A 72,089-nucleotide genomic window follows, 5' to 3' on the forward strand; every position below is an offset into this window, starting at 1 on the left:
CAGCCTGCGGCAGGGCACCATCCCCAGCAAGCGATTGCGTCATCTTAGGTGACTGCAATTCGCTATCAGAGCCCTTCACTACAGTACTCCTAGAAGTCTGTAGTATGAGGTCTCTATGAGGTAAAACAAGGCGGCGCCTTGATACCTTCTTAACTTTCACCTTCTGTGTGTGTTCAACTCTGCACCCCTGGTGGGTTGATTCACGCTCAGTGTGGTGAGTACTGGCTCGTTCTGTCAGGGGAGCTGATACTTTGGTTATACCCATAACGCTAGTAATCCTGCCCTCCGTGAACGTAGCATGGGTCTGAATCGCATTAACCGAGACCTTGGTCTGTGATAATGCGCCGTCCCCAGATAGCTGCTGTGTTACAATGCCTGGGGGCGCCGATACTCTGGGCACCTTGGTGACCGCGGTAATCGGGCCCTCCGTGAACGCAGCATGGGTCTGGCTCGTACTAGTGGAGACCTTAGTCTGTACTAGTGCGCCACTCCCAAATAGCGGCTGCGTCCTCATGTCAGAATCTGACCGGGACTGCTGCCTTCTATGTAAAGCACTTCTTATACGTGAAGTGTGATGTGACGACCTGATTGAGGTCTTCTGGATACCTACTCTTAGTGCCTGTTCAGCAACGCACCCTCGGTGGGCTGAACGGCTCTTAGAGTGGTAAGGAAGAGAGGGTGAGATTTGAACGCTCTCGGACGTATTATGGAAAAGAGGCTCTTTTTTGACAAAGTCAGGTGGAGCCAACTCTTTATTAAACACATCAACAAAAGCATTTACATCAGCACCCGTCCCTTCAACCGAAGGGTGGGGGGGAACAGTGGGCACGTTCGACACCATCGATGCGTCCTCCATCCTCTCCCCCGCGTCCCGTCACGTACGCCTCCTCTTGCCTCCCTTGGAGGGCCAGGTCGGCGTCCTCGTCACCTCCCTCGCCGGCTGTAGTGGGGCTACTGTAGCTGCTGGGAGGGCCGAGCCCGCTCCCTTGCTGCTCGTGGCCGCCGGATGACGCCGATGACGCCGCCTCGTCGTAGACCCCGGTCTACTTAGAGGGGCGGAGGTAGATGGCCTTTGGGGAGGAGGGGGGCCGAGTCGTCCTGCCAACGGCAGGTGCTTGGCCAACTGCTTCTTCTCCTCTTCCAACTTCGAAAAACGCTCCGTCGCCTCTTTGACTGCGACCCCAAAGAGGCCGTCGTCAGAGAGGGGGGCGTTCAAGAGAGACGTCCTGTCTGCCTCTTTCATGGAGGTCAAAGACAACCAGAGGTGTCGTTCCCCGACCACCGAAGTGGCCATGGATCTCCCCGCGCAGACTGCGGACGCCTGTGTAAGGTGGAGTATGGCGCCAGAAATTCTGGACGCCTCCTCCACCTCCTCCCGGTGCCATCTCTGTCTTACCCGTGTTTAAACGGGACAGAGAGGCCGCCAAGAGGGCAATGTTGTTAGCTGCTGCTACAGCTTGGGCTCCCAACCCAAAAGACTTCTCTAACAGCGACGCTGTGAGTCGGTCCTTCTGGGATGGCAACGTGGCCTTCTTGGAAGAGGGCCAAGGGCTCGAACCCGGTACGAGATACGCCGCCATGGCGCTCTCTAACCTGGGGATTCCCTGACCCTGAAGCCTTCCTTCCACTCTCGTGAATGGGAGATACGCTTTTACAGGCGAACGCGCCGCTAAAGGTGCCTCCCACGAGCCTCCAACGTACCTAGCCAAAGAAGGCATGGCAGGAGCCACTGGCTCTGCCGCCTTCCTTGGCCTGGAATAAGGACCGCCCTCCATCATATCAACCTCCGGTGCGGAGGGAAGAGGGGGCAGCTTTATTGCCAGCCGTTGAGCAGCTCTCTCAATGAGACCCGGAAAATCCGCTCTCAGAGAGGCTGCAGCGAAAGAGAGAGCTTCTGATCTCTCAGAGCACGTATCCCCTTCGCTATAGGGACTACAAGCCCTCTCGCTCTCCAAAGGAAAGGGGGGCTTGAAAGTATGAGGGACGGGGTCCGACTGTTCCATTGGAATGCCAGACCCTTCCTCAAAATCCCTATCTTCCCCCGAGTCTGCGCCGTCGGACGACGCCTCTGAAGCAGAGGCTAGTATCGACAACACATCCTCAAGGGGGATGTCCTCCCTGAAAAACGCCCAACGCTGCTTCCTCTCCTTTAAAGAAAGGAGGGCGCAGGAGGCGCAATTCGGGGAACTGCAGACGCCTTCCTTGGCATGCTGGGATCCCAAACACACGAAACATAAGTCGTGGTGGTCACTGGCCGCCATGGAGGTGCATCTGCACTGAGCTCTGAAAAGAGCTTTTGGGGGTGGAAAATCTCCCGGTGTGCTCATTTAGACGACGTTGATGACTGGAATATCAACGGCGTTTTCTTCCTGAGTCTTCGTGCTTCGTCTCTTCTTGGCTCTTCAGTCTAGTCATCCAGTCGCTGAAGAAAAAGGGAGGCTGATTGAGGGGAGGCACCCCCTCTTATAGGGACACCTGTACTCCTATTGGCTGTAGGTGTGTGCATAATTTTGTCTCAGGCTGCTGCTGCCTTAGGGCAGAGGGTAAACCATTAGGAGCAGAGCTCCCCTATGGGGCGGAGCTCCACGATATAGAACTCACGGTCTTCGATTCACTCTCCGCGCGAAAACCTGCTTTCACAGACAATTTGATGATTCCTTCCAGTGACGCACTTGCATCAGTCATTACTATGGCAATTAAACATGGTGCTGACCATAGCTCAAATAAACCTTGTCGACTATCAAAATAAAAAATATAGAGATGTTTTTTTGTTAAATGCACGTGTTTAGTGGATTGAATACATCTCTTTGCTTAGATTTACTTCCTAAAGTGTTTCCATTTCCCTTTAAATAGTATATTGAGTAGAACGTCATTAGATATAGTCTCAAATATTTGTTATATTTTTTAAGATTAACGGGGGCTGGCATGTTGGATTTAGTTTCTCCCTGTCTCTGGTCCACTCTCCAGTACAGTAGGTGGCGGTAGTTCACCATAACGTTGGCTGCCAACCGCCGATAAATCCCAATGAAGAAGAATACATTTTCCTCTAAGAAATACAGTAATTCCATACATGTCTGCCTGTCCCTAAAGTATAATGGATTTAAAATATAAGGGAGTTGTACACCAGTCTAGTAGGTAGCGGTAATGCAACAAATTGGATGCCAACCGCCGTTAAACCTCATCGAAGAAGAATCATGGATTTAAACTATAGTCCAGTTGGAGGCGGTAATGAGAGATATTGGATGCCAACCACCATTAAAGTCCACTGAAGAAGAAGAAGAATTTCGTCATTGAAAATCTTTTCCGGTATGTGAGATAATTTACTTGTTCTCTGTAATATCGTATAGCGTTGTAATCGTGACATTATCTAGTGTGGAGGAAAATATGCAGGTTTCTGGACTCATCCTGACACTGAGCAGGATTGCGTGACGATTAGCTTAGCAACCGCGTGACCCAGCATGACAACGTGAACGCGATTGTTCGACAGTCTGCTGGGTGAGGCGTTATACGTTCCTCCATTCATTGCCGAATGAGATTTCTAGATCCTCCTTTCTCTAATATCTCTGCCACGAACTAGTAGCCAGTTGTTGTTGCCCAAAGTGGAATCATATCCAACCCACAGACGTGTACCTATGATGAAAATTACAGGCCTCTCATCTTTTTAAGTGGGAGAACTTGCACAATTGGTGGCTGACTAAATATTTCCCCCCCCCACTGTATGTATGTGGACAACTACAAATACCTTGGTGTCTGGTTAGACTGTAAACTCTCCTTCCAGACTCACATTAAGCATCTCCAATCCAAAGTTAAATCTAGAATCGGCTTCCTATTTCGCAACAAAGCCTCCTTCACTCATGCTGCCAAACATGCCCTCGTAAAACGGACTATCCTACCGATCCTTGACTTCGGCGATGTCATTTACAAAATATCCTTCAACATTCTACTCAGCAAATTGGATGTAGTCTATCACAGTGCCATCCGTTTTGTCACCAAAGCCCCATATACTACCCACCATTGTGACCTGTACGCTCTTGTTGGCTGGTCCTCACTACATATTCGTCGCCAAATCACTGGCTCCAGGTCATCTATAAATCACTGCTAGGCAAATCCCCGCCTTATCTTAGCTCATTGGTCACCATAGCAACACCCATCCGTAGTATGCGCTCCAGCAGGTATATCTCACTGGTCATCCCCAAAGCCAACACCTCCTTTGGCCGCCATTCCTTCCAGTTCTCTGCTGCCAATGACTGGAACGAACTGCAAAAATCTCTGAAGCTGGAGACTCCCTCACTAACTTTAAGCATCAGTTGTCAGAGCAGCTTACCGATCACTGCACCTGTACACAGCCCATCTGAAATTAGCCCACCCAACTACCTCATCCCCATATAGTTATTTATTTTGCTCTTTGCACCCCAGTATCTCTCTTTGCACATCATCTCTTGCACATCTATCATTCCAGTGTTAATACTAAATTGTAATTATTTTGCACTATGGCCTATTTATTGCCTTACCTCCATAACTTGCTACATTTGCACACACTGTATATATATTTTCTGTTGTATTTTTGACTTTGTTTTGTTTACCCCATATGTAACTCTGTGTTGTTGTTTTTATCACACTGCTTTGCTTTATCTTGGCCAGGTCGCAGTTGTAAATGAGAACTTGTTCTCAACTGGCTTACCTGGTGAAATAAAGGTTAAATAAAATAAAAATAAAAATATGTTTCCCATCTCAAGACATTTAATAAAAATATTACTATACTAAGTGCCAAATAAAGTAACAGTGTTGACCGTAACAGGGGACTACTGAAAACACAACCACCAGATTACATGGGTAAAATAGTCCTTTAAATCAGCCATAAAACCCCTTGTGACAGGAGTAATGGAAGGTTGTTTTGTGAAACAGGGAGTGGCAATTGAATGCAATCTTCACCCAAAAATGTAATTGTTAAAAAAATTCTAGCATGTGTATGTATGGGTAAAAGGGTTGACATGCTCAGTTTTCCACCACAAAACAGCAGTAAATTAACAAAAATAGTGGAACCAGCTCACCTGCTTTTACTTTTGAAAACATATTTTTTTAAGGAATAGTTACACCATATTAAAACGAGAGTTCAGTTCTTGTAACAGGGTTGACCTGAAAATGAGGGACAGACGTAGATGAATTACTAATCACATTCATAATACTCTTCAGAAATGACTTTGTCAAAGCAACAAAATAACTAGTGCTTTACAATGAGTATGTTTACATGTCTTAGGTTCTGAACAATAATATGCCTATTTGTAAGTCGCTCTGGATAAGAGTGTCTGCTAAATGACGTAAATGTAAATGTATAATAATATAATATGCCATTTAGCAGACGCTTTTATCCAAAGCGACTTACAGTCATGCGTGCATACATTTTTGTGTATGGGTGGTCCCAAACAGAGTAAAAACTCAGACATACTAGAAAAAGCTCAAACCAAGGTTATTCACCCACTGGGTCATACAGCTACAAAGACATAATTACACAAGCACATATATTTATACCCTCCTACTAGGCGGAGTCAACTCCTTGCACATCTAGACAGCCAATACATCTCTGTTGCTAGGCAGGAACTGAATTGGTTCCTCTCACTGTTGTAGTCATGCCCCTGCCTGATGCTAGAACCTTTGTGGGCGTGGAAGTATATGTGTGTGAAATAGGACTGTTTCTTCTCACTTCATCTGACCTGACCTTGGGATGAATTCCTCAGTCCTCCCTAATCCACGGCTGTCTTACCTTATCAGTGACTGAAACCAGACTGTTGCCCTTTGCCTCCCTCCTTAGGAGCCATGATATGAACAATAACATGTTTTGACAGAGTGTAAACATTCTGCAACCCCCCTTGTCTCACTCAGTAACTTTCCATACACTTAGTTCCTATCCACCCTCCATTGACCCCAACATTCCTTATACATGGAAAGTAATCAATAAGTTCTAGTATGGTAACATGAATGGGTATATTTCAAGCTAGAATCCAACACATTCACGCTCATAATTTGAAATTAAAGTAGTTATGGCAGTAGGCCGAGTATGGCATTAGTCATGTAAACACCTTACTCTGCTTATCTTAATTGGCTTTAGGTGACAATCGAAGTAACGCTGTTAAAAACACCTGGTTTTCTGAGCAATCTTTCAAATTATTAGGACACGTAAACGCCTTACTCAGATTCATAGAGGCATATGTAATCTACACATGTGCTAGCACGAGCAACGCAAGCTTCCTTTTGCAGTGAGTTCGGGAAAAACTGAAAGTATGAATGTGAAAACTATTTCAAAGATGCAAACTTATTCGGAATCAAATATGCTACTCAAAAATAACATGGTCGCTGTGGTAGTACGTTTATTTTGATTAGCAATTTTCAGCATTTATCAAAGTCCCATCAGGTAGCCTGATTTCAGATGTCCATGCTATTCAATATCTTTGTTTCACAGGGGACAGCCCTAACCTTTGCTCTCTCAGTGGGAGGGGCTTATCATCTGGGGAGCCTCAACAACATCATGATGCTGACAAGACAGAGAAGAGTCTCAATAAACACCAGCAGAGATGTATAGGGAAGAAACCTCATCACTGCTGCTTTGACTGTGGGAAGAGTTTTGCTAAACAGAGGGAATTGATCATTTACCAGCGGATTCACACTGGAGAGAAACTGTACCGCTGCTCTCAGTGTGGGAAGCGTTTCGCTGCATCTAAAACCTTAAAATCTCAGAGAATTCATACAGGGGAGAGGTCTTACCCCTGCTTTGATTGTGGGAAGATCTTCAGTCAACCAGGAGCTCTGACTACACACCAACACATACACAAAGGAGAGAAGCCTTACAGCTGTGATCAGTGTGGGAAAAGCTTCCGGAAGTCAGGATACCTGACTATACACCAACGCATACACACAGGAGAGAAGCCTTATAGCTGTGATCAGTGTGGGAAGAGCTTCAATCATTCAGGATCAATGACTACACACCAGCACATACACACAGGAGAGAAGCCTTATAGCTGTAATGAGTGTGGGAAGAGCTTTGCTCTATCCGAAAACCTGACTACACACCAACGCATACACACAGGAGAGAAGCCTTATAGCTGTGATCAGTGTGGGAAGAGCTTCAGGAAGTCAAGACACCTGACTACACACCAACGCATACATACAGGAGAGAAGCCTTATAGCTGTGATCAGTGTGGGAAGAGCTTCAGTCAATCAGGAGACCTGACTATACACCAACGAATACACACAGGAGAGAAGCCTTATAGCTGTGATCAGTGTGGGAAGAGCTTCAGGAAGTCAGGACACCTGACTACACACCAACGCATACACACAGGAAAGAAGCCTTATAGCTGTGATCAGTGTGGGAAGAGCTTCAATCATTCAGGACACCTGACTACACACCAACGAATACACACAGGAGAGAAGCCTTATAGCTGTGATCAATGTGGGAAGAGCTTCAATCAATCAGGAGACCTGACTACACACCAACGAATACATACAGGAGAGAAGCCTTATAGCTGTGATCAGTGTGGGAAGAGTTTTGCTCGAGATTTTACCCTGACTACACACCAGCTCACACACACTGGAGAGAAACCTTACTCCTGTCTATGTGGAAAGAGCTTTGCTCATTCAGGGTCACTGAAAAAACACCAGAAAGAACAAACATGTCATATTTTATCTCCCTCTGCTCCGGCACCGGTTCCAGATCCCTAAATAATGTTTCAATACATTACTCTTTACAAGATGTTTTCTATCCCCCATTCTCTAACAGTATACTAAGTCTGATTACTATGGTAACCTGTGTAGCATAATATGCAGCTCTGGATCCATATGTATCAGGCATCTCGTAGTAGGAGTGCTGTGTGTGTGGTGTGGTGTGGTGGGGTGGGGGTGTTCAGAGCTGTATCTTATTTCATTAACTCCTATTATCCATTAAATCATTTTATAATGTAGAATGTTTCAACAATATTAGGTGTGTATTCTTGTATTCAGTAGATCAGGGTTCTTCAATTCCGGTCCTGGAGGGCCGAAACACCTCTGTTTTTCATCCTCTCCTTCTAATCAGGGGCTAATTCAGACCTGGGACACCAGGTGAGTGCAATTAACTACCAGGTAGAAATAAAAAACAGAAGTGTTTCGGCCCTCCAGGACCGGAATTGAAGAACCCTGCAGTAGATCAATAAATCCAATCCATTATCTGCTCAACAACGGCTTCTTATCACATTAATTATGTTTTTAAAATCTATAATTATTATTATTTTTTATAAGGAGCATAGGCCTCTTGTATAATTAGTTTGGTCCTAAAAGATGTTCACATATTTATTGTAAATCCCTTCACCAGGTTTTAGTGTAGCTGATGGGACATACAGAAATACAGAAGCCATAGGCCTATTAGTGTGGTCAAATTATGTTGTTGCATTTATTTGTAAATATATTAATTGGGATATCTTTCAACTTTCCTTATTGTATATTAAGTGTGCTCCAAAAAGATGTACACACATTTTTATTGTGAAGCGAATGATGTGTTGGTTGTTAGGAAGAGGCATCATGGGGGCAGGAAGCCAGCTCTGCCCATCAGTACTTATAGGTCATGTCAACCACAGACATCACACTCTTCTGTTTTCTCATGGCCAGTAAGGTCTCCTACCAAACTGCTCTCTCTTCACTCTGGAAATACACTTGATAATATCTTATACCTTACCATTCTACTTTTTATTGGGGATTTGTTATGCGGCACAATGCTTGAATGTCATTGTAAAACATACATCTGGAATGTGGTTTCATGTTTTCTTGTTTTGTTTTACATTGCTGATTGCATATTCATTTTTTAAAATATGTATTTTTTTTAATGTTTAGTTGAAGTGGTGTAAAGTAATTAAGTAAAAATACTTGAAAGTACTACTTAAGTAGTTTTTTGGGGTGTCTGTACTATTCATATTTTTGACAACTTTTACTTTACTAGATTCCTAAACAAAATTATGTACTTTTTACTCCATACATTTTCCCTGACACCCAAAAGTACTCATTACATTTTGAATGTTTAGCAGGACATGGAAATGGTCTAATTCACACACTATCAAGACAACATCTCTGGTCATCCCTACTGCCATTGATCTGGTGGACTCACTAAACACATGCTTCGTTTCTAAATTATGTCTGAGTGTTGAAGCTTGCCCCTGCCTATCCGTAAATAAATTAAAAACAAGAAAATGGTGCCGTCTGTTTTGCTTAATATAAGGAATTTGAAAATATTAATACTTTTGATACTTAAGTATATTGAAAACCAAATACTTTTAGACTGTTACTCAAGTATGATTTTTTTACTGGGTGACTTTTACTTGAGTAATTTTCTATTAAGGAATCTTTACTTTTACTCAAGTATGACAATTGGGTACTTTTCCCACCACTGTATAGTTGTATTATGCAGAAGAGACCAGGATATGTTGTTGCCCTGTGTCCCAACACTCAATGTTATAGTCATGGTCCTGAGAATAAAATCGGTTTAAAACAATCAACAGAGAAACACGTGTCTTACAGTGCTACACATCCGTTATAATAAGTGCTTTTTCCTGCTTCATTTCAGTATCAGGTGTAGTTTTTCACCAGTTATAAAGTGTGTTTGTTGTCTATCTTTATGTTTCTATGTCTGCAAGTAGTGAGATGCAACAGTAGCCTTGAGAACATCTGGACTAATATAGACTCTGTTCCAAATTGCTGTCAGGTAAAAGTAGACGATAGCAGACAACATGATCCTTAGTGAAAGGGGTGTTGTTGAACGTTTTTTGACTTTACTCAACTTTTATAGATTAGGTCAAATCTGATCCAATAACTTTCTGAAGTAAGATTAGCCTACATGTCATGTGCGACGTTATGTTGTCATAACGTAATTGAGCTTTGATATTTAAATAGATGTTTGATTAATCTGGTCTAGGGGTGCATCAGTTGCATCCTTGAGACTTGAATTCTCTCCCGCTAACCCCCTAATCCTTATCTGAACACTGTGACAACATAGTAACTACAGTAGCCTACACATTTCTTGTTTTAGGAATAAACACTGAAGAAACAATAGCTTCTACGATGAATCCGTTAAGTCTGGTTTCCTTTTAACAGTATAGGTCTACTGTGCTGTATAAAATGTCTAGGCCTAATTTTCATCATCTTTGATCCTCCACATTCCTGTGTTCGGTTTAAATGGTTGGACAAAAAACATACAACTATATCATGTTTAGAAATCTGTGATATTACCTAATTATCTCTTCTTCCTCCCAAAGTGTGCAATTGTTCACCACTAATTTGAAAGTCAGATTATCCATGTATGACCAGATACTCAAGTGGCCACTCTAATGATGAAAATACATATTCTGTGGGGTTTATCGGCGGTTGGCATCCAACGTTATGGTGCATTACCACACCTACTGTAATGGAGTGTGGGCCAGAGACAAGGATCGAGGAACTTAGTCCCACCTGCCAGCACCGTTTCTCTTTAAAAATATAACATATTTGCGACTGTATCTAAGTGTTTACAGACATATTCAATCTCTCCTTATCCCAGTCTGCTGTCCCCACATGCTTCAAGATGTCCACCATTGTTCCCGTACCCAAGAAAGCAAAGGTAACTGAACTAAATGACTATCGCCCCGTAGCACTCACTTCTGTCATCATGAAGTGCTTTGAGAGACTACCTTACCTGACACCCTAGACCCACTTCAATTTGCTTACCGCCCCAATAGATCCACAGACGATGCAATCACCATCACACTGCCCTATCCCATCTGGACAAGAGGAATACCTATGTAAGAATGCTGTTCATTGACTATAGATCCGCATTCAACATCATAGTACCCTCCAAGCTCATCATTAAGCTCGAGGCCCTGGGTCTGAATCCGCCCTGTGCAACTGGGTCCTGCACTTCCTGACGGGCCGCCCCCAGGTGGTGAAGGTAGTAAACAACACCTCCACTTCGCTGATCCTCAACACTGGGGGCCCACAAGGGTGAGCAAGAGATAGCGAGAGAGAGAGAGAGAGAGAGACTGCTGTGACGGACCCAAATTTAAGGAAAGCTCTGACTATGTACAGACTCAGTGAGCATAGCCTTGCTATTGAGAAAGGCCACCGTAGGCAGACCTGGTTCTCAAGAGAAGACAGGCTATGTGCACAGTGCCCACAAAATGAGGTGAAAACTGAGCTGCACTTCCTAACCTCTTGCCAAATGTATGACCAGATTACACAGACCCACAACAATTTGAAAACAAACCCAATTTTGATAAACTCCCATATCGATTGGTTCAAATACCTCAGTGTGCCAACACAGCAGAAAGATGTGTGACCTGTTGCCACAAGAAAAGGGCAACCAGTGAAGAACAAACACCATCGTAAATGCAACCCATATTTATGTTGATTTATTTTCCCTTTTGTACTTGAACTATTTGCACATAATATGACATTTGAAATGTCTTTATTCTTTTGGAACATTTGTGAGTGGAATGTTTACTGTAAAAAAAAGAAGTTTATTTCACTTTTGTTTGTCTATTTCACTTGCTTTGGCAATGTTAACATATGTTTCCCATGCAAATAAAGCCCTTAAATTGAAATTGAATTGAGAGAGGGGGAGCAGGGTTGTACACCGAAGTTAGATGGTAATTAAAATACGTAAATCCCAAAATGGTGACAAATACTGACATTTAATCAATTACAAATTACATGACCCTTCCCTGTACCAAAAAAATAATAAACCCTCCCCAGACTGAAATTGAAAAAACATAACCTTCCCCCATTTTCGTCCAGAAATACAGTAATTAGGTACATTTCTGCATGTCCCTAAAGTGTAATGGGTTTATACTATAGTCCAGTTGGAGGCGGTAATGCAAGAGATTGGATGCCAATCACCATTAAAGCCCACTGAAGAAGAAGAATTTCGTCATTGCAAATATTTTCCAATATGTGAGATCATTTACTTATTCTCAGTAATATCGTATTGCTTTGGAATCGTGACGTTATCTACTGTGGAGGAAATACCCTTACTCTGAGAAGGGATTGCGTGACCCAGCATAACAACTTGAACGCGTTATACGTTTTTCCCATTAATTGCCGAATGAGATTCCTAGATCCTTTCTCTAATATCTCTGCCATGAGCTCATAAATCGAGATAGCTGTGTATTTTACTACTGCATGGCCAGTGTGAGCCAGAATGCTAACTAGCCAGCTACATGTCAGTCAGTAGTTGTCCTTCCAAATGCGGTGGTCACTGGATAAACTAGCTATGAGTTGAACATTTGTCAGAAAACGAACTAGTAGCCAGTTGTTGTTGTCCATGGTGGAATCATATATAACCCACAGGCTCTTGGAGGTTATGTACATACACGAGCTCCGGAATTTAGCTAACGTAGCGTCGCGAATTAGCATTAATCTAATTAGCTCAGCTGTATTATAACAAAACGGATGATATGAATCAAACACTAGCTAGCTAGCAAGCCATCCTCGGCGACAATGCTATTGTGGCGCAGGAATGTCAGATACATGTTTTAATTTTATGTTAACTGTAATTGAAGTTGATGGTTACCACTGATTTCAGATATGAAGAAAGATCAACTGTCCGCCATTTTTTATGTTTCGTTCAGAGTGAAAGTAAGATTCCCGGCAAACCCGTTGTGAACACTTAAAACAAAGTAACTGTACTGCTGTAGCCAACACATTTCTGGTCTAAGACAAGTTGTCTGATGAAGAAACGCTAAAGAAACAATAGATTCTGCAATGGATCCGGTAAGTCTGGTTTCCTTTTAACAGTATAGGCCTGCTATGCTGTTAAAAATGTATACGCCTAGTTATCATCTTTGATCCACCACATTCCTGTGTTCTGTCTTAGTGGCTGGACCAAAAAAAAAACATGACGGTAAAACTTGTTGGGATTTTTTTTTTCTAAAGCTAAGTAACTTACTACTATATCATACATAGGAATCTGTGTCTATTACTTAATTATCTCTCCTTCCTCCCAAAGTGTGCACTCGTTCACCTCCACTAATTTGAAAGTCAGATTATCCATGTAGTCCTCTGTAGCTCAGCTGGTAGAGCACGGCGCTTGTAACGCCAAGGTAGTGGGTTTTTCTGACAAAAAAAATGTATGCACGCATGACTGTAAGTCGCTTTGGATAAAAGCGTCTGCTAAATGGCATATTATTTATTATTATTATCCATTATATGACCAGATCCTCAAATGGCCACTAACATTGAAAATACTTGTGTGGGGTTTATCAGTGGTTGGCATCGAACGTTATGGTGCATTATGCCACCTACTGTAATGGAGTGTGGGCCAGAGACAAGGATCGAGGAACTTAATCCCACCTGCCAGCCCCGTTTCTCTTTAAAAAGATAACATATTTGCGACTGTATCTAACAATGTTCTACTCAGTATGCTTATCAAACTCAATCCTGTACCCCCTTCTCCCTCATACTGGATCAGTCTCTCTCTTTCCCTATCATACTGCCCACACTGTATCAGTGCATGCTCCACTGTCTCTGTTTCCTGGCAGTAATCACACCTTCCTGTTGGATGCTTTCCTATCACATTTAATGACTTATTCAGCTGGCTGTGTCCCACCCTTAGCCTTGTAAGGATGGCCTCCTCTCTTCTGTCCATTCCTACCATCCTCCCCTACATTACTCTGTACCTGGAATAGGGGCGGCAGATAGCCTAGCGATTTAGAGCGTTGGGCCAGTAACCCGAGCCGACAAGGTGAAAAATCTGTCAATGTGCCTTTGAGCATCTTAACCCTAATTGCGCCTGTAAATTGCTCAAGATAAGCACATCTGCTAAATGACTAAAATGTAAACAATGAATAGATGCCTGCCCTGTGTGTCACTGTTCCACTTTTCCTGCCCTCTCTGCACCACCACTGCCCATATCATTCCCTTAGCCTCGCTTATTAGCACCTCCACCTCCTGTCTCCTAAGGGCCTGTCTAGCTAGCACATCTACTTCCTCATTCCCTTCCACCCCCCACATGGGCCGGGACCTAAGCAAAGCTTATATGGACACCCATCTGTCTTTCCCGGGCATGAATTTGAATTCCCTCATATAGCAGGCCTTGTCTGCTATGTTAGCTAAATGATTACAGACTCATCAACACAGCACGAGTCAGAACATATAACTACTCTGTCTGGCTTGACTTCCTCCACCCATTGCAAGGCTAAACGTACAGCCATCAGCTCTGTCATGTACACCGCCAGGTGGTCTGTAATATGTCTCCTGACAGCCACCCCCACTTTCCTGTTCAACAAAGGCTGATCCAGTCTGACCTGTCTTTGGATCTTTTGATCCATCTGTATATATGGGCAAAAAAATACTGATTTACAGTTTCCAGTCGCCTTTTAAAGAACTCCAAAGGATCAACCCCCTCCCTGTCTTTCCGTACTCTCTCCAACACTTGTAAATCAACTACTGGAGGTGGGAGTAACCATGGTGGACTCACAGGGATAGGTACTGTGGGGCTAAAGTCCCTGCCATACAATCCCATCTGCCTCGCCTGGTTATCACCCACCCATCCAATGCTTTTATTCTGTCCATGTTCATGCTCCCAACTTTTCTGTAGAACCCTTTTTGTGGGGTGAGACAACCCATGTTCCTGTAAGTTAACCCAATAATTAATTGGCAGTGATTGCCTTCTAATATGTAATGGCAATGAAAATAAATGTATTTTAAAGAATGTAAAGCTGTCGTTACCACAGCCACAATGCCTAAAATGTTTATCGTAGAAATTCATGGAAACAAAAATGTGCTTTTTTTCATAAGGTTAGCAGTGTGGTTAAGGTTAGGTTTAGGATTACAATTTTAAGAAGAACAATTGTAGAAATAGGTGTGGTTTATGGCTTTGTGGCTGTGGTAACTAGTGACGACCTGTCACTAGGTTTTTTTCTCTCAAGTTGCTGGCATTACATTTTACATTTTAGTCATTTAGCAGACGCTCTTATCCAGAGCGACTTACAGTTAGTGAGTGCATACATTTTTCATACTGTCATGTATATTTGATCAAATAAGCCACATGTCGCCTCTTCCTGTTTTGAAAGGAAATGACTGGTATAAGAAATATGGTGGAAACTCTGACTAGCCCATGCCTCCACCAACCCAATGCTATTAGATTTGTGGGATGTAGTGAATGATTGAACATTTCAGGAAAAATGAGATATTCTAGGGATGCACCCAAATCAATCAGAGGTGTAGACTAAATTAATCAAATGTTTGGTTTAATGATAAACTGTTTAATATTTCTTATGGCCAACAGGACAAAGCTAGCCCGTTCCCCTCCACCCTCCCGGAGTCCCCAGGTCAAACGCCTCCCGGTACCGCTTTACTGCAGGGTCTGGTCGACTGCAGGAAAACACCGGGGCAGAGTGGAACTGAGAGAGGAGAAGAGAAGGAAGATGGAGATTTGATTTCATTAAGTAAGAACCATGGTGTGTAGATTAGACTACAGTCTGCTTCTGTAACAATAGTGGAGGTGCATAAAGATGGCGGCCCACATGTATTTACCACAAATTCCTCGTTTTGCTAAATTCACTGTATTGTACATTGCTCTCCTTTACTGTTTTTTTGGTATGGTCATTAGCATTGTAAACATGATCCCAATTTTAGCTTCAAGACGCTGGCAATTTGAAAAAAAAAACGAAAAAGTAGATTGTGTTGATTTATTGGAACATTGAACAATGTCGCACACCATAGTTTCATAACTCAGTGGATAGTGCTAAAACAATGACGTCATTTCAGAATTCTAACATCTTTATGCACTTTAGTCATTCATTGATTAATTATATACAGTGAGGGGGAAAAAGTATTTGATCCCCTGCTGATTTTGTACGTTTGCCCACTGACAAAGACATGATCAGTCTATAATTTTAATGGTAGGTTTATTTGAACAGTGAGAGACAGAATAACAACAAAAAAATCCAGAAAAATGCATGTCAAAAATGTTATAAATTGATTTGCATTGTAATGAGGGAAATAAGTATTTGACCCCTCTCAATCAGAAAGATTTCTGGCTCCCAGGTGTCTTTTTATACAGGTAACGAGCTGAGATTAAGAGCACACTCTTAAAGGGAGTGCTCCTAATCTCAGTTTGTTACCTGTATAAAAGACACCTGTCCACAGAAGCAATCAATCAATCAGATTCCAAACTCTCCACCATGGCGAGGACCAAATAGCTCTCCAAGGATGTCAGGGACAAGATTGTAGACCTACACAAGGCTGGAATGGGCTACAAGACCATCGCCAAGCAGCTTGGTGAGAAGGTGACAACAGTTGGTGTGATTATTCGCAAATGGAAGAAACACAAAAGACCTGTCAATCTCCCTCTGCCTGGGGCTCCATGCAAGATCTCACCTCGTGGAGTTGCAATGAACATGAGAACAGTGAGGAATCAACCCAGAACTACAAGGGAGGATCTTGTCAATGATCTCAAGGCAGCTGGGACCATAGTCACCAAGAAAACATTAGGTAACACACTACGCCGTGAAGGACTGAAATCCTGCAGCGCCCGCAAGGTCCTCCTGCTTAAGAAAGCACATATACAGACCCGTCTGAAGTTTGCCAATGAACATCTGAATGATTCAGAGGAGAACTGGGTGAAAGTGTTGTGGTCAGATGAGACCAAAATCGAGCTCTTTGGCATCAACTCAACTCGCTGTGTTTGGAGGAGGAGGAATGCTGCCTATGACCCCAAGAACACCATCCCCACCGTCAAACATGGAGGTGGAAACATTATGCTTTGGGGGTGTTTTTCTGCTAAGGGGACAGGACAACTTCACCGCATCAAAGGGACAATGGACGGGGCCATGTACTGTCAAATCTTGGGTGAGAACCTCCTTCCCTCAGCCAGGGCATTGAAAATGGGTCCTGGATGGGTATTCCAGCATGACAATGACCCAAAACACACGGCCAAGGCAACGAAGGAGTGGCTCAAGAAGAGGCCTAGCCAGTCTCCAGACCTTAATCCCATAGAAAATCTGTGGAGGGTGCTGAAGGTTCGAGTTGCCAAACGTCAGCCTCAACCTTAATGACTTGGAGAAGATCTGCAAAGAGGAGTGGGACAAAATCCCTCCTGAGATGTGTGCAAACCTGGTGGCCAACTACTAGAAACATCTGACCTCTGTGATTGCCAACAAGGGTTTTGCCACCAAGTACTAAGTCATGTTTTGCAGAGGGGTCAAATACTTATTTCCCTCATTAAAAATCAAATCAATTTATAACATTTTTGACATCGGTTTTTCTGGATTTTGTTGTTGTTATTCTGTCTTTCACTGTTCAAATTTACCTACCATTAAAATTATAGACTGATCATGTCTTTGTCCGTGGGCAAACGTACAAAATCAGCAGGGGATCAAATACTTTTTTCCCTCACCCAGATGAAATGATCTTGGTCATTCCACCCATTTTTAAAAGTGTACAGTTGAATTCAGAAGTTTACATACACCTTAGCCAAATACTCAGTTTCACAATTCCTGACATTTAATCCTAGTAAAAATTCCCTGTTTTAGGTCAGTTAGGATCACCACTTTATTTTAAGAATGTGAAATGTCAGAATAAGAGTAGAGTGAATTATTTCAGCTTTTATTTATTTCATCACATTCCCAGTGGGTCAGAAGTTTACATACACTCAATTAGTATTTGGTAGCATTGCCTTTAAATTGTTTTAACTTGGGTCAAACGTGTCGGGTAGCCTTCCACAAGCTTCCCACAATAAGTTGGGTGAATTTTGGCCCGTTCTTCCTGACAGAGCTGGTGTAACTGAGTCAGGTTTGTAGGCCTCCTTGCTCGCACACGCCTTTTCAGTTCTGCCCACAAATGTTCTATAGGATTGAGGTCAGGGCTTTGTGATGGCCACTCCAATACCTTGACTTTGTTGTCCTTAAGCCATTTTGCCACAACTTTGGAAGTATGCTTGGGGTCATTGTCCATTTGGAAGACCCATTTGCAAGCCAAGCTTTAACTTCCTGACTGATGTCTTGAGATGTTGCTTCAATATATCCACATAATTTTCCTTCCTCATGATGCCATCTATTTTGTGAAGTGCACCAGTCCCTCCTGCAGCAAAGCACCCCCACAGCATGATGCTGCCACCCCCGTGCTTCACGGTTTGGATGGTGTTCTTTGGCTTGCAAGCATCCCCCTTTTTCCTCCAAACATAACGATGGTCATTATGGCCAAACAGTTCTATTTTTGTTTCATCAGACCAGAGGACATTTATCCAAAAAGTACGGTCTTTGTCCCCATGTGCAGTTGCAAACCGTAGTCTGGCTTTTTTAATGGCGGTTTTGGAGCAGTGGCTTCTTCCATGCTGAGCGGCCTTTCAGGTTATGTCGATATAGGACTCGTTTTACTGTGGATATAGATACCTTTGTACCTGTTTCCTCCAGCATCTTCACAAGGTCCTTTGCTGTTGTTCTGAGATTGATTTGCACTTTTCGCACCAAAGTACGTTCAACTCTAGGAGACAGAACGCGTCTCCTTCCTGAGCGGTATGATGGCTGTGTGGTCCCATGTTGTTTATACTTGAGTACTATTGTTTGTACAGATGAACGTGGTACCTTCAGGCATTTGGAAATTGCGCCCAAGGATGAACCAGAATACAATTTTTTTTCTGAGGTCTTGGCTGATTTCTTTTCCATGATGTCAAGCAAAGAGGCACTGAGTTTGAAGGTAGGCCTTGAAATAGATCCACAGGTACACCTCCAATTGACTCAAATGATGTAAATTAGCCTATCAGAAGCTTCTAAAGCCATGACATCATTTTCTGGAATGTTCCAAGCTGTTTAAAGGCACAGTCAACCACTGGAGTGATACAGGGTATTATAAGTGAAATAATCTGTCTGTAAACAATTGTTGGAAAAATTACTTGTCATGCACAAAGTAGATGTCCTAACCAACTTGCCAAAACTATAGTTTGTTAACAAGACATTTGTGGAGTGGTTGAAAAACGAGTTTTAATGACTGCAACCTAAGTGTATGTAAACTTCCGACTTCAACTGTAACTAATTAACATTCTGTAATAAAGAGCACATGTTTTCCCATCTCAAGACATTGAATAAAAAATAGTACTACACTAAGTACCAAATAAAGTAAGTGTTGACCGTAACAGGGGACTACTGAAAACATCAAACCCACTGGATAACATGGGTAAAATAGTCCTTTAATTCAGCCATAAAACCGCTTGTGACCGGGGAAATAGGTTGTTTTATGAAACGGAGTGGGAATTGAATGCAATCTTCACAAAAAAAGATAATTGTTAAAACATTTCTAGCATGTCTATGAATGGGTAAAAGGGTTGACTTGCTCAGTTTTCCACTACAAAACACCAGTAAATTGACAGAGTAGAACCAGCTGACCTGCTTTTACTCTGATTTGACTATTAGATGTTCAATGTTTGTTTTGAAAAAAAAATTGTTTAAAGGAATAGTTTCACCATATTAAAACGAGAGTTCAGTTCATGTAACAGGGTTGACCTTAAAATGAGGGACAGATGTAAATGACTTACTAATCACATTCATAATAATCTAGAGAAATGACTTTGTCAAGAAACGAAATAACTAGTGCTTTACAATGAGTATGTTTACATGTGTTTGGTTCTGAACAAACAGAATAAAAACTCAGACAACTAGAAAAAGCTTAAACAAAGTATATTCACCCACTGGGTCATACAGCTACAAAGACGTGATTACACAAGCGCATATATTTATACCCTCCTACAAGGGCAGAGTCAACTCCTTGCACATCTAGACAGCCAATACATCTCTGTTGCTAGGCAGGAACTTCAATGGTTCCTCTCACTGATGTAGTCATGTTCCTGCCTAATGCTAAAACCTTTGTGGGCGTGGAAGTATATGTGTGTGAAATAGGACTGTTTCTTCTCACTTCATCTGACCTGACCTCGGGATGAATTCCTCAGTCCTCCCTAATCCACGGCTGTCTTACCTTATCAGTGACTGAAACCAGACTGTTGCCCTTTGCCTCCCTCCTTAGGAGCCATGATATGAACAATAACGTTTTGACAGAATGTAAACACTTCTGCACCCCCCCTTGTCTCACTCAGTAACTTTCCATACACTTAGTTCCTATCCACCCTCCATTGACCCCCACATATACATTTCTTATACATGGAAAGTAATCAATAAGTTCTAGTATGGTAACATGAATAGGTATATTTCAAGCTAGAATCCAACACACACACTCATCTGACATTAAACTGGTTATGGCAGTAGGCAGAGTATGGCATTAGTCATGTAAACACCTTACTCTGCTTTTCTTAATTGGCTTTAGGTGACAATCGAAGTAATGATGTTAAAAACACCTGGTTTTCTGAGCAATCTTTCAAATGATTAGGACACGTAAACGCCTTACTCAGATTCATAGAGGCATATTTAATCTGCACATGTGCTAGCACGAACAGCACAAGCTTTCTTCTTTGCACGAGTGCAGTGAGTTCGGGAAAAACTGAAAGTATGCATCTTAGAAATTGTTTTCACAAACTTTATATGTGCGAATTCGGAATCAAATATACTTAGTAGTATGGTAGTACGTTTATTTTGATGGCCATTTATCATTAATCAAAGTCCCATCAGGTAGCCTGATTTCAGATGTTCATGCTATTTAATATCTTTGTTTCACAGGGGACAGTTGCGCTCTCGGTGGGAGGGGCTTATCATCTGGGGAGCCTCGACAACATCATGATGCTGACAAGACAGAGAAGAGTCTCTCCAGATCAGATTGTTTCAATAAACACCAGCAGACATGTGTAGGGAAGAAACCTCACCACTGCTGCTTTGACTGTGGGAAGGGTTTTGCTAAACAGAGGGAATTGATAATTCACCAACTGATTCACACTGGAGAGAAACCGTACCGCTGCTCTCAGTGTGGGAAGGGTTTTGCTGCATCTAAAACCTTAAAATCTCACCAGAGAATTCATACAGGGGAGAGGCCCTACCCCTGCTTTGTTTGTGGGAAGACCTTCAGTCAATCAGGACACCTGACTACACACCAACGCATACACACAGGAGAGAAGCCTTATAGCTGTGATCAGTGTGGGATGAGCTTCCGGAAGTCAGGACACCTGACCAGACACCAACGCATACATACAGGAGCAAAGCCTTACAGCTGTGATCAGTGTGAGAAGAGCTTCAGTCAATCAGGATCCCTGATTACACACCAACGGATACACACAGGAGAGAAGCCTTATAGCTGTGAGCAGTGTGGGAAGAGCTTCAATCATTCAGGACATCTGTCTACACACCAACGCATACACACAGGAGAGAAGCCATATAGTTGTGATCAGTGTGGGAAGAGCTTCAATCATTCAGGATCCCTGATTACACACCAACGCATACACACAGGAGAGAAGCCGTACAGCTGTGATCAGTGTGGGAAGAGCTTCAATCATTCAGGATCCCTGATTACACACCAACGCATACACACAGGAGAGAAGCCTTATAGCTGTGATCAGTGTGGGAAGAGCTTCAATCATTCAGGACTTCTGACTACACACCAACGCATACACACAGGAGAGAAGAGTTATAGCTGTGATCAGTGTGGGAAGAGCTTCAATCATTCAGGACTCCTGACTAGACACCAGCGCATACACACAGGAGAGAAGCCTTATAGCTGTGATCAGTGTGGGAAGAGATTTGCTCGAGATTCCACCCTGACTGAACACCAACGCATACACACAGGAGAGAAGCCTTATAGCTGTGATCAGTGTGGAAAGAGCTTCAGTCATTCAGGACACCTGACTACACACCAACGCATACACACAGGAGAAAAGCCTTATAGCTGTGATCAGTGTGGGAAGAGCTTCAATCAATCAGGAGCCCTGACTACACACCAACGCATACATACAGGAGATAAGCCTTATAGCTGTGATCAGTGTGGGAAGAGTTTCAATCATTCAGGATCCCTGACTACACACCAACGTATACACACAGGAGAGAAGCCGTACAGCTGTGATCAGTGTGGGAAGAGCTTCAATCATTCAGGATCCCTAATTACACACCAACGCATACACACAGGAGAGAAGCCTTATAGCTGTGATCAGTGTGGGAAGAGCTTCAATCAATCAGGAGAACTGACTTCACACCAACGCATACACACAGGAGAGAAGCCTTATAGCTGTGATCAGTGTGGGAAGAGGTTTGCTCAAGATTCCGCCCTGACTGCACACCAACGCATACACACAGGAGAGAAGCCTTATAGCTGTGATCAGTGTGGGAAGAGCTTCAATCAATCAGGATACCTGACTACACACCAACGCATACACAAAGGAGAGAAACCACCTGTCTATGTGGAAAGAGCTTTGCTCATTCAGGGTCACTGAAAAAAACACCAGAAAGAACAAACATGTCATTTTTTATCTCCCTCCTCTCCTGCACCGGTTCCAGATCCCTAAATAAAGTTTCAATAGAAAACATATTGTGAAGAGTCATCCATCTCCCATTCTCTAACATTATACTAAGTCTGAATTCCATGATAACCTATGTAGCATAATGTCAAGCTCTGGATCCATATCTATCATTCGTCTAGGAGTGCTGTGTGTTGTGGGGTGGGGGATGTTGAAGTGGGTGGGGGTTTTCATAGCTGTATCTTATTTCATTAACTCCTATTAGCCATTAAATACTTGTATCATGTATAATAATGTTTCAACAATACGAGATGTGTATTCTTGTTTTTAATAGATCAATAAATTAAATCCATTATCTGCTTAACAACATCTGCTTATCACATTACAGTGGCTTGCGAAAGTATTCACCCCCCTTGCCATGCTTCCTATTTTGTTGCCTTACAACCTGGAGTTAAAATGGATTTTTTGGGGGGTTTGTATAATTTTATTTACACAACATGCCTACCACTTTGAAGATGCAAAATATTTTTTGGGGTGAAACAAACAAGAAAAGTATCAAAAAAACGGAACTTGAGCGTGCATAACTTTTCTCTCCCCCAAAGTCAATACTTTATAGAGCCACCTTTTGCAGCAATTACAGCTGCAAGTCTCTTGGGGTATGTCTCTATAAGCTTGGCACATCTAGCCACTGGGATTTTTGCCCATTCTTCAAGACAAAACTGCTCCAGCTCCTTCCAAGTTGGATGGGTTCCGCTGGTGTACAGAAATCTTTAAGTCATACACAGATTCTCAATTGGATTGAGGTCTGGGCTTTGACTAGGCCATTCCAAGACATGTAAATGTTTCCCCTTAAACCACTCGAGTGTTGTTTTAGCTGTATGCTTAGGGACATTGTCCTGCTGGAAGGTGAACCTCCGTCCCAGTCTCAAATCTCTGGAAGACTGAAACAGGTTTCCCCCAAGAATTTCCCTGTATTTAGCGCCATCCATCATTCCTTCAATTCTGACCAGTTTCCCAGTCCCTGGTGGTGTTCTCGGGGTGATGATTTGTTGGGTTTGCGCCAGACACAGCGTTTTCCTTGATTGCCAAAAAGCTAAATTTTAGTCTCATCTGACCAGAGTACCTTCTTCCATATGTTTGGGGAGTCTCCCACATGCCCTTTGGCGAACACCAAACGTGTTTGCTTATTTTTTTCTTTAAGCAATGGCTCTTTTCTGGCCACTCTTCTGTAAAGCCCAGCTCTGTGGCGTGTACGGCTTAAAGTGGTCCTATGGACAGATACTCCAATCTCGGCTGTGGAGCTTTGCAGCACCTTCAGGGTTATATTTGGTCTCTTTGTTGCCCCTCTAATTATGTGACTTCTGAAGGTAATTGGTTGCACCAGATCTTATTTAGGGGCTTCATAGCAAAGTGGGTGAATACATATGCACGCACCACTTTTCCATTATTTTTTTAAATATATATTTTACTTCACCAATTTGGACTATTTTGTGTATGTCCATTACATGAAATCCAAATAAAAATCCATTTAGATTACAGGTTGAAATGCAACAAAATAGGAAAAACACCAAGGGGGATGAATACTTTTGCAAGTCACTGTAATTGTTTTTTAAATCTTTAATAATAATAATCTATTTTCATAAGAAGCATAGGCCTCTTGTATAATTAGTTCGCTCCTAAAATATGTTCACATATTTATTGTAAAACCCAGGTTTTAGTGTAGCTGAATGGACATACAGAAGCCATAGGGCTATTAGTGTGGTCAAATTGTTGTATTTATTTTAAAGGATTTTAATTGGGATATCTTTCAACTTTCCTTATTGTGTATTAACTGTGCTCCAACAAGATGTTCACACATTTTTATTGTGAAGCGAAGGATGTGTTGGTTGTTAGGAAGAGGCATCATGGGGGCAGGAAGCCAGCTCTGCCCATCAGTACTTATAGGTCATGTCAACCACAGACCTCACACTCTTCTGTTTTCTCACGACTACTAAGGTCTCCTACCAAACTGCTCTCTCTTCACTCTGGAAATACACTTGATAATATCTTATACCTTACCATTCTACTTTTTATTGGTGATTTGTTAGAAGGAACGAATGCTTGCATGTAAATGTCATTGTAAAAGATACATCTGGAATGTGGTTTCATGTTTTCTTGTTTTGTTTTACATTGCCGATTGCATATTCATTTATTAAAATGTATTTTTTTTAACGTTTAGTTGTATTATGTAGAAGAGACCAGGATATGTTGTTGCCCTGTGTCCCAACACTCAATATTATAGTCAATGTCCTGACAATAAAACGGGTTTAAAACAATCAACAGAGAAACACGTGTCTTACTGGACTCAAATAGAACTGTTCCAAGTTGCTGTCAGGTAAAAATAGAGACAGCAGACAACAGGATTCTTAGTGAAAGGGGTGTTGTTGTCACAATTCCAGTGGGTCAGAAGTTTACATACACCAAGTTGACTGTGCCTTTAATCAGCTTGGAAAATTCCAGAAAATGATGTCATGGCTTTAGAAGCTTCTGATAGGCTAATTGACATAATTTGAGTCAATTGGAGGTGTACCTGTGGATGTATTTCAAGGCTCTTTGCTTAACATCATGGGGAAATCAAAATAAATCAGCCAAGACTTAATTGTAGACCTCCACAAGTCTGGTTCATCCTTGGGAGCAATTTGCAAACGCCTGAAGGTACCACGTTCATCTGTACAAACAATAGTACGCAAGTATTAACAGCATGGGACCACGCAGCCATCATAACGCTCAGGAAGGAGACGCGTTCTGTCTTCTAGAGATTAACGTACTTTGGTGCAAAAAGTGCAAATCAATCCCAGAACAACAGCAAAGGACCTTGTGAAGATGCTGGAGGAAACAGGTAAAAGTATCTATATCCACAGTAAAACGAGTCCTATATCGACATAACCTAAAAGGCCGCTCAGCAAGGAAGAAGCCACTGCTCTTCTCTGTGTCACGGAGGCTCTCCGCACTGCTAAAGCTAACTCTCTCTCCTCTGTCAATCAATCAATCAATTTTATTTTATATAGCCCTTCTTACATCAGCTAATATCTCGAAGTGCTGTACAGAAACCCAGCCTAAAACCCCAAACAGCTAGTAATGCAGGTGTAGAAGCACGGTGGCTAGGAAAAACTCCCTAGAAAGGCAAAACCTAGGAAGAAACCTAGAGAGGAACCAGGCTATGAGGGGTGGCCAGTCCTCTTCTGGCTGTGCCGGGTGGAGATTATAACAGAACCATGCCAAGATGTTCAAAAATGTTCATAAGTGACAAGCATGGTCAAATAATAATCAGGAATAAATCTCAGTTGGCTTTTCATAGCTTGATCATTTAGAGTTGAAAACAGCAGGTCTGGGACAGGTAGGGGTTTCGTAGCCAGCAGGCAGAACAGTTGAAACTGGAATAGCAGCAAGGCCAGGCGGACTGGGGACAGCAAGGTGTCATCATGCCCGGTAGTCCTGGCGTATGGTCCTAGGGCTCAGGTTCTCAGAGAGAAAGAGAGAACGAGAGAATTAGAGAGAGCATACTTAAATTCACACAGGACACTGGATAAGACAGGAGAAGTACTCCAGGTATAACCAACTAACCCCAGCCCCCCGACACATAAACTACTGCAGCATAAATACTGGAGGCTGAGACAGGAGCGTCCCGGGAGACACTGTGGCCCCATCCGAAAAACCGCCGGACAGGGCCAAACAGGAAGGATATAACCCCACCCACTCCGCCAAAGCACAGCCCCGCACCACTAGAGGGATATCCCCAACCACCAACTTACAATCCTGAGACAAGGCCGAGTATAGCCCACAGAGGTCTCCACCACAGCACAAACCAAGGGGGCGCGAACCCAGACAGGAAGATCACGTCAGTAACTCAACCCACTCAAGTGACGCACCCCCCCCAGGGACGGCATGAAAGAGCACCAGCAAGCCAGTGACTCAGCCCCTGCAACAGGGTTAGAGGCAGAGAACCCCTCTGCTCTTATCCTTCTAGACCTATCCGCTGCCTTTGATACTGTGAACTATCAGATCCTCCTCTCCACCCTCTCTGAGTTGGGCATCTCCGGCGCTGCTCACTCTTGGATTGTGTCCTACCTGACAGCTCAATCCTACCAGGTGGCGTGGCGAGAATCTGTCTCCGCACCACGTGCTCTCAACACTGGTGTCCCCCAGGGCTCAGTTCTAGGCCCTCTCCTATTCTCTCTATACACCAAGTCACTTGGCTCTGTCATATCCTCACATGGTCTCTCCTATCATTGCTATGCAGACGACACACCATTTTCTGATAACCAGGTTGCGAATCGCATCTCTGCATGTCTGGCAGACATATCAGTGTGGATGTCGGATCACCACCTCAAGCTGAACCTCGGCAAGACGGAGCTGCTCTTCCTCCCGTGGAAGGACTGCCCGCTCCATGATCTCGCCATCACGGTTGACAACTCCATTGTGTTCTCCTCCCCAGAGTGCAAAGAACCTTGGCGTGACCCCTGGACAACACCCTGTCGTTCTCCGCTAACATCAAAGCGGTGCTACCCGATCCTGCAGGTTCATGCTCTACAACATTCGCAGAGTACGACCCTACCTTACACAGAAAGCGGCACAGGTCCTAATCCAGGCACTTGTCATCTCCTGTCTGGATTACTGCAACTCTTTGTTGGCTAGGCTCCCTGCCTGTGCCATTAAACCCCTACAACTTATCCAGAACGCTGCAGCCCGTCTGGTGTTCAACCTTCCCAAGTTCTCTCATGTCACCCCGCTCCTCCGCACACTCCACTGGCTTCCAGTTGAGGCTCGCATCTACTACAAGACCATGGTGCTTGCCTACGGAGCTGTGAGGGGAACGGCACCTCCTTACCTTCAGGCTCTGATCAGACCCTACACCCAAACGAGGGTACTACGTTCATCCACCTCTGGCCTGCTAGCCCCCTACCTCTACGGGGAAGCACAGTTCCGCTCAGCCCAGTCAAAGCTATTGCTGCTCTGGCACCCCAATGGTGGAACAAGCTCCCCACGACAGCGGAGTCACTGACCACCTTCCGGAGACACTTTGAACCTACCTCTTTAAGGAATACCTGGAATAGTATAAAAGTAATCCTTCTGTAACAAGATTTGTTCAAGCCTAAAATGTTAGTCCGTAATCGTAACATGGTGTTTGTATGTTCACAGATGAAATTTCACGGTTACGTTTCACGCATGGCTTTTCTTACGATCCTAACAATTTACGTATGGATTTTCGAACGATCCTAACAATATGTACGTTAAATCTTTTGGCAGCTATCTGGCTCCATAGTTTTAGATCAATCGAGATACCAAGGAGATCCGTTTGAAGTCTCGATGAAAGTCATAGATGTGTTAGATGAGGTGGCGTCAGTGAAAATATCAAGATGTATTATTTTTGTTTGTTTGTATGTCCAAGGAGCAGAAGGAGCGTGCTTTGCACCTGAAAAATATATATCGGATCGGAATGTGTCGTGTGGATCTGTGAAGCAGGGCACCTATCAAGGTTGTTATCTCTGGAGTGGCTCTAGAAGTGAGTGTAAAGGATGTAACTGAAGAAGTAGATGTAGTGGTTGATGCACGCTGACTGACCCGTATGGTGATGGAGTGAGGAAGACCATTCCATCCATTATTTTGTTCTTTGAAGAAGAGTCTCTCCCTTCATACGTATATTTGGGTTATGTGAGATATCCTGCAAGAGTCTTCATGCCCAAACCCTTGCAGTGGGATGAATGTAAACTATTTGGACGTGTCAAGTGTATGTAGACGGGAGGCATATTGTATGCCAGTTGAGGCGAAATGCTGCAGTTGTGGTGGCGAGCATGAACCAGAATTCACGAAGTGCCCTGTTAGGGTGAAGGAGACCCAGGTGGCAAGAATATGGGCTGTCCAGCATGTCTCCTATCCGGAGGAGGTGAGAAGAGTGGAAGAAGGGAGTAAAGTTGAAGAAACCATGGTAGTTGGATTAGAGACATCAGTAAATGCAACTCTCCAACAGGATCCTGACAGGTTGCATGTTAAAAAGGTGGACTATTGTTTAGTCTGCCATAAACCTTAAAGAAGAAGAAGACAACAGCAAAGCATTCTAACTGTACTGTTGTAGCCGACAACATTTCATGTCATACAAAGAAACAGTAGCTTCCACGATGGATCCGGTAAGTCTGGTTTCCTTTTAACAGTATAGGCCTGCTGTGCTGTATAAAATGTCTAGGCCTAGTTTTCATCATCTTTGATCCTCCACATTCCTGTGTTCAGTTTAAACGGCTGGATAAAAAACCATGTTTTTTTACTTCAAAGTAGCCTACTACTATTCATGTTTAGGAATCTGTGACAATGACCTAATTATCTCTCATTCCTTCACTGATTTCGAACACATTATCCATTATTTGACCAGCTACTCAAGTGGCCGCTCTAACAAATAACATAATTGTCTTCAAAAATGGAAGGCTATCGGGAAGAGGCAAGATCATGTGGGACCATTATAGCCAATGAGAGGGCAGATATGCGTGTTACCACTAGTTGCCACAAAGTCAAACGTCTATATCGCAGTGCTTAATTTGTATTTCGGGAGGTCCAGTAACTTATAGTAAGCGCTAGAGTGGTGGTTATCCGAGGGGCTCTGAGGTACCGGAACACATTGAGAAAAAAGTGTCAAACACAACGTAGCAGCGCAGCAGACAGAGTAAACCGCTAAGTAGCCTACTATCTATGGTGGTGATACGGACAGCACTCTCCAAGGTGCTGATTAATTCAAAGCATTTAAGATGTGACTGCAGTATGCCCACATACTTGAGTATAGCTGCGGGCTTACACAAGTTCGAATTTCTTATAGGCTAATTTTCTAGACATCAATGTACAGCAACATTTTTTAGAAGACACTGCAGAACACCCGCCATATGCATATCCACACATACTCAGCTGTGGGGCTTACATACCCACATTGCATATAATTTAAGACATCAATGTAGCAGTAGAACAAATATCACAATATAACTTCAAATAAAATAAATCAATGTAGGCTACATTAGAACACACATCAGAATATATAGGCCTCCTGCCTATTTGATAATATGAAGCAAATATTCAGATTACCTTCACAGCACAGAACAAGTTTGTAAAGAAAAAATAAACTCCTACCTTAGTTTTCAAAACCTCCCACAATGACTCTCCCCATGTCAAGTCCATTTAACTCCTGAGAGTACATTTCTTGCTCAAAGCCATGAGCGGGCCTGTGGCTGTGACGTTTAGCCTCCTTCTAAGGCTGTTCTGAAGACTGGCTGTAGTGTCTATTTTTTCATTTTGAGTGTTAACTATAACCTGGGTGTCCTCTTTAGCCTTGACTACAAGGCTTGCTGCCACCAAATGTGCCTTGGTTGGGGCATGTTCAAAAACCTTTTTTCTGAGGTCTCTTTGTTGTTTTGTTGTTTTACATCTGAGGCAGAGGATGTTACTGTACATTCCACCCACTATTTTGCTAGTTTAATCCCTCCAGTCGTTTCTAGACCCAAGCTCCCTACCTTTTTGCATGTTGTACAGGCCAACTTTGAATTATAAATGACAAGCCAGGGGTTATACGTTTGCTTGTTCTTGACCTGCAAATTGCACCTGCTCTTCCCCCCAGCTCCCCGTCTCCCTCTCCCGCTGAGTCTGACTCGCTACTCTGCCTACTAGCTAGTGGAGGTGCCGGTGGTGATGCTGAACTGGCAGAATTAGCAGCGCTGCTAGCTAAGGCATCGCCACCAGGAACAGTTTGCCCCTCACTCCTCTCCTCAGGCACGGACAGTTCTCTGCAGTGGCGGCTCCTGAAAAAATTCTCAGGGGGGGCAATTTTTCTGATGATTTAGGTGACCTACACACATTTAAAAAAAAGATATGTCCAGCAACAACATGAAGACAGGGGCAGCATATAAGTCAATACTGATATACACATTACTTGCTTCAAAAAGGCCTCATGGTTGAATTGGAAATATGTGCACCTGAGCATAATTCACAACAAGCAAGCAGGAGCTTTTGATAGAGGCTACTGAAAACATTGATGCAAGTTATTGGTAATAAGAAATTTTTATAGACTTCCATATTCTGCCCTCTTGTATAGATTTGATGAAAATGAACAGTGATAGACATTTTGCCTGAAAACAGAATTTGAAAATAATTTCTAGAAAAAGGTAAACACAGCTATCTGTATGGCTTTGTAAAAATGAACAACCATATTCTGGCCAATTGTATAGATTTGTAAATATGATGATGTCTCCTTTCATGCATACATTTTCAAATAAAGCTCTGCTTTGAGAAAGATCGAATGATATTGTTTAATCTTACCTTATGGCCTGCACACTGCTTGTGAAGCTGTCGAGGCACGTTTGATGAAGACAGCATCGATGTCCTTCTTCTGTGCCCTTGAAAACTTTAGCATTTTTAAGATGGTCATCAAACACCTCATCTAATTGTGCCACAAAGTTGACAAGTCCAAGAAAAATACCAGGGTTGGTGGAGCCCTCCGTTTCATCTTTGCCTCGCAAAGCTAACTCAAACACTCCGCAAAACTTCACACACTGGATTAGCCGGCTGAGGATGTGGCGGTTCTTGCTAACCTCAACGTTGTGGCGGCGGACAGCCAGCCTGTATCCCTCATCCAGTTGAGTGACAATGTTCACTCTCCCCAAAGCAGACAATCTCAAACAGCTATCCATGTGGGTCTTTGACAGCTCATGTTTCTTAATCTTTCTGAAAGATGGTGCATGTCGGTTACACCAGTCGCTGTCCAAGCCGTGCTGTCTGCCGTGCCGCCTTCAGGGTGACAGAGTAAGCAGGGGTAGCAGAAAACTGCATTAGCTACATCGCAGCCTGCTAGCCAGATTTTTCGTTCATACCAATTTTTGGAAAATCCTCGGGTGTAGGACTTTCCCCCTTTAGTAGAAACCTGTTGAATTATTAAATTTGGTCTGGGAGGTCCTAATTGTTTCATTGCCAATTTATCTTGATTTGTTCGCCGACAAAAAGGAACTTCTTTCAAAGAGACAATCGAGTTGCACTGAAGGCTAGCCATGTTGACAGTAGTAATGAATTGATTGACGAGGCTACCCGCTCTTTTCTTAGTTACGTTCATGGTTATGTTACGTATGACGAAAGCGCGTAAGTGCAAGCCCTCAGAATCCCATAGAGATTGTATTGAAAGCTCTGATATTTGAAAAAAATTGATTTTACATTAGAGGCTATGAGAGACTTCTGGGCGATTTTCAACCTGACTGAAATCGCCCCAAAACGGGCGGGGACATTTGAAGCACGACTTTAGCCTGATTGGACATTTAGTGGCAGATCAGACGTCTAGATTAGAACACTGATAACTACTGTTGCCGTGATATAATTGATTAGAAAAAAAATCCCTTCCTTTTCCCGTTTGGCAGTGCGTCGCCCATATCGCCCTAATGAACACACCGCCCCTGGTTCTCTGGCTCGTTCTGGGTTCGATTCACAATCTTTCTCTAGATTTTTGGACATGAGAAATTTCATCAAACTCAAATTAAGCACTGCTATATCGTATTTTTATTCATTTAGGGTTAAGCATAAAGTTAGAAGTTTGGTTAAGGCTAGAGTTAAGATCACATTTTAATAAGATGAATTCTAGAAATGGGCGTGGTTTATGACTTTGTTTGTGGCAACTAGTGACGACCAGGCACTACTCCCATATAAGTGTTTTTTTTCCCCCAATGTTGCCGGGATGTCACGTGTCCTACTTTTACATATACATTCCTAACAACCTAATTCGATCAAATAAGGCAGAAGCCAGATTTTGGGCCCAGTTATCCCTCTCGCTTCGCCTCTTCCTCGCTGTTTGATAGGAAATGACTGGTACAAGAAATATGGTGGAAACTAGCCCATGCCTCCACCAATCCAATGCTCTTAGATTTGTGGGTTGTAGTGAACAATTGAACATTTCAGGTAAAATGAGATATTCGAGGGATGCACCCAAATCAATCCGAGGTTTAGACTAAATTAATAAAATATTTGGTTTAATATTAATCTATGTAGAATACTTCTTGCCGCCAACAGGACAAATCTAGCCCGTCCCCCTCCACCCTCCAGGAGACCCCAGGTCGACCGTCTACCGGTACTTTACTGCTGGGTCTAGTCGACTGCAGGAAAACACCGGGGCAGAGTGGAACTGAGAGAGGAGAAGAGGAACATGGATATTTGATTTCATTAAGTATGAAGCATGGTGTGTGGATTAGACTAGAGTCTGCTTCTGTAACAATTCATTGATTCATTATACACTGCTCCAAAAAATAAAGGGAACACTAAAATAACACATCCTAGATCTGAATGAATGAAATAATCTTATTAAATACTTTTTTCTTTACATAGTTGAATGTGCTGACAACAAAATCACACAAAAATTATCAATGGAAATCAAATTTATCAACCCATGGAGGTCTGGATTTGGAGTCACCCTCAAAATTAAAGTGGAAAACCACACTACAGGCTGATCCAACTTTGATGTAATGTCCTTAAAACAAGTCAAAATGAGGCTCAGTAGTGTGTGTGGCCTCCACGTGCCTGTATGACCTCCCTACAACGCCTGGGCATGCTCCTGATGAGGTGGCGGATAGTCTCCTGAGGGATCTCCTCCCAGACCTGGACTAAAGCATCTGCCAACTCCTGGACAGTCTGTGGTGCAACGTGCCGTTGGTGGATGGAGCGAGACATGATGTCCCAGATGTGCTCAATTGGATTCAGGTCTGGGGAACGGGCGGGCCAGTCCATAGCATCAATGCCTTCCTCTTGCAGGAACTGCTGACACACTCCAGCCACATGAGGTCTAGCATTGTCTTGCATTAGTAGGAACCCAGGGCCAACCGCACCAGCATATGGTCTCACAAGGGGTCTGAGGATCTCATCTCGGTACCTAATGGCAGTCAGGCTACCTCTGGCGAGCACATGGAGGGCTGTGCGGCCCCCCAAATAAATGCCACCCCACACCATGACTGACCCACCGCCAAACCGGTCATGCTGGAGGATGTTGCAGGCAGCAGAATGTTCTCCACGGCGTCTCCTGACTCTGTCACGTCTGTCACATGTGCTCAGTGTGAACCTGCTTTCATTTGTGAAGAGCACAGGGCGCCAGTGGCGAATTTGCCAATCTTGGTGTTCTCTGGCAAATGCCAAACGTCCTGCACGATGTTGGGCTGTAAGCACAACCCCCACCTGTGGACGTCGGGCCCTCATACCACCCTCATGGAGTCTGTTTCTGACCGTTTGAGCAGACACATGCACATTTGTGGCCTGCTTGAGGTAATTTTGCAGGGCTCTGTTTGTGCTCCTCCTGCTCCTCCCTGCACAAAGGCGGAGGTAGCGGTCCTGCTGCTGGGTTGTTGCCCTCCTACGGCCTCCTCCACGTCTCCTGATGTACTGGCCTGTCTCCTGGTAGCGCCTCCATGCTCTGGACACTACGCTGACAGACACAGCAAACCTTCTTGCCACAGCTCGCATTGATGTGCCATCCTGGATGAGCTGCACTACCTGAGCCACTTGTGTGGGTTGTAGACTCCGTCTCATGCTACCACTAGAGTGAAAGCACCGCCAGCATTCAAAAGTGACCAAAACATCAGCCAGGAAGCATAGGAACTGAGAAGTGGTCTGTGGTCACCACCTGCAAAACCAGTCCTTTATTGGGGGTGTCTTGCTAATTGCCTATAATTTTCACCTGTTGTCTATTCCATTTGCACAACAGCATGTGAAAGTTATTGTCAATCAGTGTTGCTTCCTAAGTGGACAGTTTGATTTCAAAGAAGTGTGATTGACTTGGAGTTACATTGTGTTGTTTAAGTGTTCCCTTTATTTTTTTGAGCAGTATATATTGATGAAAATATCTGGTCGTTCCACCCAATTTTGAGAAGTGTAACTTGGTCATCAACTTTGGATTTCACCTAATTTTAACATTCTGTCATAAAGAGCTCGTGTACAACTTCATAAAAAAAAAAAATCTCATCTCGAGGTTAAATAAAAAAGAAATGATATAGTAAGTGCCTATGTGCCAAATAAAGTAACAGGGTTGACCTTAACAGCAGACGACTGAAAACAACAAAACCAGTACATTACATTGGAAAAATAGTCCTTTAAATCAGCCACAAATTTGCTTATGACCGGGGTAATGGAAGCTAGTTTTGTGCAACAAGGACTGGCAATTGAATGCAAGCTTCACTAAAAAATGTAATCATTAAAAAATGTCTACCATATCAATTTAAGGGTAAAAGGGTTTACTTGCTCAGTTTTCCACCACAAAACACCAGAAAATTGGCAAAAAGATTAGAACCAGCTCACCTGCTTTTACTCTGATTTAACTTTTTGATGTTCAATGTTACTTTTGCAAAAAGAATGTAAGGAACAGTTTCACCATATTTAAACAAGGGTTGACCTTAAAATGCCCTCCTGTAGCTCAGTTGGTAGAGCATGGCGCTTGCAATGCCAGGGTTGTGGGTTCGATTCCCACGGGGGGCCAGTATGAAAAATGTATGCACTCACTAACTGTAAGTCGCTCTGGATAAGAGCGTCTGCTAAATGACTAAAATGTAATGTAAAATGAGGGACAGACGTAAATGAATCACATGAAATAAATAATCTTCAGAAATGACTGTCAAAGTAACCAAATAACTAGGGCTTTACATGCACACACACAATTTAATATTAAACTGATTATGGCAGTAGGCCGAGTATGGCATTAGTCATGTAAACACCTCACTCTGGTTATCTTAATTGGTGTAAGCTCATAACCAAAGTAAGCATAAGCCTTTAAAAACACCTGGTTTTCTGAGCAATCTTTAGAATTATTAGGACATGTAAACTCTTTAATCAGAGTTATAGCGGTGTATTTAATCTGTACATGTGCTAGCACAAGCGGCGCAAGCTAACTTATTTTGATCGAGCGCAGTGAGTTCAGAAAAACTGAAAGTATGCAGCTTAGAAATAGTTCTCACATACAAACTTTATTTGTCCGAACTCAGAATTAAATATGCTTTTAAAAAATAACATGGTCGCTGTGGTAGAACATTTATTTTGATTGCCAATTTTCGGCATTCATCAAAGTCCCATTAGGTATCCTGATTTCAGATGTGTCCATGTAAACAGGATTATTAGAGAAATTGTTCCTCTTTCATAGTATGTCAACGTTTAAATCAAACTCTTATACTAATTGACTATTCATAATAATCATATTATTCTGTGCATGTAACCGTACTCAATGATGGTAAAACTTTGAGAAATTATTGTATTAGGTGGGTTAAAATCTTTCTAAAAGTTACACAGGGTTGACGGAGGGACTTGTCAAAATGCAGAATTATTTTTCAATTTAGCAAGTCTTTATTCATATAAAAATCGGATCAATTGAATTCTCCATGTGTTCTGTTTTAATGGGCACTTTATTTAATATAACAGAGATTTAAAATGTTATATTGGTGCACAATTTCTACTGAACAAATATAAAAGGGACGTAAAAGACATTCATTTCATGGAACGACCCATCTGTTTATGGGCCCATGTTTGCAAAATCTAACAATTCAATGTCTTTGATTCACAGGGGACAGCCCTAATCATTGCTCTCTCAGTGGGAGGAGCTTATCATCTGGGGAGCCTCAACAACATCATGATGCTCACAAGACAGAGAAAAGTCTATCCGGATCAGAACACCTCAAGAAACACCAGCAGAGAGGTATAGGAAAAAAACGTCATCATTGCTGCTCTCAGTGTGGGAATAGTTTCACTGCATCTAAAACCTTAAAATCTCATCAGAGAATTCATACAGGGGAGAGGCCTTACCCCTTCTTTGATTGTGGGAAATGCTTCAATCAATCAGGAACCCTGACTACACACCAGCGCATACACACAGGAGAGAAGCCTTATAGCTGTGATCAGTGTGGGAAGAGTTTTGCTCGAGATATCACCCTGACTACACACCAGCTCACACACACTGGAGAGAAACCTTACTCCTGTCTATGTGGAAAGAGCTTTGCTCATTCAGGGTCACTGAAAAATCACCAGAAAGAACTAACATGTCATCTTTTATCTCCCTCCTCTCCTGCACCGGTTCCAGATCCCTAAATAATGTTTATATAGAAAACATATTGTGAAGAGTCATCCATCTCCCATTCTCTAACAGTATACTAAGTCTGAATACCATGATAACCTGTGTAGCATAATGTCAAGCTCTGGATCCATATCGATCATTCGTCTCGGAGTAGGAGTGCTGTGTGTGTAGTGGGGTGGGGGTGTTCAGAGCTGTATCTTATTTCATTAACTCCTGTTATCCATTAATTACTTGTATCATGTATAATAATGTTTCAACAATCTTGTATTCAATAAATTAGATCCATTATCTGCTTAACAACGTCTGCTTATCACATTACAGTGGCTTGCGAAAGTATTCACCCCCCTTGGCATGCTTCCTATTTTGTTGCCTTACAACCTGGTATTAAAATAGATTTTTGGGGTGTTTATCATTTGATTTACACAACATGCCTACCACTTTGAAGATGCAAAATATGTTTTATTGTGAAACAAACAAGACAAACTGTTCATAACTATTCACCCCCCAATGTCAATACTTTGTAGAGCCACCTTTTGCAGCAATTACAGCTGCAAGTCTCTTTGGGTATGTCTCTAAGCTTGGCACATCTAGCCACTGGGATTTTTGCCCATTCTTCAAGGCAAAACTGCTCCAGCTCCTTCAAGTTGGATGGGTTCCGCTGGTGTACAGAAATCTTTAAGTCATACCACAGATTCTCAATTGGATTGAGGTCTGGGCTTTGACTAGGCCATTCCAAGACATTTAAATGTTTCCCCTTAAACCACTTGAGTGTTGCTTTAGCAGTATGCTTACGGTCATTGTCCTGCTGGAAGGTGAACCTCTGTTCAGTCTCAAATCTCTGGAAGACTGAAACATGCTTCTTGAGAGCTGTTGGGTTTGCGCCAGACATAGCGTTTTCCTTCATAGCCAAATAGCTCAATTTTTGTCTCATCTGACCAGAGTACCTTCTTCCATATGTTTGGGGAGTCTCTCACATGCCTTTTGGCGAACACCAAACTTGTTTGCTTATTCTTTTCTTTAAGCAATGGCTTTTTTTGGGCCACTCTTCCGTAAAGCCCAGCTCTGTGGAGTGTACGGCTTAAAGTGGTCCTATGGACAGATACTCCAATCTCCGCTATGGAGCTTTGCAGCTCCTTCAGGGTTATCTTTGGTCTCTTTGTTGCCTCTCTAATTAATGCCCTCCTTGCCTGGTCCGTGAGTTTTGGTGGGCGGCCCTCTCTTGGCAGGTTTGTTGTGGTGCCATATTCTTTCCATTTCTTAATAATATATTTAATGGTGCTCCGTGGGATGTTCAAAGTTTCAGATCTTTTTTTTATAACCCAACCCTGATCTGTACTTCTCCACAACTTTGTCCCTGACTTGTTTGGAGAGCTCATTGGTCTTCATGTTGCTGCTTGCTTGGTGGTGCCCCTTGCTTATTGGTGTTGCAGACTCTGAGGCCTTTCAGAACAGGTGTGTATATATACTGAGATCATGTGACGCTTAGATTGCACACACGTGGTCCTCTGTAGCTCAATTGGTAGAGCATGGCGCTTGTAACGCCAGGGTAGTGGGTTCGATCCCCGGGACCACCCAGACGTAAAAATGTATTGCACACATAACTGTAAGTCGCTTTGGATAAAAGCGTCTGCTAAATGGCATATTATTATTATTATTATTATTTAACTAATTATGTGACTTCTGAAGGTAATTGGTTGCACCAGATCTTATTCAGGGGCGTTATAGCAAACGGGGTGAATACATATGCACGCACCACTGTTCCGTTATTTATTTATTATAATTTTTTGTAACATTGTTTTTTTTAAATTTCATTTCACCAATTTGGACTATTTTGTGTATGTCCATTACATGAAATCCAAATAAAAATAAATTTAAATTGCAGGTTGTAATGCAACAAAATAGGAAAAATGCCAAGGGGGATGAATTATTTTGCAAGGCACTGTACTTTGTGTACAGTCGTAGTCAAAAGTTTTGAGAATGACACAAATATTAATTTTCACAAAGTCTGCTGCCTCAGTTTTTATGATGGAAATTTGCATATACTCCAGAATGTTATGAAGAGTGATCAGATGAATTGCAATTCATTGCAAAGTCCCTCTTTGCCATGAAAATGTACTTAATCCCTCAAAAACATTTCCACTGCATTTCAGCCCTGCCACAAAAGGACCAGCTGACAAGGCTGGAGATCACTCTGTCATGCTGATTGAGTTAGAATAACAGACTGGAAGCTTTAAAAGGAGGGTGGTGCTTGAAATCATTGTTCTTCCTCTGTTAACCATGGTTACCTGCAAGGAAACACGTGCCGTCATCATTGCTTTGCAGAAAACGGGCTTCACAGGCAAGGATATTGCTGCTAGTAAGATTGCACATAAATCAACCATTTATCGGCTCATCAAGAACTTCAAGGAGAGAGGTTCAATTGTTGTGAAGAAGTCTTCAGGGCGCCCAAGAAAGTCCAGCAAGCGCCAGGACCGTCTCCTAACGTTGATTTAGCTGCGGGATCGGGTTACCACCAGTGCAGAGCTTGCTCAGGAATAGCAGCAGGCAGGTGTGAGTGCATCTGCACGCACAGTGAGGCGAAGACTATTGGAGGATGGCCTGGTGTCAAGAAGGGCAGCGAGGAAGCCACTTCTCTCCAGGAAAAACATCAGGGACAGACTGATATTCTGCAAAAGGAACAGGGATTGGACTGCTGAGGACTGGGGTAAAGTCAATTTCTCTGATGAATCTCCTTTCCGATTGTTTGGGGCATCCGGAAAAAGGCTTGTCCGGAGAAGACAAGGTGAGCGCTACCATCAGTCCTGTGTCATGCCAACAGTAAAGCATCCTGAGACCATTCATGTGTGGGGTTGCTTCTCCGCCAAGGGAGTGGGCTCACTCACAATTTTGCCTAAGAACACAGCCATGAATAAAGAATGGACCAACACATCCTCCGAGAGCAACTTCTCCCAACCATCCAAGAACAGTTTGGTGACGAACAATGCCTTTTCCAGCATGATGGAGCACCTTGCCATAAGGGAAAAGTGATAACTAAGTGGCTCGGGGAACAAAACATCGACATTTTGAGTCCATGGCCAGGAAACTCCCCAGACCTTAATCCCATTGAGAACTTGTGGTCGATCCTCAAGAGGCGGGTGGACAAACAAAAACCCACAAATTCTGACAAACTCCAAGCATTGATTATGCAAGAATGGGCTGCCATCAGTCAGGATGTGGCCCAGAAGTTAATTGACAGCATGCCAGGGCGGATTGCAGAGGTCTTGAAAAAGAAGGGTCAACACTGCAAATATTGACTCTTTGCATAAACTTAATGTAATTGTCAATAAAAGTCTTTGACACTTATGGAATGCTTGTAATTATACTTCAGTATACCATAGTAACATCTGACAAAAATATCTTATAACACTGAAGCAGCAAACTTTGTGAAGACCAATATTTGTGTCATTCTCAAAACTTTTGACCACGGCTGTATTATGGGGACAGAGTGAGTCACTCCACCCTGATAATCACAGACCTGAGAGAAATGTGAGATTCAAATACAAGGATTTTTTATTTCAAGGTACACTATATGATAACATGTGTCCTCAAACCATCCACCTTTTGTTTAACCTTTAGGGAAACACACCGCCCGGGCAACGAAGGAGTGGCTTCGTAAGAAGCATTTCAAGGTCCTGGAGTGGCCTAGCCAGTCTCCAGATCTCAACCCCATAGAAAATCTTTGGAGGGAGTTGAAAGTCCGTGTTGCCCAGCGACAGCCCCAAAACATCACTGCTCTAGAGGAGATCTGCATGGAGGAATGGGCCAAAAATACCAGCAACAGTGTGTGAAAACCTTGTGAAGACTTACAGAAAACGTTTGACCTGTGTCATTGCCAACAAAGGGTATATAACAAAGTATTGAGAAACTTTTGTTATTGACCAAATACTTATTTTCCACCATAATTTGCAAATAAATTCATTAAAAATCCTACAATGTGATTTTCTGGATTTTTTTTCTCATTTTGTCTGTCATAGTTGACGTGTACCTATGATGAAAATTACAGGCCTCTCTCATCTTTTTAAATGGGGAACTTGCACAATTGGTGGCTGACTAAATACTTTTTTCCCCCACTGTATAGTGTGTAAAGTATTCATTCCGTGTGTCTTCTTTCAGAGAGTGAGGGACTCCCGCAGCGACACAGCCACTCAGAGACGCTCAGCCCTCCCATTATGAGAACTGGAGAAAACCACCACAGAACCTGGACTAAAGAAAACCACCACTGAACCTGGACTGAAGAGAACCCCCACAGAACATGGACTGAAGAGAACCCCCACAGAACATGGACTGAAGAGAACCACCACAGAACATGGACTGAAGAGCTATGGCACCAAAACCAAAGCTAGGCCTTACACCTCTGTTCTCTTAACAATCATATTGCTACCACATCTAGAAGTTTTCCAGACCATGAACTTCAACTTTTGAGTGAATGCTGCATTTGAATGATCTGTCCTTGTTATGATAGTAATCTACAGTATATTGACAGTATATATCAAGATTTTACTTCTGCTCTTTATGGGCCCCGTGTAGCTCAGTTGGTAGAGCATGGCGCTTGCAACGCCAGGGTTGTGGGTTCGTTTCCCACGGGGGGCCAGTATGAAAAATTTATGCACTCACTAACTGTAAGTAGCTCTGGATAAGAGTGTCTGCTAAATGACTAAAGATGTAAAATGTAAAATCATTGGGATTTTGCATTTCTATATTTTTGATTACACAAAAACTTCTCAGCGACTAACATCGATAATATTGATAACAGCGTTTAATATTTTTTGCTCTAGGACCGAGTGCTCCTGATATGTTTAATGATTTACTTTGTATTGCTATCAGTCATTATTGAGCAATTGCCTTTTATGAAAATGTTATATTATGCAATACCATATTGTTCAGTGTAATAATATTCTATGTTTGATTATCAAATTATTCTTTACTACCTTTTTTAGACACATTGTGGTTCAGGATCAATAAACTACAGTGAGTGTACAAAACATTAGGAACACCTGCTCTGTCCATGTCATAGACTGACCAGGTGAAAGCTATGATCCCTTATTGATGTCACTTGTTAAATCCACTTCAGTCAATGTAGATGAAGGGGAGGAAACAGGTTAAAGAAGGATTTTTAAGCCTTGAGATAATTGAGAATGTGTGCCATTCAGAGGGTGAATGTAAGACAAAATATTTAAGTGCCTTTGAACGGGTATGGTAGTAGGTGCCAGGTGCACCGGTTTGTGTCAAGAACTGCAACACTGCTGGGGTTTTCATGTTCAACAGTTTCCTGTGTGTATAAAGAATGGTCCACCACCCAAAGGACATCCAGCCAACTTGACACAACTGTGGTAATCATTGGAGTCAACATGGGCCAGCATCGCTGTGGAACACTTTCGACACCTTGTAGAGTCCATGCCCTGACGAATTAATGCTGATACAAGGATCCTATATTAGGTACTACTACAGTGCTAGCTAGCTACATATGGTTTTACAGTGCTAATCATATTTCATGAATGTACAAAGTCCACTTTGACCCAAGAGAACAAGTCAGACTAAGAATAGACTAAAGATCATAATGAATACTAGTATTATGGACAGAGTTGACCTGATCCTAGATCAGCACTCCCAGGCAACTTTCAGGCATTTTGTTTCCACAACAGCCCTTCCATGGGAGAGCATCCTCACCTGGCGGACAGTGGCCCGTTTCTAAAAGACAGGAAGAGGTCTGCTGGAGTTAACCACACACAGCAATGGTGTTGGTCAGGTGACCCACTCCCTTCTCATGGTCTCCTGGGGGTTGGAAAACAAAATAGATTAGTTGAAAGCCACACTGTCAGGTCAGGATTAGATGAACCCCGAACTAATATAGAAAATAATGTATTCCAAACTTCTAAACATGCAACAGCCCCCTTACAATGTCTGGTACTGTCCCCTGAGGGAATATAATCATTCTCTATTGTAAGTCTTCTGACCATGATAACATTTAATTTAATTGAGAAAGGTCAAGCCAAATGTGAGTGTGCGTGTCTGCCTGCCTCTCAGACAGTCAGTTGTTACTCAAAGCATAGTCTACCTCGATCAGTAGAGCGTTGCATGGCAATGAACTTGGCTGACTTCTTCCTGTCCTCAGCGATGGTCAGAAGACTGCACTGAGGGGTGAAGGACAGCAGGGGGATCTGATAGGTGCTCACCTCTCCTGTAATAGATTGAGGGTGTCGTAGAAATATTTGACTCAAAAAGTAGTCAACTTAAAAATATTTCTCAAGAGACTGGAACTTGTGAATTTAGACTTTTATTATTTGCATAACAAAGCCGAGCTTGCTCCATGGAGCAACTGCTTGCCCTGAACCGGAGCGTCCTTTTTATACAGACATGCATAGTCACACTGATACAACTCCTCCCTGTGAATGAATAACATCTTTCAGTATCACATGTTGGCTACTCACGAGGGCTACTTGCGCTTCTCTAAGTGGGGCCTCTGTATCTTATTAGTGGCATGACTCAAAAAAGTATGTACATACGTACGTTAAAGAACAATCACACTCTGTTTTGACTATATTCACTATCCAGGCATGCATCTGGAGTACAAAGTATCAATCATGTTCATTCTGTTTTACCTTTATCATTTCATAACACATTATAAAACATATCAATTAATACTTAAACATGGTTTAAACATGTCATCCATAACCCATTCTCAACCACATACATTTAAGCATTTATCATTTACCATCCTCCCTGGCCCTTGAGATTATGTGCATGTGGCTATGTGTCAGGTCATAAGCACAAACAAATGATAACACTAGTTCCATTGTTACTCCAATCTCCACACAGCCATCACGAGGAGTTGTATCTCCATCACATGTCATTGACATACCCAGACCAGCTGCAGCGAGTTTATGAAAAACACATAAATGTCTCTGCTCTGTATTAACCCTTCAACTGGTTCTCAATCCATAAACATTTTAAGGCATATAGGTGTTTAATTCTACAACATATGTACTTGAAAATCATCTATAAGGGGAGACCACAATAGAAGTGTTGAATGCAGAATAAAGCATCTCTCATGGTGATTGGATGTCAAATAAATCCTTGCCAACAGCTGAGAAGAGTTGCTGTTTTTATGCTAGTCCCAGATCTGTATGTCCACTCATCCACATCTACTAATCATAGACCAGGGGGTCAATCTGAAATTATAGAAAGGATGATCAGAGAGAGAGAATTCGTCATCAGAGTAGGAGTGCTGATCTAGGATCAGGTCGACTCTGTCCATATAATACTAGTATTCATTATGATCTGACCTTTGGTACATTCTTAGTCTGGATTGTTGTCTTGGGTCAAAATGGACCCTGTACATTCATGAAATATGATTAGTAAAGGAGGACTCTCCTGCTAGCACTGTAGTAGTACCTAATACATATAGAATACTTGCATCAGCTGTTATAGATTCATTTTATGAAGATGAGCTCCTACATTTGCTCCAGTATTAAAGTTGCCTTCCAGTGGCCACCACCACTCCTCCAGCCACATCTGGAACTCCAAGAGACAGACAGACAGAGAGAGAGAGACACACTGAGTCTGAGCGCTGGGAAAATAGATAAATGTAAAACAAATGTTGCTTATTCATAGGTTGCACCTCAGTCAGTGTGTCGCATCATGTCATTGTTATGAATATTCTCAAGCCTCCCTCTGCCGTCGACGATAGACATGCACAAAAGTCACGATGGATGGAGGCTAATGAGTATATTGTCAAAGTAACACTACTAGCGGCCTGGAAATATGATGACATTGCTAAAGTAGACAAACGTTTAGTATGAAACAACTTTGACATCATTATCATGTCGCCAAATGGATGGCAATGTTGTCATTAGCTAACAAGTTTATCAAAAAATAGCTAGTAATGCTACGGCAACTAGCAAAAATGTGGTGGTATCCCCTCAATTGTAGCTAGCTAACATTGATGCTGCACATCAAAAAGTCAATCTGGCGACATCAAAATGATGACAAACGGTTTAACTAATTAGTTGCCTCCTTTTGCAATGTCATTGTATTTCCAAACCACTGTAATTAACTTTTTGAAGAAATCAGCACTCATTGACGACGCATTGAGTAGAATGCTCGATCAATCGGACATGCTTCTCAGACAGGGGCTTGCTTGTTCGTTCTTGTCTGAGAATAGCCATAGCTAGCTACCACAGTGATCCCCTTGAGAGTAGCTAATTTCAGTGCATCATTCATATGGCTTGCTAGCTAGTGTAGGAGCTCCCTAGGTGAGTCCTCTTTACCTTTACTGGACTCAGGCTGAGATATGCTGTCCATGTTCACTTCATGGATAATAATATAATATAATAATATGCCATTTAGCAGACGCTTTTATCCAAAGCGACTTACAGTCATGCGTGCATACATTTTTTTGTGTATGGGTGGTCCGGGGTTCGAACCCACTACCTTGGGTCAGGCGCGTGCTCTACCAGCTGAGCTACAGATCTCCTTTCTTGCTACAGTGTGACTGAAAAAAATACAAAAACATCTAAATACATGTACATACAACTTTTACCAATTGTGAGAAGACTGTTTTAGCAAAAGGACATGTATATTTACATTGCCCTTGGCTGGAACATGTATGACAAGGCAAAAATCAAGACATATTTCACACAAAATAGGATGGATGCACACAATTCTTGGTGATAGCCAAGTTAATTTAAATAATGTATGAATTAAGAATCTCAAATAGAGTTTGGTTTGAGAGCCAAACTGAGAGGCTGTCCTGTTAGGTGAGGTTTTGCTCACCTGCAGACAGCATGTATTCAGGTCAAGCCGTTATTGGCCCCGGCAGCGCTTTCTCCTCTGTCTAGAGCATTGATCTTGGCATCTGCAGAACAGAGACAACAGAGGGAGGATTCAAGATTGTTTTTCTGGGAACGCACTTTTAAAGGAGTACTAATCTACTTCCACTGTTGGCTATTGACCCCAGAATTTTATTTTGAAGAATCCAGCATCGTATTATTAAACATACTTTCCAAACGTTGGTCTGTTGTATACCCACTTCCTTCCTGCTTACATCATGTCAAAATAAAAGTCCCCCACAATTTTTTATTTTTGTCCACATATGGTGCATGTGCATGACTTATTTTAGATTTTGTTCCAAATTCCCCCCATTCGTAATGACCAACCTTCCTGCCCACTGACACATTACGTTTAAATTGAATTTTATTTAACTTCTGGCATCCCGCAAATTTTTTCCATCAACTCCCATGTTCTGCCCGAGCTCTTATCCCTGTAACACAAACCCTTGTGACACCATTAAGGTCCGCATGGTGTTGGTCCAGATGACGACATCCGACGCTAACTCTCAGCCGTTCATGCCTTCACTCAACCCAAGTTCTGCCCGAGTCCTCGTCCCAGCTGGGCAAGATATTGGATGCCAACCACCATTAAAGCCCACTGAAGAAGAAGAAGAAGAAGAAGAAGAAGAAGAAGAAGAAGAAGGAGACGAATTTGTCATTGTAAATCTTTACCGATATGTGATATAATTTACTTATTCTCTGTAATATCGTATAGCTTTGGAATCGTGACATTAACTAGTGTGGAGGAAAATATGCCGGTTTCTGGACTCATACCCTGACTTTGAGAAGGGATTGCGTGACCCAACATGACAAGGTGAACGTGAATGTCCGACAGTCTGCTGGGTGAGCCGTTATACGTTCCTCCATTCATTGCCGAATGGGATTCCTAGATCCTCCTTTCTCTAATATCTCTGCCATGAGCTCTTAAATCGAGATAGCTGTGTATTTTGCTACTGCATGGCCAGTGTGAACCGGAAAGTCTGATGAAGAAACGCTGAAGAAAATGTGGCTTCCCCAATGGATCCGGTAAGTCTGCTTTCCTTTTAACAGGATAGGCATGCTGTATAAAATGTCTATGCCAAGTTTTTATAATATTTGATCCTCCACATTCCTCTGTTCCGTGTTTAATGGCTGAGAGAAAAAAAGACTAAAACTTGTTGGGATTTGTTTCTTCAGCAAGATAACCTACTACTTTATCATGTGTAGGAATCTGTGTCTAGTCCTTAATGATCTCTCCTTCCTCCCAAAGTGTGCACTTGTTCACCTCCACTGATTTGAAAATCTGATTAGCCATTATATGACCAGATACTCGCGAAGTGGCCACTCACAATGAAAATACGTCTTCTTCTGTGGGGTTTATCCGCGGTTGTCATCCAAAGTTATGGTACATTTTGACACCTACTGTAATGGAGTGTGGGCCAGCGACAGCGATCGAGGAACTAAATCCTATATGACAGCCTTGTTTCTCTTAAAAAATATAAATATTTGAGACTGTATCTAACGATGTTCTACTTAGTATGCTTATCAAACTCAATTCCTGTACCCCAATATCCCTCATACAGTTTCAGCTCTCTCTCTTTCCCTATCATACTGCCCACACGGTATCAGTACATGCTCCACTGTCTCTGTTTCCTGGCAGTAATCACACCTTCCTGTTGGATGATTTCCTATCACATTTAATGACTTATTCAGCTGGCTGTGTCCCACCCTAGCCTTGTAAGGATGGCCTCCTCTTTCTGTCCATTCCTACCATCCTCCCCTACTTTACTCTGTACCTGGAATAGGGGCGGCAGGTAGCCTAGTGGTTTAGAGCGTTGGGCCAGTAACCCGAGCCGACAAGGTGAAAAAATCTGTTAATGTGCCATTGGGCAACTTAACCCTAATTTCTCCTGTAAGTCGCTCTAGATAACATTGCCTGCTAAATGACTAAAATGTAAACAATGAATAGATGCCTGCCCTTAGTGTCACTGTTTCACTGTTCCTGCCATCTCTGCAGCACCACTGCCCATATCATTCCCTTAGTCTCTGTCTTGCTCATTGGCACCTCTACCTCCTGTCTCCTAAGGGCCTGTTTAGCTAGCACATCTACTTCCTCATTCCCTTCCACCCCCACATGGGCCAGGACCTAAGCAAAGCTTGTATTGACACCCAGCTGTCTCATCCGGGCATGAATTTGATTTCCCCTCATATAGCAGGCCTTGTCTGCTATGTTAGCTAAATGATTGCAGGATTATCAACACAGCACATGAGTCAGAACATATAACTACTCTGTCTGACTTGACTTCCTCTACCAACTGCAAGGCCAACAGTATGGCCATCAGCTCTTCCTTGTTCAAAGCCAGGTGGAATGTAATACGTCTCCTGACAGCCAACCCACTTTCCTGTTTAACAAAGGCTGATCCATTCCGACCTGTCCATGGGTCTTTTGATCCATCTGTATATATGTCAAAAAAATACAGATTTACCGTTTCCAGTCGCTTTTTAAAGAACTCACATGGGTCAACCCCGTCCCTGTCTTTCCGTACTCTCTCCAACACTTGTAAATCAACTACTGGAGGTGGGAATAGCCATGGTGGACTCACAGGGATAGGTACTGTGGGGCTAAAGTCCCTGCCATACAATCCCATCTGCCTCGCCTGGTTATCACCCACCCATCCAAAGGTTTTATTCTGTCCATGTTCATGCTCCCAACTTTTCTGTAGAACCCCTTTTGTGGGGTGAGACAACCCATGTTCCTGTAAGTTAACCCAATAATTCATTGCCAGCAATTGCCTTATAATATGTAATGGCAATTAAAATAAAATGTCAAAAAAATGGAAGGCAGTCGTAACCACAAAGTCAAAACATAAATATGATTTTTTTATGTTACGGTTAGGGTCAGGCATAAGATTAGCAGTGTGGTCATTGTGGAGTAAAAAGTACAAAAATAATAAATAATTCAACAGTGACTCGCTCCTGCAGGTTTTTGCTCAACAACATCCGTAGAGAACTGATATAACGACTTTTGATACAGGATTTCTTAATGTCTGTAAAATCATGAGCGGAGGACAAGGACACGCCATGTGTTGTGTCGGTCACGGATGGGGGGCCAGAAGGTCGGTGTGCCAAGATAGATTGGCCACTGTTGCTAATCTTAGGAGGAGTACGTGATGGAATGGCCTGGCTAGGGTGCCACATGATACCATGTAGGGGGATCCTATTGTAGTAGGACACTCAATAATGTTTGGCAACTGTTGGACAGAAGTAGATTGGAGAGCATCATATAAACTGAGGGATTTTCTATGGAAGTCATTCAGATGACAAGAGGCTACGCCCGTAATGCTTGTCATTGAATCCAGTACTGTAACAATCAAATAAACATGAATCAACTCTCCATCTAAAGTGTTTAACTATTCTCTTACATCCTGAAGTACTCGATACCAGAGAAACTCGTCATAACAAGTGATCCAACTTCACACAGGAAGCGGAGCAGATCCTAATCCAGGCATTTCTCATCTCCCCGTCTGGACTTCTGCAACTCAGTATCATGTTATTAACATTAAAAATATATATTAAATGTTCTTATTACATGCTAGAACAAAACAAATATAGTGTTGAGTTTTTGCTCTCATCTGATTGGTAGGTAATCCATCAATCAACTACAAAGTAGCAGTAGTTGGGATCTCCACTCATAACAATAGTAACAATGCAAAACAAAACGTTTTACAATAAGATTCACATGGATACATTAATTCATATCAAATCCTGGTCTCTTCTACATAATACAACTAATGAATATGCAATCAGCAATGTAAAACAAAACAAGAAAACATGCAACCACATTCCAGATGTATGTTTTACAATGACATTTACATGCAAGCATTCGTTCCTTCTAACAAATCACCAATAAAAAGTAGAATGGTAAGGTATAAGATATTATCAAGTGTATTTCCAGAGTGAAGAGAGAGAAGTTTGGTAGGAGACCTTAGTAGTCGTGAGAAAACAGAAGAGTGTGAGGTCTGTGGTTGACATTACCTATAAGTACTGATGGGCAGAGCTGGCTTCCTGCCCCCATGATGCCTCTTCCTAACAACCAACACATCCTTCGCTTCACAATAAAAATGTGTGAACATCTTGTTGGAGCACAGTTAATACACAATAAGGAAAGTTGTAAGATATCCCTATTAAAATCCTTTAAAATAAATGCAACATAATTTGACCACACTAATAGTCCTATGGCTTCTGTACTTCCGTATGTCCCATCAGCTACACTAAAACCTGGTGAAGGGATTTACAAGAAATATGTGAACATCTTTTAGGACCAAACTAATTATACAAGAGGCCTATGCTCTCTTCCCACAGTCAAAGCAGCAGTGGTGAGGTTTCTTCCCTATATGTCTCTGCTTGTGTTTCTTGAGGTGTTCTGATCTGGAGAGACTCTTTCTGTCTTGTCAGCATCATGTTTTTGTTGAGGCTCCCCAGATGATAAGCCCCTCCCACTGAGAGAGCAACAGTTAGGGCTGTCCCCTGTGAAACAAAGATGTTGAATAGCATGGACATCTGAAATCAGGCTACCTGATGGGACTTTGATAAATGCAGAAATTGACAATCAAAATAAACATACTACCGAGGGACCATGTTATTTTGAGAAGCATTTTTAATTCAGAATTCGGACATATACAGTTTGTATGTGAGAACTATTTCTAAGCTGCATACTTTCAGTTTTTCCTGAACTCACTGCACACGATCAAAATAAGTTAGCTTGCGCTGCTTGTGCTAGCACATGCACAGATTAAATACACCGCTATAACTCTGATTAAAGTGTTTACATGTCCTAATAATTCTAAAGATTGCTCAGGAAACCAGGTGTTTTTAACTGCGTTACATGGATTGTCACCTTAAGCCAATTAAGATAAGCAGAGTAAGGTGTTTACATGACTAAAGCCATACTCAGCCTACTGCCATAACTAGTTTAATGTCCAATTATGAGTGTGCATGTAAACATACTCATTGTAAAGCACCAGTTATTTTGTTGCTTTGACAGTCATTTCTGAGCATTATTATGAATGTTATTAGTAATTCATTTACGTCTGTCCCTCATTTTAGAGGTTGATATGCGTTTCTGTGGTTTTAAGTGATTCAGGATGCACTAATATAACTAAACACTTAGATGGAGATTTGATACAAGGTATTTAATAATACGGTACTGATTCAACACAACAAGATACAAGTAAGTTGCCTCTTGTTATCCGAATGATAGACCCAGAGATCTCTCCGTTTATATACTTGAGTGTAAACAAGTTCTAACCAACAGTTGCCAACCATCATTGTGTGTCACTCCCAACCCGGTGGTATCGGTTTGCACCCCCAGTCAGGACATTCCATCACATACTCATTCTAAGATTAACAGCAGTAGCCCCCCAGAATTCCTGGCACCCAGACTTTCTGGCACCATCAGTGACATAAATACATTTCACCACCCACAGCGCTATAACCTTTTTCTTCAAGTACACCATGTTCACGGTTGTTCAAAACCAAGCCTAACAACTGTAACCCATCATATGGATGTAGATTGTAGAGTTTTTTAAATCGCTTTAAATGGTTCCACGTCTTCATACCCACGTCTTGTGGATGCTTCAAAGTCTTTGACCATTCATCCAAGTTTTGGAGATGCTGATTTATTTGTGATTACTGTCACGGGGGTTTGTCTTTACCCCTTTAACAGCCTGTGTTCTGATTGGCCTAAGACATCGCTTGTCACCGCTGTCAGAATCTGTTGACTCAAAAGCCAGGCAGTGCTGACCAGATGCTTGAAACCCGATCTGCCTTGCACAACTCAGCATGAGGGTAGAACAGAGAGCCCACAGGTGGGGGCCAAGTCTTCCTTTAGCACACATGCCTCCTGCAATTGTTGAATTTCCTCTTTTAATGTTTTTATCTGTTCACCAAGAGCCCTCATACTCTCTTTATCTCTCTGCAATGTCCTATCATGAGTATCACAAAGTACTTTCTGATCTCATTGTCTGACTTCAGCTAATACAGTTAAAGACCACTCGTGTCTTTGTCAATGAGTTAGACATTCTCTGTATTTTCCCCAAGCTTTTTGTATATCAGACAGATTCCATCAACAATGACATAATATTTATTTATTATCTCCTGCCTACACTTCTCTACTTTGAAATGGTTCTTCCTATCATTAGAAAGTGAATTTAATATATTTTTCATGTTCACATCCGAGCAGCTGTCCCGCCCTTTTTCCGGAGTGGTTCTCTCACTTAACAATGGCATTATATTAACTTCAAAAGTTGTATAATATATATATATATATATATATATATATATATATACACACACACACAGTGGGGAGAACAAGTATTTGATACATTGCCGATTTTGCAGGTTTTCCTACTTACAAAGCATGTAGAGGTCTGTAATTTTTATCATAGGTACACTTCAACTGTGAGAGACGGAATCTAAAACAAAAATCCAGAAAATCACATTGTATGATTTTTAAGTAATTCATTCATTTGCATTTTATTGCATGACATAAGTATTTGATCACGTACCAACCAGTAAGAATTCCGGCTCTCACAGACCTGTTAGTTTTTCTTTAAGAAGCCCTCCTGTTCTCCACTCATTACCTGTATTAACTGCACCTGTTTGAACTCGTTACCTGTATAAAAGACACCTGTCCACACACTCAATCAAACAGACTCCAACCTCTCCACAATGGCCAAGACCAGAGACCAAAGCTTTAATTCTGTCCACGTTCATGCTCCCAACTTTTGGAACATGAGACAACCCATGTTCCAATAATTAATTGCCTTCTAATATGTAACGGCAATGAAAGATATATCTTAAAAAATGAAAGGCAGTTGGGAGGAGGCAAGATCAGGTGGGACCATTCTAGCCAATCAGAGGGCAGATACGCATGTGAACAACAGGCACAATGGTTTCCACTAGTTACCACAAACACAAAGTCCAAAATGTATATCGTAGAAATTCATGAAAACAAAAATGTGCATTTTTTATTTTAAGTTAGGGTCAGGCATAAGTTTAGAAGTGTGGTTAAGGTTAGGTTTCAAATTACAATTTTTTTTTTTTGGGGGGGGGAGTTTCCAGCATGTCACGTGACCTACTTTTATTATTAAACTCGTAACAACCTAATCGTTATGAAACGTATATTCGATCAAATAAGCCAGAAGTCGCCGCTTCCTCTCTTTTTTGAAAGGAAATGACTGGTATAAGAAATATGGTGGAAACTCTGACTAGCCCATGCCTCCACCAACCCAATGCTATTAGATTTGTGGGAAGTAGTGAATGATTGAACATTTTAGGAAAAATTAGATATTCTAGGGATGCTCCCAAATCAATCAGAGGTGTAGACTAAATTAATCAAATATTTGGTTTAATGATAAACTGTTTAATATTTATTATAGCCAACAGGACAAAGCTAGCCCGTTCCCCTCCACCCTCCCGGAGTCCCCAGGTCAAACACCTCCTGGTACCACTTTACTGCAGGGTCTGGTCGACTGCAGGAAAACACCGGGGCAGAGTGGAACTGAGAGAGGAGGAGGAGAAGAGAAGGAAGATGGAGATTTGATTTCATTAAGTAAGAACCATGGTGTGTAGATTACACTACAGTCTGCTTCTGTAACAATAGTGGAGGTGCATAAAGATGGCGGCCTGCATGTACTTACCACAAATTCCTCATTTTGCTAAATTCACTGTATTGTACATTGCTCTCCTTTACTGTTTTTTGGGTATTGACATTAGCATTGTAAACATGATCCCAATTTTAGCTTCAAGATGCCAGCAATTTGAAAAAACGAAAAAGTAGATTGTGTTGATTTATTGGAATATTGCACAATGTCGCACACCGTAGATTGAAAACTCAGTGGATAGTGCTAAAACAATGATGTCATATCAGAATTCTGACATCTTTATGCACTCTAGTCATTAATTGATTCATTATATATTGATGAAGTGATCTGGGTCATTCCACCCATTTTTAAAAGTGTAACTTGGTCCCAAAAAAAATCACGTAATTGTAACATTCTGTAATAAAGAGCACATCTTCAACTTCATAAAAAAACATGTTTTCCCATCTCAAGACATTTAATAAAAATAGTACTACACTAAGTGCCTATGTGCCAAATAAAGTAACAGTGTTGACCGTAACAGGGGACTACTGAAAACAACAAAACCACCAGATTACATGGGTAGAATAGTCCTTTAAATCAGCCATATAAACCGCTTTGTGACGGGGGGGAAAAGAAGGTTGTTTTATGAAACCTAGTGGCAATTGAATGCAATCTTCACAAAAAAATTTTACTAAAACATTTCTAGCATGTCTATGAATGGGTAAAAGGGTTGACTTGCTCAGTTTTCCACCACAAAACAGCAGTAAATTGACAAAAAGAGAGTAAAAGCAGGTGAGCTGGTTCTACTATGATTTAACTATTAGATGTTCAATGTTTCTTTTGAAAACATATATTTTTTTAAAGGAATAGTTTCACCATATTAAAACGGGAGTTCAGTTCATGTAACAGGGTTGACCTTAAAATGAGGGACAGACCTAAATGAATTACTAATCACATTCATAATAATCTTCAGAAATGACTTTGTCAAAAGCAACAAAATAACTAGTGCTTTACAATGAGTATGTTTACATGTGTTAGGATCTAAATAAAACTCACAGACAACTAGAAAAGCTCAAACTAAGTTTATTCACCTATACAGCTGCAAAGACATGATTACACAAGCACGAATAATTATGCCCTCCTACTATGCAGAGCAGCACAAGCTTACTTCTTTGCGGGAGTGCAGTGAGTTTGGGAAAAACTGAAAGTATGCATCTTATAAATAGTTTTCACTTAAACTTTATGTCTGAATTCGGAATCAAATATGCTTCTCAAAAATAACATGGTCGCTGTGGTAGTACGTTTATTTTGATTGGCAATTTGTCATTCATCAAAGTCCCATCAGGTAGCCTGATTTCAGATGTCCATGCTATTCAATATCTTTGTTTCACAGGGGGACAGCCCTAACTGCTGCGCTCTTGGTGGGAGGGGCTTATCATCTGGGGGAGCCTCAACAACAACATGATGCTGACAAGACGTCTCTCCAGAAGAGTCTCTCCAGATCAGAACGTCTCAAACACCAGCAGACATGTATAGGGAAGAAACCTCACCACTGCTGCTTTGACTGTGGGGAGGGTTTTGCTAAACAGAAGGAATTTATCATTTACCATCGGATTCACACCGGAGAGAAACAGTACCGCTGCTCTCAGTGTGGGAAGGGTTTTGCTGCATCTAAAACCTTAAAATCTCATCAGAGAATTCATACAGGGGAGAGGCCTTACCCCTGCTTTGATTGTGGGAAGACCTTCAGTCAATCAGGACACCTGACTACACACCAACGCATACACACAGGAGAGAAGCCTAATAGCTGTGATCAGTGTGGGATGAGCTTCCGGAAGTCAGGATACCTGACCATACACCAACGCATACATACAGGAGAGAAGACTTATAGCTGTGATCAGTGTGGGAAGAGCTTTGCTCGAGATTCCACCCTGACTGCACACCAACGCATACACACAGGAGAGAAGCCTTATACCTGTGATCAGTGTGGGAAGAGCTTCAATCATTCAGGATCCCTGATTACACACCAACGCATACACACAGGAGAGAAGCCTTACAGCTGTGATCAGTGTGGAAAGAGCTTCAGTCATTCAGGATACCTGACTACACACCAACGCATACACACAGGAGAGAAGCCTTATAGCTGTGATCAGTGTGGGAAGAGCTTCAGTCAATCAGCACAACTGATTACACACCAACGCATACACAAAGGAGAGAAGCCTTATAGCTGTGATCAGTGTGGGAAGAGCTTCAATCATTCAGGATCCCTGATTACACACCAACGCATACATACAGGAGAGAAGCCTTATAGCTGTGATCAGTGTGGGAAGAGCTTTGCTCGAGATTCCACCCTGACTGCACACCAACGCATACACACAGGAGAGAAGCCTTATACCTGTGATCAGTGTGGGAAGAGCTTCAATCATTCAGGATCCCTGATTACACACCAACGCATACACACAGGAGAGAAGCCTTACAGCTGTGATCAGTGTGGAAAGAGCTTCAGTCATTCAGGATACCTGACTACACACCAACGCATACACACAGGAGAGAAGCCTTATAGCTGTGATCAGTGTGGGAAGAGCTTCAGTCAATCAGCACAACTGATTACACACCAACGCATACACACAGGAGAGAAGCCTTATAGCTGTGATCAGTGTGGGAAGAGCTTCAATTATTCAGGATCCCTGATTACACACCAACGCATACACACAGGAGAGAAGCCTTATAGCTGTGATCAGTGTGGGAAGAGCTTCAATTATTCAGGATCCCTGATTACACACCAACGCATACACACAGGAGAGAAGCCGTACAGCTGTGATCAGGTGGGAAGAGCTTCAATCATCCAGGAACCCTGATTACACACCAACGCATACACACAGGAGAGAAGCCTTATAGCTGTGATCAGTGTGCGAAGAGCTTCAATCAATCAGGAGAACTGACTACACACCAACGCATACACACAGGAGAGAAGCCTTATAGCTGTGATCAGTGTGGGGAAGAGCTTCATGGTGTCAGGAAATCTGACTAGACACCAGCTCACACACACTGGAGAGAAACCTTACTCCTGTCTATGTGGAAAGATCTTTGCTCATTCATGGTCACTGGAAAATCACCATAAAGCACAAACATGTCGTCTTTTATCTCCCTCCTCTCCTGCACCGTTTCCAGATCCCTAAATAAAGTTTAAATAGAAAACATCTTGTGAAGAGTCATCCATCTCCCATTCTCTAACAGTATACTAAGTCTGAATACCATGATAAGCTTTGTAGCATAATGTCAAGCTCTGGATCCATATCGATCATTCGTCTCGGAGTAGGATTGTTGTGGGGTGGGGGATGTTGAGGTGGGTTTTAATAGCTGTATCTTATTTAATTAACTCCCATTATCCATTAAATACTTGTATCATGTATAATAATGTTTCAACAATACGAGGTGTGTATTCTTGTTTTCAATAGATCAATAAATGTAATCCAATATCTGCTTAACAACATCTGCTTATCACATTGTTTTTTTAATCTATAATAATAATCTTTTTTTATAAGGATCATAGGCCTCTTGTATAATTAGTTTGGTCCTAAAAGATGTTCACATATTTCTTGTAAATCCCTTCACCAGGTTTTAGTGTAGCTGATGGGACATACAGAAGTACAGAAGCCATAGGCCTATTAGTGTGGTCAAATTATGTTGTTGCATTTATTTTAAAGAATTTTAATAGGGATATCTTTCAACTTTCCTTATTGTATATTAAGTGTGCTCCAACAAGATTTAAACACATTTTCATTGTGAAGCGAATGATGTGTTGGTTGTTTGGAAGAGGCATCATGGGGGCAGGAAGCCAGCTCTGCCCATCAGTACTTATAGGTCATGTCAACCACAGACATCACACTCTTCAGTTTTTCTCACGGCCAGTAAGGTCTCCTACCAAACTTCTCTCTCTTCACTCTGGAAATACACTTGATAATATCTTATACCTACCATTCTACTTTTATTGGGGATTTGTTAGAAGGAACGAATGCTTGCATGTAAATGTCATTGTAAAACATACATCTGGAATGTGGTTTCATGTTTTCTTGTTTTGTTTTTACATTGCTGATTGCATATTCATTTATTAAAATATGTATTTTTTAAATGTTTAATTGTATTATGTAGAAGAGACCAGGATATGTTGTTGCCCCGTGTCTCAACACTCAATGTTATAGTCATGGTCCTGAGAATAAAACCGGTTTAAAAACAATCAACAGAGAAACACGTGTCTTACTGGACTCAAATAGAACTCTGTTCCAAGTTGCTGTCAGGTAAAAAATAGACGACAGCAGACAACAGGATTCTTAGTGAAAGGTGTTGTTGAACGTTTTCTTGACTTTACTCGACTTTTTATAGATCGGGAACTTTCTGAAGTAAGATTAATTGAGTTTTGATATTTAAATAGATGTTTGATTGCTCTGGTCTAGGGGTGCATCAGTTGCAGCCTTGAGACTGGAATTCTCTCCCGGTAACCCACTAATCCTTATCTGAACACTGTGACAACATAGTAACTGTACTGTAGCCTACACATTTCTTGTCTTAGTAAGAAACGCTGAAGAAACAATAGTTTCCACGATGGATCCAGTAAGTCTGGTTTCCTTTTTAACAGTATAGGCCTTGCTGTGCTGTATAAAATGTCTAGGCCTAGTTTTCATCATCCTCCACATTCCTACTACTATATCATGTTTAGGAATCTGTCATATTACTTAATTATCTCCTTCCTCCCAAAGTGTGCACTTGTTCACCTCCGCTCTAACAATAATAATAAAAATAAAATCTGGGGTTTATGGTTGACATCCAACGTTATGGTGCATTACCCCACCTTCTGTATTGGTGTGTGGGCCAGCGACAGGGATTGAGGAACTAAGTCTTTATCTTCCAGCCCCGTTTCTCTTTAAAAATATAAATATGTGTGACTGTATCTAACAATGTTGTACTCAATACGCTTATCAAACTCAATTCCTGTACCCCCTTCTCCCTCATACTGTATCAGTCTTTATCATTCCCTATCATACTGCCCACACTGTCTCTGTTTCCTGGCAGTAATCACACCTTCCTGTTGAATGATTTCCCATCGCATCTAATGACTTATTCAGCTGGCTGTGTCCACCCTTATCCTTGTAAGGATGGCCTCCTCTCTTCTGTCCATTCCTACCATCCTCCCCTACTTTACTCTGTACCTGGAATAGGGGCAGCATGTAGCCTAGCGGTTTAGAGCGTTGGACCAGTAACCCGATCCGATTAGGGCCTGTCTAGCTAGCACATCTACTTCCTCATTCCCTTCCACCCCTACATGGGCCGGGACCCAAGCAAAGCTTATATGGACACCCAGCTGTCTCATTCGGGCATGAATTTTAATTCCCTCATATGGCAGGCCTTGTCTGCTATGTTAGCTAAATGATTGCAGGCTTATCAACACAGCACATGAGTCAGAACATATAACTACTCTGTCTGGCTTGACTTTCTCCACCCACAGCAAGGCCAACAGTACGGCCATCAGCTCTGCCGTATACACAGCCAGGTGGTCTGTAATACGTCTCCTGACAGCCACCCCACTTTCCTGTTGAACAAAGGCTGATCCAGTCCTACCTGTCCATGGGTCTTTTGATCGATCTGTATACATGTCCAAAAAATACTGATTTACAATTTCCAGTTGCCTTTTAAAGAACTCGCAAGGATCAAACCCCTCCCTGTCTTTCTGTACTCTCTCCAACACTTGTAAATCAACTACTGGAGGTGGGAATAGCCATGGTGGACTCACAGGGATAGGTACCGTGGGGCTAAAGTCCCTGCCATACAATCCCATCTGCCTCGCCTGCTTATCACCCACCCATCCAAAGGTTTTATTCTGTCTACGTTCATGCTCCCAACTTTTCTGTAGCACCCCTTTTGTGCTGTGAGACACCACATGTTCCTGTAAGTTAACCCAATAATTAATTGCCAGCGATTGCCTTCTAATATGTAATGGCAATGAAAATAAATGTCTTAAAAATGGAAGGCAGTCGGGAGGAGGCAAAATCAGGTGGGACCATTCTAGCCAATGAGAGGGCATATACGCATGTGAACAACAGACAACTATTTCCACTAGTTACCTCAGCCACAAAGTAAAACATGCTTTCTTGATTTTAAGGTTAGGGTCAGACATGATGTTAGCAGTGTGGTTAAGGTTAGGTTTAAAATTACATTTTAAATAGAGAAATTGTAGAAGTGGGCATGGTTTATGACTTTGTGGCTGTGGTAACTTGTGACGACCTGGCACAACTCCGATATAAAAACATATTTTTTCTCAAAGTGGCCGGCATGTCACGTGACCTACTTTTATCAGTACACTAGTAATAACCTAATCATTATGATACGTACACAGTACCGGTCAAAAGTTTTAGAAGATAGCCCTATTTGGTAAAAGACCAAGTCCATATTATGGCAAGAACTGCTCAAATAAGCAAAGAGAAACAATAGTCCATCATTACTTTAAGACATGAAGGTCAGTCATCACGGAACATTTCAAGAACTTTGAAAGTTTCTTCAAGTGCAGTCGCAAAACAGTCAAGCACTATGGTGATAGTGGTCTCGTGAGGACTGCCACAGGAATGGAAGACCCAGAGTTACCTCTGCTGCAGAGGATAAGTTAATTAGAGTTACCAGCCTCAGAAATTGCAGCCCAAATAAATGCTTCACAGAGTTCAAGTAACAGACACATTTCAACATCAACTGTTCAGAGGAGACTGTGTGAATCAGGCCTTCATGGTCGAATTGCTGCAAAGAAACCACTACTGAAGGACACCAATAAGAAGAAGATACTTGATTGGGCCAAGTAACACGAGCAATGGACATTAGACCGGTGGAAATGTGTCCTTTGGTCTGGAGTCCAAATTGGAGATGTTTGGTTCCAACCATCGTGTCTTTGTGAGACGCGGTGTGGGTGAACGGAATTATCTCCGCATTTGTATTTCCCACCGTAAAGCATGGAGGAGGAGGTGTTATGGGGTGGGATTGCTTTGCTGGTGACACTGTCTGTGATTTATTTAGAATTCAAGGCACACTTAACCATCATGGCTACCACAGCATTCTGCAGCGATACACCATCCCATCTGGTTTGGGCTTAGTGGGACTATCATTTGTTTTTCAACAGGACAATGACCCAACACACCTCCAGGCTATGTAAGGGCTATTTTACCAAGAAGGAGAGTGATGGACTGCTGCATCAGATGACCTGGCCTCCACAATCCCCCGACCTCAACCAAATTGAGATGGTTTGGGATGAGTTGGACCAAAGAGTGAAGGAAAAGCAGCCAACAAGTGCTCAGCATATGTGGGAACTCCTTCAAGACTGTTGGAAAAGCATTCCAGGTGAAACTGGTTGAGAGAATGCCAAGAGTGTGCAAAGCTGTCATCAAGGCAAAGGGTGGCTATTTGAAGAATCTCAAATATAAAATGTATTTTGATTTGATTAACACTTTTTGGGCTACTACATGATTCCATGTGTTATTTCATAGTTTTGATGTCTTCACTATTATTCTACAATGTAGAAAATAGTAAAAAATAAAAATAAACCTTGAATGAGTAGGTGTTCTAAAACCTTTGACTGGTAGTGTACAGTGCCTTGCAAAAGTATTCATCTCCCTTGGCGTTTTTCCTATTTTGTTGCATTACAACCTGTAATTTAAATTGATTTTTATTTGGATTTCATGTAATGGACATTAACAAAATACTCCAAATTGGTGAAGTGAAATGAAAAGAATAACTTTTTTCAAAAAAGTCTAAAACATTAATAATGGAAAAGTGGTGCTGCATATGTATTCACCCCCTTTGCTATGAAGCCCCTAAATAAGATCTGGTGCAACCAATTACCTTCAGAAGTCAGATAATTAGTTAAATAAAGTCCACCTGTGTGCAATCGAAGTGTCACATGATTTGTCACATGATCTCAGTATATATACACCTGTTCTGAAAGGCCCTAGAGTCTGCAACACCACTAAACAAGGGGCACCACCACGCAAGCGGCACCATGAAGACCAAGGAGCTCTCCAAACAGGTCAGGGACAAAGTTGTGGAGAAGTACAGATCAGGGTTGGTTTACAAAAAAAATCAGAAACTTTGAACATCCCACAGAGCACCATTAAATCCATTATTAAGAAATGGAAAGAATATGGCACTACAACAAACCTGCTAAGAGAGGGCCGCCCACCAAAACTCACGGACCAGGCAAGGAGGGCATTAATCAGAGAGTCAACAAAGAGACCAAAGATAACCCTGAAGGAGCTGCAAAGCTCCACAGCGGAGATTGGAGTATCTGTCCATAGGACCACTTTAAGCCGTACACTTCTCAGAGCTGGGCTTTACGGAAGAGTGGGCCAGAAAAAGCCATTGCTTAAAGAAAAAATAAGCAAACACGTTTGGTGTTCAGCGAAAAGCCATGTGGAGACTCCCCACACATATGGAAGAAGGTACTCTGGTCAGATGAGACTAAAATTGAGCTTTTTGGCCATTAAGGAAAATGTATGGCGCAAACCCAACACCTCTCCATCACCCCGAGAACACCATCCCCACAGTGAAGCATGGTGGTGGCAGCATCGTGCTGTGGGGATGTTTTTCATTGGCAGGGACTGAGAAACTTGTCAGAATTGAAGGAATGATGGATGGCGCTAAATACGGGGGGAGATTCTTCAGGGAAACCTGTTTCAGTCTTCCAGAGATTTGAAACTGGGACGGAGGTTCACCTTCCAGCAAGACAATGTCCCTAACCATACTGCTAAAGCAACACTCGTGGTTTAAGGGGAAACATTTAAATGTCTTGGAATGGCCTAGTCAAAGCACAGACCTCACTCCAGTTGAGAATCTGTGGTATGACTTACAGTGGGGAAAAAAAGTATTTAGTCAGCCACCAATTGTGCAAGTTCTCCCACTTACAAAAATTAGAGAGGCCTGTAATTTTCATCATAGGTACACGTCAACTATGACAGACAAAATGAGGAAAAAAAATCCAGAAAATCACATTGTAGGATTTTTAATGATTTTATTTGCAAATTATGGTGGAAAATAAGTATTTGGTCAATAACAAAAGTTTCTCAATACTTTGTTATATACCCTTTGTTGGCAATGACACAGGTCAAACGTTTTCTGTAAGTCTTCACAAGGTTTTCACACACTGTTGCTGGTATTTTGGCCTATTCCTCCATGCAGATCTCCTCTAGAGCAGTAATGTTTTGGGGCTGTCGCTGGGCAACACGGACTTTCAACTCCCTCCAAAGATTTTCTATGGGGTTGAGATCTGGAGACTGGCTAGGCCCCTCCAGGACCTTGAAATGCTTCTTACGAAGCCACTCCTTCGTTGCCCGGGCGGTGTGTTTGGGATCATTGTCATGCTGAAAGACCCAGCCACGTTTCGTCTTCAATGCCCTTGCTGATGGAAGGAGGGTTTCACTCAAAATCTCACGATACATGGCCCCATTCATTCTTTCCTTTACACGGATCAGTCGTCCTGGTCCCTTTGCAGAAAAAACAGCCCCAAAGCATGATGTTTCCACCCCCATGCTTCACAGTAGGTATGGTGTTCTTTGGATGCAACTCAGCATTCTTTGTCCTCCAAACACGCTCGAGTTGAGTTTTTACCAAAGGTTCTATTTTGGTTTCATCTGACCATATGACATTCTCCCAATCCTCTTCTGGATCATCCAAATGCACTCTAGCAAACTTCAGACAGGCCTGGACATGTACTGTCTTAAGCAGGGGGACACGTCTGGCACTGCAGGATTTCAGTCCCTGGCGGCGTAGTGTGTTACTGATGGTAGGCTTTGTTACTTTGGTCCCAGCTCTCTGCAGGTCATTCACTAGGTCCCCCCGTGTGGTTCTGGGATTTTTGCTCACCGTTCTTGTGATAATTTTGACCCCACGGGGTGAGATCTTGCGTGGAGCCCCAGATCGAGGGAGATTATCAGTGGTCTTGTATGTCTTCACACGATAATTTATATTCCAATGGTTGAACTCAACTATTACTCAAGCTTTGACCAATTCCCAGAGGTTGTAAGGCTCTGGTTAATAAAGAATTAGAAGTCTCAGCTGCAATAGATCAGTCTTTTATTCAGAGAGCTCTGCCCCTCTGGGCCTGAGCTAGTTCTTTTATACACACATAAATGAACTCTCATCAACAGAAAGCTCCACCCCGCTTTAGGCGGGCTGTATTTTTCCATAGTACACATACATTGTTTATCACACTCCTGCAACATACTCTTTCTGCAAGCCTAGACGTTTCTAACAGTTGCTCCCCTCCCTAGGATGGGGAGGCCTCTTTCCTGTTATCAGTTCCTGTCACGTTCGTTTAATGACGGGTCAGACCAAGGCGCAGCGTGATATACGTACATGTTTATTAACTTATAAACACAATGACAAAATAACAAACGAAACGAAACGTGAAGTCCAAGGTAGGACACACAACATACCTTCCACAGAACAAGATCCCACAACACACTAGTGCCAATAGGCTGCCTAAGTATGATCCCCAGTCAGAGACAACGAGCGACAGCTGCCTCTGATTGGGAACCACACCGGCCAATCATAGATATACACATACTAGAATAACACCATATAGAATATACACACCAAAGAATATATACACCCTGACTCAACATATACGAGTCCCCTGAGTCAGGGCGTGACAGTACTCCGCCCCCCCCCCCAAAGGTGCGGACTCCGACCGCACAACCTTCACATACCAGGGTAGGGGCCGGGTGGGCATTCCGCCTCGGAGGCGGATCCGGCTCCGGGCGTGACGGACCACTACTCTCCGCCTCCCTGTTGCGCCTCTGGTCTGGTCTGGACCTCGGCGCGCTGCTTCCCCACTCCTTCCTCCCACGATACTCCAGACCCTGTCTGACCCTGGTGTGAGACCCCGAACCTGGAGAGGGGCTGGACGTCAGGCAGCTGACCGGAGCTGGATCAGGTACCGGTGGAGCGGACTGCTCTGGCTCCAGAGTTGAGCAGCTGACCGGAGCTGGATCAGGCACCGTGGAGCGGACTGCTCTGGCTCGAGTGGAGCCGCTGACCAGGCACCGGTGGAACGGACTTGCACGGACGTGCCGGACTGGACACACGCACCACTGGTCTGAGTGGAGGAGCAGCGCACGGTCGGACCGACTAGGAACACGCACCACTGGCTTAGTGCGAGGAGCAGGAACAGGCAGGGCCAGACTGGCGACGCGCAGGAACTGGCCGGGCCGGATTGAGCGACGCGCACCACTGGCCCGGTGCGAGGAGCATGAACGAAGCACGGGCCGGATGGCAGCGCGCACCACTGACTTGGTGCGAGGAGCAGGAACGGGCCGGGCGGACTGGCGACGCAGCACCACTGGCTTGGTGCGTAGGAGCAGGAACGGGACGGGCCGGACTGGCGCGCGCACCACTGGCTTGGTGCGAGGAGCAGGAACGGGCCGGGCCGGATTGGAGCGCACCACTGGCTTGGTGCGAGGAGCAGGAACGGGCCAGGCGGACTGGCGACGACGCACCACTGGCTTGGTGCGAGGAGCAGGAAGGGCCGGGCCGGACTGGCGACGCGCACCACTGGCTTGGCGCGAGGGAGCAGGAATGGCCGGGCCGGCTGACGACGCGCACCACTGGCTTGGTGCGAGAAGCAGGAACGGGCCGGGCCGGATTAGCGACGCGCACCACTGGCGGTGCGAGGAGCAGGAACAGGCCGGGCCGGATTACGACGGCGCACCACTGGCTTGGTGCGAGGAGCAGGAACAGGCCGGGCGGACTGGCACGCACCACTGGCTTGGTGCGAGGAGCAGGAACGGCCGGGCCGGACTGGCGACGCGCACCACTGGCTTGGTGCGAGGAGCAGGAAACGGGCCGGGCCGGATTGGCGACGCGCACCACTGGCTTGGTGCGAGGAGCAGGAACAGGCCGGGCCGGACTGGCGACGCGCACCACTGGTTTGGTGCGAGGAGCAGGAACGGGCCGGGCCGGACTGTGGAGGCGGTCTGGAGCGGAGAGCTGGCACAACCCGTCCTGGCTGGATGCCCATTTTCGCACGGCACGTGCGTGGTGCTAGCACAGGACGTACAGGGCTGTGCCGTCGCACTGTCGACACAGTGCGCAGCTCAGCATAACACGGAGCCTGCACGGTCACACGCTTCCTAGCGTGAGTACGGGGAGTTGGCTCTGCTCTAACACTAGGCTCCGCCAACCACCCTTTTAGCCCCCCCAAAAAAAATTATTGGGGCTGTCTCTCGGGCTTACGTCGTGACCGCATCCTCTTGGGTCGCCGTTTCACCTCTCCTGCCTGGGCTTCCTCCTTCGCCCAGGGTCCGCTATCGGCTAATCTCTCCTTCTCCACCCTCATCCCTTTCAGGGCCTCCATCTGCCTGGCCAGATCCTCTCTTATCTCCCCCCAAGTCCATGATCTCTGCTCCACTACCTGTGTCCAGGGTGTCTGCTGCTCCTGGGCACGCTGCTTGGTCCACGTTTGGTGGGAACTTCTGTCACCTTCGTTTAATGACGGGTCAGACCAAGGTGCAGCGTGATATACGTACATGTTTATTAACTTATAAACACAACGACAAAACAACAAACAAAACGAAACGTGAAGTCCAAGGTAGGACACACAACATACCTTCCACGGAACAAGATCCCACAACACACTAGTGCCAATAGGCTGCCTAAGTATGATCCCCAATCAGAGACAACGAGCGACAGCTGCCTCTGATTGGGAACCACACCGGCCAACATAGATATACACATACTAGAATAACACCATATAGAATATACACACCAAAGAATATACACACCCTGACTCAACATATACGAGTCCCCTGAGTCAGGGCGTGACAGTTCCACAAGGTTGTATTCTTCTCTTTTGTGGTATCAGCTATGCCCTGCTCATATTGCGAAATAGTATCACAGTGTCCTAGTCTTAAAAAGTCTACTCACACATAGCATTGGATTATAGTTTTATAACTCTAACATATTTCACACAGTTACATGGTTTCAGGGTGGAATACTTTAGTCATTACTTTAAACATACAAATTCCTCTATCAACACCTTACTCTGCTTATCTTAATTGGTGTGAGGTCATAACCGAAGTAATTATACCCTTTTAAAAACACCAGGTTTTCTGAACAATCTTTAGAATTAATAGGACATGTAAACGCTTTAATCAGAGTTATAGCGGTGTATTTAATCTGTGCATGTGCTATCGCAAGCGTACGCAAGCTTCCTTCATTTGATCGAGTGCATAGAGTTTGGAAAAATTGAAAATATACAGCTTCGGAATAGATTTCACATATAAACTTTATTTGTCCGAACTCAGAATCGAATATGCTTCAAAAAAATTACATTGCCGCTGTGGGAACGTTTATTTAGATTGGCAATTTTCTGCATTAATCAAAGTGTCCATGTAAACAGGATTATTAGAGAAATTGTTCTTCTTTCAAAGCATGTCAACGTTTAAATCAAACTCCTATACTAATTGACTATTCACAATAATTGTATTATTCTGCGCATGTAACCGTACTCAATGATGTTAAAACTTGGATAAATGATTGTATTAGGTGGGTTAAAATCTTTCTAGAAGTTACACAGGGTTGTCGGAGGGACTTATCAAAATGCAGAATTGTCACTTTAGCAAGTCTTTATTCATATAAAAATCTGATTAATCTAATTCTCCATGTGTTCTGTTTTAATGGGCACTTTATTTAAAATAAGGATTACTTTATACTATTCCACGTATTCCTTAAAGAGGTATTGTTTCAAGTGTCTCCGGAAGGTGGTCAGTGACTCCGCTGTCCTGGCGTCGTGGGGGAGCTTGTTCCACCATTGGGGTGCCAGAGCAGCGAGCAGCGGGAACTGTGCTTCTGTAGAGGTAGGGGAGCTAGCAGGCCAGAGGTGGATGAAAGTAGTGCCCTCGTTTGGGTGTAGGGTCTGATCAGAGCCTGAAGGTAAGGAGGTGCCGTTCCCCTTACAGCTCCGTAGGCAAGCACAATGGTGTTGTAGTAGATGCGAGCCTCAACTGGAAGCCAGTGGAGTGTGCAGAGGAGCGGGGTGACATGAGAGAACTTGGGAAGGTCGAACACCAGACAGGCTGCGGCGTTCTGGATAAGTTGTAGGGGTTTAATGGCACAGGCAGGGAGCCCAGCCAACAGCGAGTTGCAGTAATCCAGACGGGAGATGACAGGTGCCTGGATTAGGACCTGTGCCGCTTTCTGTGTAAGGTAGGGTCGTACTCTGCGAATGTTGTAGAGCATGAACCTGCAGGATCGGGTCACCGATTTGATGTTAGCAGAGAACGACAGGGTGTTGTCCAGGGACACGCCAAGGCTCATTGCACTCTGGGAGGAGGACACAATGGAGTTGTCAACCGTGATGGCGAGATCATGGAGCGGGCAGTCCTTCCCAGGGAGGAAGAGCAGCTCCGTCTTGCCGAGGTTCAGCTTGAGGTGGTGATCCGACATCCACACTGATATGTCTGCCAGACATGCAGAGATGCGATTCGCCACCTGGTTATCAGAAGGGGGAAAGGAGAAAATTAATTGTGTGTCATCTGCGTAGCAATGATAGGAGAGACCATGTGAGGATATGACAGAGCCAAGTGACTTGGTGTATAGAGATAATAGGAGAGGGCCTAGAACTGAGCCCTGTGGTACACCAGTGGTGAGAGCACGTGGTGCGGAGACAGATTCTCGCCACGCCACCTGGTAGGAGTGAGCTGTCAGGTAGGACGCAATCCAAGAGTGAGCAGAGCCGGAGATGCCCAACTCGGAGAGGGTGGAGAGGAGGATCTGATGGTTCACAGTATCAAAGGCAGCGGATAGGTCTAGAAGGATAAGAGCAGAGGAGAGAGAGAGTTAGCTTTAGCAGTGCGGAGAGCCTCCGTGACACAGAGAAGAGCAGTCTCAGTTGAATGACCAGTCTTGAAACCTGACTGGTTTGGATCAAGAAGGTCATTCTGAGAGAGATAGCAGGAGAGTTGGCTAGAGACGGCACGCTCAAGAGTTTTGGAGAGAAAAGAAAGAAGGGATACTGGTCTGTAGTTGTTGACATCGGAGGGATCGAGTGTAGGTTTTTGAGGAGGGGTGCAACTCACTCTCTTGAAGACGGAAGGGACATGGCCAGCGGTCAAGGGTGAGTTGATGAGCGAGGTGAGGTAAGGGAGAAGCTCTCTGGAAATGGTCTGGAGAAGAGAGGAGGGGATAGGGTCAAGCGGGCAGGTTGTTGGCCGGCCGGCCGTCACAAGTCGCAAGATTTCATCTGGAGAGAGAGGAGAGAAAGAAGTCAAAGCATAGGGTAGGGCAGTGTGAGCAGGACCAGCGGTGTCATTTGACTTAATAAATGAGGATCGGATGTCGTCAACCTTCTTTTCAAAATGGTTGACGAAGTCATCCACAGAGAGGGAGGAGGGAGGGGGAGGAGGAGGAGGATTCAGCAGGGAGGAGAAGGTGGCAAAGAGCTTCCTAGGGTTAGAGGCAGAGGCTTGAAATTTAGAGTGGTAGAAAGTGGCTTTAGCAGCGGAAACAGAGGAAGAGAATGTAGAGAGGAGGGAGTGAAAAGATGACCGGTCCGCAGGGAGTCTAGTTTTCCTCCATTTCCGCTCGGCTGCCCGGAGCCCTCTTCTGTGAGCTCACAATGTCGTCAAGCCACGGAGCAGGAGGGGAGGACCGAGCCGTCCGGGAGTATAGGGGACATAGAGAGTCAAAAGATGCAGAAAGGGAGGAGAGGAGGGTTGAGGAGGCAGAATCAGGAGATCGGAGGGAGAAGGATTTAGCAGAGGGAAGAGATGATAGGATGGAAGAGGAGAGAGTAGCGGGGAGAGAGAGAGCAAAGGTTGCGACGGCACATTACCATCTGAGTAGGGGGCAGAGTGAGTAGTGTTGGAGGAGAGCAGAGAGAAAAGGATACAAAGTAGTGGTCGGAGACTTGGAGGGGAGTTGCAGTGAGATTAGTAGAAGAACAGCATCTAGTAAAGATGAGGTCAAGCATATTGCCTGCCTTGTGAGTAGGGGGGGGGGACGGTGAGAGGGTGAGGTCAAAAGAGGAAAGGAGTGGAAAGAAGGAGGCAGAGAGAAATGAGTCAAAGGCAGACGTAGGGAGGTTAAAGTCACCCAGAACTGTGATGGGTGAGCCATCCTCAGGAAAGGAACTTATCAAGGCGTCAAGCTCATTGATGAACTCTCCAAGGGAACCTGGAGGGCAATAAATGACAAGGATGTTAAGCTTGAATGGGCTAGTGACTGTGACAGCATGGAATTCAAATGAGGAGATAGATGGGTCAGGGGAAAAGAGAGAATGTCCACTTTGGAGAGATGAGGATTCCTGTGCCACCGCTCGCGCTGACCAGATGCTCTCGGGGTATGCGAGAACACATGGTTAGACGAGGAAAGAGCAGTAGGAGTAGCAGTGTTTTCTGTGGTAATCCATGTTTCCGTCAGCGCCAAGAAGTCGAGGGACTGGAGGGTAGCATAGGCTGAGATGAACTCTGCCTTCTTGGCATAGAAAGGCAGTTCCAGAGGGCTGCCAGAGACCTGGAACTCCACGTGGGTCGTGCACGCAGGGACCACCAGATTAGAGTGGCAACTGCCACGTGGTGTGAAGCGTTTGAATGGCCTGTGCAGAGAGGAGAGAACAGGGATAGACAGACACATAGTTGACAGGCTACAGAGAAAGGCTACAATAATGCAAGTTATGGAGTAGGAGTGCTATGTGTGTTGGGTGGGGTGGGGTTGTTCAGAGCTGTATCTTATTTCATTAACTCCTATTATCCATTAAATAATTGTATAATGTAGAATAATGTTTCAACAATACTAGCTGTGTATTCTTGTATTCAATAGATCAATAAATTAAATCCATTATCTGCTCAACAACGTCTGCTTATCACATTATGTTTTTAAATCTATAATAAGAATCTATTTTTTATAAGGATCATAGGTCTCTTGTATAATTTGTTTGCTCCTAAAAGATGTTCATTTTTTTAATTGTAAAACCCTTCACCAGGTTTTAGTGTAGTTGAAGCGAATGTAGTGTTGGTTGTTAGGAAGAGGCATCATGTGGGCAGGAAGCCATCTCTGCCCATCAGTACTTATAGGTCATGTCAACCACAGACCTCACACTCTTCTGTTTTCTCACAGCCAGTAAGGTCTCCTACCAAACTGCTCTCTCTTCACTCTGGAAATACACTTGATAATATCTTATACCTTACTGTGATGGACATTTTATGTTTGTGCTTTTCTAATAACATATTTCTGTGTTCTTTTCATGTGCTGTTCTAATAACCAATTTCTGTGTTCATGCAAGTGACTGATTGAACAAATCCTCACTTATCAGTATCTGCAATTTGGCAGTACGCCCCAACCTTGTTTTGAGAACTAAAGATATCTCTGTTTCAAGGTCTCAGCTTAGAGAGAAGAAGCCTCATGAGGTATTGGTTGGTCACGTGAAACAAGCAAATGTCAATTTATTATGAATGATGGTCACGTGATTGAAGCAAACGTTAATTCATTATGAATGATGAATAAGCTAAATCATGGCCTCCCGAGTGGCGCAGTGGTCTAAGGCACTGCATCGCAGTGCTAGCTGTGCCACTAGAGATCCTGGTTTGAATCCAGGCTCTGTCGCAGCCGGCTGCGACCGGGAGACCCATGGGGCGGCGCACAATTGGCCCAGCGTCGTCCAGGGTAGGGGAGCGTTTGGCCGGAAGGGATGTTCTTGTCCCATCGCGCAGTGCACGCTGACTTGGTTGCCAGGTGTACGGTATTTCCTCCGACACATTGGTGCGGCTGGCTTCCGGGTTAAGCGGGCACTGTGTCAAGAAGCAGTGCGGCTCGGTTGGGTTGTGTTTCGGAGGACGCGTGACTCTCGACCTTCGCCTCTCCTGTTGCAGCGATGGGACAAGACTGTAACTACGAATTGGATACCACGAAATTGGGGAGAAAAATAATATGCTAAATCATGCAAATATGACTTGTCTGCAGTATATGTGTATGTATATAAGAGAAATAACAGGACTGCCCCGTTGGATCTCCTGATCGACATATGGTGCATTGAGTTGGATGAAACCTCTCCAGTTAACAGTTAACTGTTAATTAATAGGATGATTAATTTACGATTGACTTCGAGTGTCCCTAGTGGTAATTTCCACGACATGGTTTAGAATTTCCACGACAAGTCCTTATGGTAAATGTACACAGTGATTTAAACATCCCAGCTCATCGATAGCATACACTAGACCTATCATCGTCTCCTCCATGGCGGCTATGCTGTCGCCCCTGGCAACGGTGTACGGTTCAGAGCACAGTCACTAGGTCCATGGTGGAGAGGTGCGGCTCGGAGAGGAGAGGCGCTACGGAGAACAGAGGATCATGGGAGAATGAGTCCCTCATGATGTCACTGACGCGGTTCTAGGGACGGAGTAGGGTGGAGCGACGGATCCTAGACAGAGAGAGGAGGGAGGGAGAGAGACAGAAATGTCACTAGCCGTACTGTGGCAGGGAGAGGAGATGCAGACGCAGGAGGGTGGAGCAACGGATCCTAGCGATAAAGAGAGGGAGGGAGGGAGAGGGGAGGGAGGAGAGAGACACGCTTAGAAAAAGAGGTTATTTGGCTGTCCCCATAGAATAACCTTTATTTGTTCCAGAGCTCACAGAGAGGATTGAAAATGAATTAATGGACTTTCCACTGACTAGTAGCATCCATTTTCATATTCCCCACTAGAGAAAACAGAGATGTGAAACATCTAATATAAGGAGAGTGTTGGCAAAGAAAGAGAAGTGAAAGAGAGGGAGATGGGGTGAGTGTGAGAGAGTGATGGAGAGATAGAATAATAGACAGACCGGGGGAGGTGAAGAAGGTCCTGGCCAGTTTGTGGTGTGTGGTGAGGGATCCTCCTGAACCCTAACACCCTGAGAGAGAAGGATCAGTATCTCACTTCATTGGTTTCATTATGGCTTTTCCGTAGTTAGGAAAGGACATCACAAGCTTGAGCTGGGTCGCTCTGGACTTCTGCACTGAGAATCACAGAGAGAGACGAGATACCATGGCAATGCTTCACATTCACACCGCTGAAACATCATCGCAAAAAGCATTGTCATCATAATCACAAAACACTTGAAAGAAGAGGTGTGTGAGT

The 72,089-nt window shown here is 43.3% G+C and overlaps 3 protein-coding genes and 1 long non-coding RNA gene across 4 annotated transcripts; 3 read left to right on the plus strand and 1 right to left on the minus strand.

Annotated features, from left to right (window-relative positions):
* The first annotated feature begins 5,627 nt into the window (after nucleotides 1-5,627).
* LOC123485588 (zinc finger protein 2 homolog) lies at nucleotides 5,628-7,994 on the plus strand. Its single transcript, XM_045216600.1, has 2 exons — nucleotides 5,628-5,666; nucleotides 6,538-7,994. The coding sequence occupies exons 1-2, from the start codon at nucleotides 5,628-5,630 to the stop codon at nucleotides 7,711-7,713; spliced, it is 1,215 nt and encodes a 404-aa protein (XP_045072535.1). The 3' UTR covers nucleotides 7,714-7,994.
* An 11,163-nt stretch (nucleotides 7,995-19,157) lies between these two features.
* LOC123485589 (zinc finger protein 271-like) lies at nucleotides 19,158-36,538 on the plus strand. Its single transcript, XM_045216601.1, has 4 exons — nucleotides 19,158-19,161; nucleotides 20,652-22,283; nucleotides 36,228-36,362; nucleotides 36,531-36,538. The coding sequence occupies exons 1-4, from the start codon at nucleotides 19,158-19,160 to the stop codon at nucleotides 36,536-36,538; spliced, it is 1,779 nt and encodes a 592-aa protein (XP_045072536.1).
* Nucleotides 36,539-42,107: 5,569 nt separating this feature from the next.
* On the minus strand, nucleotides 42,108-45,328 carry LOC123485593. Its single transcript, XR_006659076.1, has 3 exons — nucleotides 45,270-45,328; nucleotides 42,553-42,675; nucleotides 42,108-42,269 (listed from the first exon to the last, which is right to left on the minus strand). It is a non-coding gene; the product is annotated as an uncharacterized LOC123485593 (long non-coding RNA).
* A 9,354-nt stretch (nucleotides 45,329-54,682) lies between these two features.
* LOC123485587 (zinc finger protein 271-like) lies at nucleotides 54,683-56,147 on the plus strand. Its single transcript, XM_045216599.1, has 2 exons — nucleotides 54,683-55,689; nucleotides 55,773-56,147. Exons 1-2 carry the CDS (start codon nucleotides 54,771-54,773, stop codon nucleotides 55,976-55,978), a joined length of 1,125 nt encoding a protein of 374 aa, XP_045072534.1. The 5' UTR covers nucleotides 54,683-54,770; the 3' UTR covers nucleotides 55,979-56,147.
* The last annotated feature ends 15,942 nt before the right edge of the window (nucleotides 56,148-72,089 follow it).

Source organism: Coregonus clupeaformis, unplaced genomic scaffold, assembly GCF_020615455.1.
Source record: "Coregonus clupeaformis isolate EN_2021a unplaced genomic scaffold, ASM2061545v1 scaf0747, whole genome shotgun sequence".
Lineage (NCBI taxonomy): Eukaryota > Metazoa > Chordata > Actinopteri > Salmoniformes > Salmonidae > Coregonus > Coregonus clupeaformis.

Excerpts from the sequence above, each read along its gene's own strand:
- LOC123485589 (XM_045216601.1), top strand. Across the intron at positions 22,284-36,227 it reads ATACCTGACTACACACCAAC|GAACCCTGACTACACACCAG; the intron begins GCATACACAAAG and ends TCAATCAATCAG.
- LOC123485587 (XM_045216599.1), top strand. The coding sequence starts at position 54,771 with ATGAGCTTCCGGAAGTCAGGATACCTGACCATACACCAACGCATACAT. Across the intron at positions 55,690-55,772 it reads GCCTTATAGCTGTGATCAGT|GTGGGAAGAGCTTCAATCAT; the intron begins GTGGGAAGAGCT and ends AGCTGTGATCAG.
- LOC123485588 (XM_045216600.1), top strand. The coding sequence starts at position 5,628 with ATGCCCCTGCCTGATGCTAGAACCTTTGTGGGCGTGGAA. Across the intron at positions 5,667-6,537 it reads GAACCTTTGTGGGCGTGGAA|ACAGAGAAGAGTCTCAATAA; the intron begins GTATATGTGTGT and ends GATGCTGACAAG.